The following is a 72,089-nucleotide window of genomic DNA, read 5'->3' as shown; positions in this document are numbered from 1 at the left end:
TACCATCCGTCCTGCTTCTAGTTTTGCTTACATACGTACCAGGAACTCTTGGAATAAACAGGGAGTGCCGAGAGTGTGATTGTCAGTTCATTGTCTCTGATCATTTGGCCGTAAGCATAGGACTCCGCAGAAATGACTTTTTTGTTTGCTCCTACGCCTATTTCACGTTGGATTCCTTTCACATTAGAATGATATCCGTCCTTTCCGTGAAGAAATATTAATCGATGCTGAGGGGCATCATTTGAGTGCGTTGCAGTCTGCCTCGTCTTCGTTGTGCAATTATGTCACGGCTTGTATTTTCATTGTCCACAATCACGACGGCCACTTCGTTTATTAAACTGACGTTTGTGTTCACCAGCTGGTTTTTTGTCAGCTCGAATTATAATTTTATAATGATCAGAAATCATTCGGGCTCGTGTTGTACTTAACATATGAATCAGATGATTGTGTTTGTGTAGGATCCTCTTTGCATTTTGGACTATTACCCGTCTCATCCACTTATAGTTGTGAATAGTTGATAAGTTTGTAAGAGGTCCATAATTAGAGAACTTGTTGCTAGCGCACTCGAGCTGATGTAATTTCGATGTATTGCTCACGCGCTGCCTGCGATATGTAAGCTAGAAGAGAATCTGAGACCAAAGAGCAGTATTGACTGCAGTAAGAACTGTGTTAGTAGGAGTATGTTGTTGCTAGCGAGCAGTCGTGTCTGGTGTATCGTGTTGGCTGGGCCGGTCGTGTGCAGCGATGGCGGAGCCTGAGCGTTGTAGGATAAGGTAAAAGCAGCCTCGCGCATTTGTAGTATTGTTACATCAAGTCCCATGCAAATGTTAAAAAAAATCTGTTAATAATAATCTTTCTCATAAAAAGTAACTTTTGACATTTATCTCAATTTAAAGAATTTACTAATGTCTCCAGTCCTTGACAATCCCGATTATTGAAAAGTCAGTTCTCTGTTTTTTTATAAGACAAATCTATCGGCCAGCATTGCACTTAGCTGCGCCAGGAAAATTTCTTATAGGAGCAGATATATACGCGTTATCCGGCGATCTAATGAAGGTAAGATTTTTCAGTTGATTCAGAATGATGTATCAGGGCCATGACGCACCATTGCTGACGTCCAAAATTTACCAGGTTAAATTGACTGTCAATTATTGAAAGCTTATAGGTTTGTCACATTGTATTATATTTTCACTGTTGGGTAGTTACGCTAAATGAGAGTATTATTCATAATATCATTTTATTTTGTGGGGAGGTTACAAGTTTCTATTATATACTTGCATAAATTTGTGGTCTTCGTTGTGTAGTGATAGTAATGGTCTCAGGTTGTGATAGATGTGCCCTTGGATGGAAAAAACAATCGACTTCATCTCTGTTAGTGCTGATCGAAGTGAAACCGAAAGAAGTTATTTGGGAGCAGGTGTGTTTCGAAGAAAGTGCTTTGATTTCCCCGTCACATAATGTAAAAATGTTGCGGGGGTGCTTCCAATGGTGCTAATCGAATTTTTCCTTTCATGCAACAGAATCGTACTGTTTCCCTACTGAACTTCGTCGCGTTGCGGACTTGGCAGATTTTATCCATTTTTCCAATGTGTGTGAGTTTGTTATATTCTTTCGCCGTGTCCTGGTGGAATGCTTCATTTATTATAATGTATTGTTTACTTGTTCTCATCTGCGCTTTTGGTAGGGTGATATCTTCATGGCTGGCCTCAGTTCGCAGTCTTTTATTATTAGATTGTGTCGCAATTCTTTATCCTTCATTGCCATCATTTCGTTGTTCTTTGGTTTCTGCGCTTCTCAAAGTGCTTTTTCTCGCTTGATGGCATCTTAACCGTGTTTCCCCTCCTTCGCCTATTTCGGTTTGCGTTTTCGCCGTTTTGCTTTAGAACTAGCAAGATCTCCTCGTCATTTACATTTAGCATTGTCGAAAATATAAATCAAACTAACTTTTTAATACAAAAATACTAAGTGCACTTTACACATTTTTTACACTTTGTATTCATTTTTAATCAGTCACTGTATCTCTTTGACAACTCACACTTCACTAATTTTTATTCACGCATTGCAAGAAATTTTTGGTTCCTCCCTGCGTCGCTGATAAGAAACTGACGTTAGAATCCGCTACGGGTTTTGGTTTATCCGCTCTCTACGAATGGATAGCCCCACCAGTGCCGAATTACAAAACATACCAAAAAGGCTTCAAACGGTTCACAATGTTCCAGAATATTCCACAACATTCGAGAGTGTTTTGGAATGTTTCACAATGGTCCGGGATGTTCCCGAATGTTCCAGACAATTCCCGAACGGTCCAGAACACCCTGGATCATTGTGGAACATCCTGGAACACTCTGGAATGTTGTGGAATGCCCTCGAATACTCTAGAATGTTCTGGAACTTCTTGAATACTCTCTAATGTTCTGGAATGATCTAGAAATTGCAAGAGGGAGAACCTCTCAGCCCTTATGTCATAAAATACGCCTTCAGGTAAACACGGGAATCCTCTTCATGGATGGTGGATAGAGGGTTACCACGCGATGTAACTTCCTTGATAGTACCGGAACTCGTTTCTCTTTTACCTGCACTCACACTGTGCTGATACGTCATCAATATTTATTATAAAAGTAAGCGTACAGTTTCAGTTAACATTTCAGAGAGGACTAAGGTCAGTATATGTATTCTTCTTTGCGCGCGCGCGCGCGCGCGCGCGCGCGTGTGTGTGTGTGTGTGTGTGTGTGTGTGTGTGTTTGTGTAATCATGCGCCGGCCGGGATGGCCGAGTGGTTCCAGCGGTTCCGCGTGACCGCTACAGTCACAGGTTCGAATCCTGCCTCAGGTATGGATGTATGTGATGTCTTTAGGTTAGTTAGGTTTAAGTAGTTCTAAGTTCTAGGGGACTGATGACCTCAGAAGTTAAGTTCCATAGTACTCAGAGCCATTTGAACCATTTGTAATCATGCTTGCAGCACTCCCAAAATCAGTGGTACTGACATTACATGTTAGAGCCAACATGCTTGGCTCCCTGTTAGCCGAGTAATACATGAAAATATTCAGTACAACCATTGTCTACGACTTTTTTTGTCTAAATAGTTATGAGCTTCCTGTGGTATCTTCGAATTGCAGTAAAATGTCAAGTCACATATTCAATACTGAAGTCGCCTACATAAAGGCACCTATACTGTATGATCTAGTTTGTTTCGTGTGCAATGCCAGTGACCGTTATAGCTATGCTTACTTCGTATCTCGTATCTGCCACTTTGTCCCCATGTTCTTCATATTCCTGTAGCCTATGGATCTGAAATCTGACACGTCGGATTCAGGTTGCCTGTATTCGGGTTAGATAGTTAGTCAACAGGTATTTTGAGGTCTTTTCACTGTTGTGTAGTAGCACAGTATGTACCATATAGGTTTTCATATGAAAGTCATGTTAGCTACTTCAGTGCAACCTCCACTATATAAACGTGCTTTTTGTGGTGAATTTTCAAAGTAACTGTGGTAAAATCTAAATTTTTGACACTTTTTTGCTTTGTTTCTAGAATAAAGTAATCTTACTTGGTAGATGTCAAATGAAGGTCTAGTATAGATTTCATACTTCATTAATCCTTCACTTACTGTGTCATCTTTCGTGTAATTATTGAAGTACTTCAGAGTTGAATACTTTAATTTACATGAAATTGCTCGGTATCAAAACAAATTTCAAGTGGAATTGCTCAAGGTCAGTAAGACACCTGGTTCGATACGTGGGAATTAAATATCTTTATCGATGATTTCTTTTTTCCTGTCATTATCCCACGATTTCACGGGGTCGAATAATATCCCGGATTTGACAGTGTTAGCGGTAAAAAGTGGCCGGATGCTCTTTCTATCGCCAGCCCTTCTCCCTGAGACGGAGTTTATGCACTTCATGTATCTGTGTCTGGAGTTACGTGACAGTACAAGTATGTTTTCTAAATGTTTGAGTAGTGCAACTAAGGCAGAACATTGGTACCAGCCCGATATTTACCCAGTATAATATCGCAAACCACCTGGAAACTACATCTTAGTCTCTTCAGCGATCGTCGTCGTTGATCTGCTTTGTTGATTGTATCCGTTGCTGGCGCATCTCCCTACACCGAAAGTAGCGCGTTGATACACTCGGCTATCCGCGCGTGTTGGACATCTTTATCGCATCTTTAACGAACAGGCTTCCTTAGATTTTATATTGGCACATTTAGTGATTTGTCATCTGTTGAAGGTATGTACGGACAAATGATGTCAGACAATTAGTTCCATATCTTGGCGATGACACGTATCTTGATCGATACCTACAGATGTTAACATTACAAGAGAGACCGTTTATAAAACAAAGTATTCCTCAAGAAAGTGTCACAATGAAATGCTGCAAAGTTTAAACGACAGAAAACCAAAGACGCTAGGCTAATGTGTGTAAAGTGTTCAAAATGGTTCAAATGGCTCCAAGCACTGTGGGACTTAACATCTGAGGTAATCAGTCCCCTAGACTTAGAACTACTTAAACCTAACTAACCTAAGGACATCACACACATCCATGCCAAAGGTAGGACTAGAACCTGCGACGGTAGCAGCAGCGCGGTTCCGGACTGAAGCGCCTAGAACCGCTCGGCCACCGCGGCCTGCGTGTGTAAAGTGTTGAGCTGCCTCAAATCTTCTCTACAAATGTTTACTACAAGGTTTTTCACATTATTGTAACGATTTCAGTTTTTAATAACAGACGAACTACTCATGAAACAAAGTTGAATTTTTTACGCAAGGTAGAACATTTATTATAGCTGACTTATGAAATATTACATCGGGCTAACGGCGACCATTTGCGGCTACACAATCCTCGAGGCGTTTTAGTCGTTGTCGTAAAGGCTGGAGGATTTTGTAAATTGCATCGCGAATTCGATATTTTAACTGGTGCAAGCCTCTCGCCCGGTCGGAGTACACCCTCTCCTTAGATATATCTGGCACTGGCACGGTTAAATCAGGCGAGCAAGGAGGCCATTCGATATAATTGTTTTTGGTAATTATGTGGTTACCAGATGCCTGATGGAGAAGTGCAAGGACTCCTATGAAGATGTGGCGCAATGCGCCTCTTTTTGGAACGTTTTCGTACCGAACGATGAGGGTTGCTTGCAATTGGCTACGCACACGTTCGATGTTCTCAGAAGTTCGGACGGTTTTCCGAGGGCCGGTTGACTTGCGATTCGATACGCAGGCAGTTGCTCGGAAGTTTCTTCCTCAATTCATTGTTGTTCATGATCAGGAATTAGATATCGTGGCTGAATCTTGAAATGACTATGCAAGGCACGTTGCACACACGTGAGAGATTCGTTATAGCCAAAGTACTGTTCAACAGCGAACGCACGATGTTGTTTCGACCGGTATGTCGTCATTACTGACCTATATACGGGACGAAACTTGACACTCCGCTGTAGTAATAGACGCCACACCCGTCGTTGAGTCTTATTTTTAGCAATCGTTAATCAAATTTGAAATCGCCAAAGCATTGTGAAACACCCTGTAGAAGCGCAATTTGAAAGTTGCTCCAGCTAGTTCAAGGTAAAAGGAGAGGGCTTGGGGGATGGGAGGTGAATTAGCAGTCAGCAACATTCTAAGACTGAAACGTTTGTCTTCGGAATGACCCCGTTTATGCGTTCGTACTGGATAACGCTGTAGCTAGTAAAACCTGAGGAATAACGGGTGAAGCAGCCTTAATTTTTCTCCGTGATCAGTCCTCTCACCGGTTTGATCAGGACCACAACGGGTTCCAGTCCTCTGCCAGTTCCTTCATAAATAAGGCCACCAACTTCTCCCAATAACCTCAGTTATTTTTGTGGGTATTTCAATGACTAATAATGCTCTACAATGACTAACCCCTACTTCCCTCCATTACCAAGTAATTTGTCCGCCCCCGGCAGCTGAGTGGTAATAGCGACAGAATGTCAATCCTAAGGGCCAGGGTTCGATTTCTCCGCTCAGGAACTGGGTGTTATTATTTATTTATTTATTTATTTATGCATTTATTTTACCTGGCAAGATTAGGGCCTTCAGGCCCTCTCTTACACCTAACCAGGCATTCTCAGATTGAACGAGTTACAGTTTCTACTTAACATTAAGGACATATAGCCTACTATGCAGTATTGATGTTAAAGAAAAAAACCATCATTTCATCCCCATCGACACGTAAGTCGCCAAAGTGGCGTCAACTCGAAAGACTTGCACCCGGCGAACGGTCTACTCGACGGGAGGCCCTAGTCACACGACATCATCATCACCAAGTAAACTATTCCAGAAATCTCAATATGTATCTGATCAACCTATCCTTTCATTTAATCTAGTTATGCCACAAGAAATATCAATGTCATGCTGTTCATATTCGATTCAGTACCTCTTCATTTGTCCGCAGCTCGTGGTCGTGCGGTAGCGTTCTCGCTTCGCACGCCCGGGTTCCCGGGTTCGATTCCCGGCGGGGTCCGGGATTTTCTCTGCCTCGTGATGACTGGGTGTTGTGTGATGTCCTTAGGTTAGTTAGGTTTAAGTAGTTCTAAGTTCTACGGGACTGATGACCATAGATGTTAAGTCCCATTGTGCTCAGTGCCATTTGAACCATTTTGAACCTCCTCACTTGTTGTCCGATCTGTAATACATTCCATCGCAACACTACCTCTGAAAAGCTTCTGTTGAGGTCGTGGCTTTACTGCTATCGTCCACGTTTGACTCTCCAGATAGATGCTTCAAGAAAAAGCTTTCTAAGATTTACTTTCGTACTTGCTCTTAACCTTTTGCCAATACGCATTTTATATCCTCGTTAATCGTGGCATCTTCAGTTATGCGGCTGTCCTAACAGCAAGAACCTCAAACTAGAGTCAGCATCTCATTTGATAACCCTATTGCTGTAACTTCACGGGCCTTAGTTCGTATGTTCCATTACACTTCTTTTAATTTTATTTATGTATATCTTTGAACCAGTTTTGAAGACAACCCTTACTACTCAATCTTCCAAATCCTTTGCTGGGTTTGAGGGAATCACTATGATATCGGCAAACCCTGATCTCTAACTATTTACCAAATCTCTCCAGTGTCTCCTTTAACGCTCCATCATTGTGCAGATGAAATATGGGGGAGTGGATTACAACACTTGGTCCTAGGAAACTTTTAATTCCGCCTCGACAAGACGTACGCATAACGCCATGGAGCATGGTTCACCAATTTAGGTGTGAAAACCAAACGTATACTTTTTACATCAAATTTCGTGATATGGTAAATATCCCATGTCATTTTTCAACTTCGACTCACACTCCTATTTTGTTTATCACATTGTTCAGCACAAGTAACAGTCAGACTGCGCTTTATACTTGTAAAGTGTGTAAGGTGTCAGGCAAATCCAACACCTTCCATGAAAACCCTGACATGATAAGCAAATCCAGTAGTATGTCACATAGCTCCGAATAAATTGTGACATTAAATTAACCAACGTAATACGAGTAACGAGTGATCAAATGGAATACCACAGACTAACACAAGAATGCCTAAATGCATGTCGTACTTTCCCACCGTGAGACCGACACAGTTCCGAGGGGAGAAACGAGAACAGAAGCCGAGAGCAGAACCGTGTTAAGCTAGAAGGCCCTACGATAGGGGACGGACTGGACACCCATGTCGCCAGCTAACCGCTAGGGCCACACCACCTACACGTTTTAGTGTGAGACTTTTTCGCGTCTCTGTTACGTCAAGGACCACCCCCCAGCCCATGTTAAAAGCTAGAGCCCTCCAGAAGAACAGTATAGCTCTTCCGATAACGCTAAAAGGACCACACCAGCTGCAGGTTTTAGCGTGAGTTTTTCGCGTCTCTGTTACGTTGCAAACTTTAAAAACATTGCCCCACCACGAAAAGTATAACGTTTCTCATTGGATAGACAGAATTTTTGCAGGCGGAGCTTAAGGTTAACATTGAGACCATGATTGGTCAGATGGAAACACAGCCCGATAGTTTTCTTTTAACCAACTTCGGTAAATTGTAGTAAGGAGAAATTAATGGAGAGTTGCTTCCGAGATGGCGAGGTGAGCGGAGCTGTGCTGCCCGCTGTCGCCCTGACGCTGCCGAAACACCGACAAGGTAATGAACGGAAACGATGCCGCATTTCTGAGCGCATAAGGCTTCACTCAGAACTGCAGAAATCTCATCTATTACACCTCCTTTTTTTGCGTAATACTAGTGTCGATGGTAAATTAAAGCTCATGGTGTTCACATTTGCCACTTGAAGTAAAAATCTGAAACGCGATGATTTCTCTGTTATATAATTACTGAGAAGCCACATCAGCCACTGTAATTTATGACAAGTTAGATAAGTAATTAAAGATAATTGATGGTCACTGTAGACCATTTTGATAGTTTTTCTCTTTTGTGAAACTTAATTTACACCTAGATTATAGATGTGATATGGCATAGGTCATCCTTCGATCCATTGTAGAACTTGGAAACACATTCAGGGAATATTCGTTCACATTTTTGTTGAACGCAGTTGGTTTTTACCATCCTGTATTAAAACGCTTCCTTTTATCAATAGTGCAATTTATAAACAATGTTTTGTGAGTAGAGTAAAATTTCCATTGGTAAACTTAACTGTTTTTTCGACGTTATTTTACCAGCTAACTAAAAATAGGAAAGCCTTGAACCCTTTCCACTAAATTTAGTTATTATTGAGATGCTTTTACAGGGAGTGCAGTGGAGCTGACGCTGAGATCATTTAGTATTTGGTTATATCATCGCTAGTCTCACTGAACTCTTCTGAATTCTACATGTCATGTGTGGTCTGGCGTCTCCTTACCAGCAATAGGTCCCAGGTTCAAACTAGTCAATTCCCTAAAAAACACGCTCAGAGCGTCGTTGCGCCAAAGTGGTAGGGAGACACGATATAGAACAGACACCACCATGAATGTGTACAACTGTTCCAAGCAACCAAGTACAGGAAAGAAATACCAACATATCGTTTTCGAACATCTATGTACACACCCCTTATATTCTCCAATCTGACTCCTAGAGGCGGTAGAAGTACTCAACGTCTACACTACTTCTCGTCAGATAATGAGTCGAGGGCACACCAAATTTGGGTGACATTACGGCAGGCGATCCTGAGTTTTGCCTTGACGTCACCCCATTCCATCCTCTCCCTCACCCGTTGGTACGCCTTATTATCATTGTAATTCTTTGAAGATAGTGAACACAAAATTTGGTTGTAATAACTCTAGTAATCCCTTAAATGCTTCGAAGTCACCCCTCTTTCAACATACCCCTTACAGCAGTAGGGAACTGATTTTTATGCCTACAGTGATTCTTCCAAAATAGGCAAATGATACGTGTACCACGTTTGGTTGAAATCGAATCAGCAGTTTAGGTGTAGATGTAGTTCGTACATACATATATATAATACATACAAACAATGATTTTTATAAATGTGAAGGTGTTCTTTAACTTACTTCTATTCTTTTGATGTGGTGACTTGAAGCAGACGTACAACTGTCGATTTTTTAAATGTATAGCTGCATCATTATTATATGTTGGTTAAAACAGCCTTCGACAATCCCGCGAGACAATCCGCGTGCGCACCATCTCCTCCTCAGTAAGAGGCCCAGGACAGCCGTCGCCGTAGACCTCGACGGACGGATTTGGTGGTGAATTGATGGGCGGACGGCGTTTCGCGCATGCGCCGTCGTCGTGCGAGTGCCACCTTTAATTATCGCCGATCCAGCCGTCCATGAAATTGTCCCTCCGGCTATGCGATGAGATGCGGGCGGTTACCGATCGGACAGGAAGATACATGGCGCGGTCTGTCAGGGGCTGCGGGGGTGTGGCTGCCAGAACGGGGTGGGAACCCAGAAGACGGATTGGCTGCTGCGAGGGAGGCCCAGCTATAGGCGCCACGCTGTAGTTCCACTGCGGTCGGCACGTCCCCTTGATGTACGTTTCTCGCTTCCAAGATGTGGAGGTAATTCATGGGCGAGAATAGTAATATATTCTGGCGGAACCCACTAAGGGGTGCCACGACGTTCGGATCGCGGATTTACTTCAAACTTTGTACAGTTTTAATAGTCTATTAGGGCAACATAAGGAGCAAGTAGTAAGGCGTATTACTCATGAGATTTCGAGAACATCACAAGAAAAGGTTTACCCGTCGCTGATGTACCTGTGAACTGTGACTCAGTGTACGAGCTGGGGTTGTCACGTGATTAGCGTTTAAACTCAGTAAGTCCTGGATCGAGTCCCACTTATGTCTTTTTAAATTAGTATTTTTTTCAACACTAGTCATATTATTTCGTACACAATATATTTGAACGATAATATGATGAAGAGACACATGTATTTTTTGAGTTTCCAATCTTATTTCGCCATTTACTAATATTTATTATTCTAACAAATACTATGCGTCTTTTATTTCTACAAGTAAGTTAAAAACTCCACTAAGTGTCTTTGAACTTGGTCGTATTTGACTAACAACGAACGAGCAATTAGTGCTTGTGAATTTGCGATTGAAATATATTCAATCGTACATTGTCAATTTTCGTCACCGATGTTTACGAAAATGCTGCGTTGCCTGTGTTTAGCATTCATATCGTCGGAAGAAAGAGAAATTTATCAAAATGTGAATGTTCTTCCTTGGAAACTCTGAAGATCCCTTTGTGGATGGTGGATAATCGCGTTCTTTCGATGCTGCAGATACCGTTTAAATCTATAATTTCGGAGTCAGTAAGAAAAATATAATTCTGTAACGTGAAATGTCGAGAGCACATTCGACGATTAATCGTACATTACCCTTATATTTTGGCATATCCTAAGGCATTGTATTACTGAATGAAGTTATTTACGACTTTACTTACCGATGTTCGACTTGGGCTATTCAAGCCTGCCACTCTCCCTGAAACCTATGTCTGCAGGTCGCAGCGTGTAGGTGCAAAGCAATTCTCTGTGCCTTACTCGACTGCAGGTATAAGGGATTTCGGAATTCACGACAGGCATACATTTCAGGGGAAAACTTTATACGTTTTGTGGTTTACTTGTCGAGAAGTATTTATTGTGATGATAAGAATGAGCAATCCACCAAATAACAGAGGAAATGCAATAAAAGTAAATACATGTGTGTTTGGATCATGTAACCTTTCAAATGTAAGTGTGAAATAACATGACTAGTGTTGAAAAAATGTTGAAATTTAAACAAAAGACCCATGAGCGGGAGTCGATCCAGCGATCCACCAATTACGGAACTTGAACCCTGACCACCTCATCGCGGCCACCTCGTTCTCACAGTCGCAGTAGTGCATCAGTGACGCCTGTAACTTTCTTGTGACGTTATCGAAGTCACCTAATTGGTACGCCTTACTACTTGCAAATTATGTTACACTAACGCGCTACTAAAAGTGTACAAAGTTTGAAGTAAATAAGTGATTCGAACATCATGGTATCCTCCTGTCACTACAAAAAATGCGAAATTTTGCTAGTCACAGTCGGTCACAGTCTTTGTGAAGCAATAAGAGTTGAACGTTTCTAGAACACAGATTTCCGAGTTCATTTCGACACTAGTCTCTTGTACCAGACATCTAATTCCACCTGCTTTGCACACTCGACTATACACTGATGAGCCAAAACATTATGTCTTGCCAGTGTTTGAAACGAAATGCATTACTGATCTGCGAATCAGGGATGCGACAGTTTGTTGACAATTTTGTGGAGATATGTGGCACCTATGCTCAGGTGAGTGAACGCATTATTGTGGCCAAGATAGACACAAAGCCCACGCCTACTACAATAGTACAAGTTTATATGCCAACTAGCTCTGCAGATTTTGAAGAAATTGAGGAAATGTATGATGAGATAAAAGAAATTATTCAGGTAGTGAAGGGAGACGAAAATTTAATAGTCATGGGTGACTGGAATTCGTCAGTAGGAAAAGGGAGAGAAGGAAACATAGTAGGTGAATATGGATTAGGGGGAAGAAATGAAAGAGGAAGCCGTCTGGTAGAATTTTGCACAGCGCATAACTTAATCATAGCTAATACTTGGTTCAAGAATCATAAAAGAAGGTTGTATACATGGAAGAATCCTGGAGATACTAAAAGGTATCAGATAGATTATATAATGGTAAGGCAGAGATTTAGGAATCAGGTTTTAAATTGTAAGGCATTTCCAGGGGCAGATGTGGACTCTGACCACAATCTATTGGTTAGGAACTATAGATTAAAACTGAAGAAACTGCAAAAAGGTGTTAATTTAGGGAGATGGGACCTGGATAAACTGAAAGAACCAGAGGTTGTAGAGAGTTTCAGGGAGAACATAAGGGAACAATTGACAGGAATGGAGGAAAGAAATACAGTAGAACAAGAATGGGTAGCTCTGAGGGATGAAGTAGTGAAGGCAGCAGAAGATCAAATAGCTAAAAAGACGAGGACTAGTAGAAATCCATGGGTAACAGAAGAAATATTGAATTTAATTGATGAAAGGAGAAAATATAAAAATGCACTAAATGAAGCAGGCAAAAAGGGATACAAACGTCTCAAAAATGAGATCGGCAGGAAGTGCAAAATAGCTAAGCAGGGATGGCTAGAGGACAAATGTAAGGATGTAGAGGCTTATCTTACTAGTGGTAAGATAGATACTGCCTACAGGAAAACTAAAGAGACCTTTGGAGAAAAGAGAGCCACTTGTATGAATATCAAGAGCTCAGATGGAAACCCAATTCTAAGCAAAGAAGGGAAGGCGGAAAGGTGGAAGGAGTATATAGAGGGTTTATACAAGGGCGATGTACTTGAGCACAATGTTGTGGAAATGGAAGAGGATGCAGATGAAGATGAAATGGGAGGTACGATACTGCGGGAAGAGTTTGACAGAGCACTGAAAGACCTGAGTCGAAACAAGGCCCGGGAGTAAACAACATTCCATTAGAACTACTGACGGCCTTGGGAGAGCCAGTCATGACAAAACTCTACCATCTGGTGAGCAAGATGTATGAGACAGGCGAAATACCCCCCGAGTTCAAGAAGAATATAATAATTCCACTCCCAAAGAAAGCAGGTGTTGACAGATGTGAAAATTACCGAATTATCAGTTTAATAAGTCACAGCTGCAAAATACTAACGCGAATTCTTTACAGACGAATGGACCTTAGGGAAGATCAGTTTGGATTCCGCAGAAATGTTGGAACACGAGTGGCACTACTGACCTTACGACTTAGCTTAGAAGAAAAATTAAGAAAAGGCAAACCTACGTCTCTAGCATTTGTAGACTAAGAGAAAGCTTTTGACAATGTTGACTGGAATACTCTCTTTCAAATTCTAAAGGTGGCAGGGGTAAATTACAAGGAGCGTAAGGCTATTTACAATTTGTACAGAAACCAGATGTCAATTATAAGAGTCGACGGGCATGAAAGGGAAGCAGTGTTTGTTAAGGGAGTGAGACAGGGTTGTAGTCTCTCCCCGATGTTATTCAATCTCTATATTGAGCAAGCAGTAAAGGAAACAAAAGAAAAATTTGGAGTAGGTATTAAAATTCATGGAGACGATGTAAAAACTTTGAGGTTCGCCGATGACATTGTAATTCTGTCAGAGACAGCCAAGGACTTCGAAGAGCAGTTGAAACGGAATGGACAGTGTCTTGAAAGGAGGATATAAGATGAACATCAACAAAAGCAAGACGAGGATAATGGAATGTAGTCAAATTAAATCGGGTGATGCTGAGGGAATTAGATTAGGAAATGAGACACTAAAAGTAGTAAAGGAGTTTTGCTGTTTAGGGAGTAAAATAACTGATGATGGTCGAAGTAGAGAGGATATAAAATGTAGACTGGCAATGACAAGGAAAGTGTTTCTGAAGAAGAGAAATTTGTTAACATCGAGTATAGATTTAAGTGTCAGGAAGTCGTTTCTGAAAGTATTTTTATGGAGTGTAGCCATGTATGCAAGTGAAACATGGATGATAAATAGTTTGGACAAGAAGAGAATAGAAGCTTTCGAAATGTGGTGCTACAGAAGAATGCTGAGGATTAGATGGGTAGATCATATAACTAATGAGAAAGTAGTGAATAGGATTGGGGAGAAGAGGAGTTTGTGGCACAACTTGACAAAAAGAAGGGACCGGTTGGTAGGACATATTTTGAGGCATCAAGGCATCACAAATTTAGCATTGGAGGGCAGCGTGGAGGGTAAAAATCGTAGAGAGAGACCAAGAGATGACTACACTAAGCAGATTCAGAAGGATGTAGGTTGCAGTAGGTACTGGGAGATGAAGAAGCTTGCACAGGATAGAGAAGCATGGTGAGTTGCATCAAACCAGTCTCAGAACTGAAGACCACAACAACAACAATGCTCAAGTGATGGAATTCGCGTAAATAACGGGCCGCTGATTTGTGTACGCGGTGTTGGTGCCCGGCAGATGGGTTCCATGGGATATAAGTCAGGTGAATTTGGCCGCCGAGACATCAGCGTGCCGCCCGCGGTGGTCTCGCGGTTCTAGGCGCGCAGTCCGGAACCGTGCGACTGCTACGGTCGCAGGTTCGAATCCTGCCTCGGGCATGGATGTGTGTGATGTCCTTAGGTTAGTTAGGTTTAAGTAGTTCCAAGTTCTAGGGGACTGATGTCCACAGCAGTTGAGTCCCATAGTGCTCAGAGCATTTTGAACATCAGCGTGAATTCACTCTTAATGCTGCTCAAACCACTGTAGCATGGTTCTGACTCCGAGACACGGATACATATACTGCTGAAAGATGACATCGCCGTCGGGGAAGACATCAAGCATGACGGTATGCAGGTGGTTCGCAGCTGTCAGCGTGTCTTCGATTACTGCCACAGGTCGCACGCAACCGCAGGAGAATGTCTCCAATAGCGTAATACTGCTCCCACCAGGCTGCGTCCGCGGCGTGCTGCAAGTTTTGAGCGGCCGTTCACCTCAATGATGTCGTTTGTGGAGATGACAATCGACCTGCTGTAGCAAAAATGTGATGCGCCCAAAGAGCCGACGGTCGAATCCCGATGGTCCCTTGACCACTGCAATCGTAATTGACGATGTCATTGCGTCAGCATGCGAACACGTAGGAATGGTCTGCTGCGTAGCTCCATTTACATCAGTGTTCGATGACCGGTGTGCTCCTAAACACTTGAAGTGTACACCGGCAGTGGGCTATGTCGGCAGAGATGGCACAGATCACCGCCTGTCCTGTTTTAGGGAGCAGACCAGCGTCCGAAACGCACGTTCTGTAAATTGTCGCTGATGCCCAGCCACCTAACGACTAGTGATAGCTTCTCTGTCTTATCTCTTTCCTTCGGTGCTCACGACAGTAGCACGTGAACATTCTACCAGCACAGTCGCTTCCGAGGGACTTGTTCACACACTCTGGATAATAACAGTCTGCCCTTTGTCAGGGTCGCTTAGCGCAACGGATTTCTCCATTTGCAGTCCATATCTTGTCTAGAATGATCTCCCATCCGTGTGTACATCGCTCACATACTTTCGTTACTGCGTCATGTGCTCGTAACTTCACCAGGTGGCATCCAACATCGCGGTGGGCAGTGATCATAATGTTTCGGCTCATCAGAGTACATTTGTTAACACATGTCACTGATCATCGACACAGGGTACAACATGGTCATATACATAACATAGAAAGCGTGTCTGTTTCTGATATTCTTTTCTGTACTCGGTTAGATGAACAGTCACATAGCTAAGTGGAGTTTGATAATACATATAGCTACAAGCAGGCATTCCACTACAACCTCTGAATATTAATGTGTAAGTTACTATAATTTAGAAAGATGTACTTTTTAGTTCGTGTGTACCAGTAGTTTAAGGTTATATTGAAAATTATATACCTGACGGTTTTAATAAGTGCTTCAGTTCGAAACGGCCGTCTTTTATTCTCACCGGTATGTCAGCTATCAGCAAAAGTTTATTGATGGAATGGCCTTTTCTGAACGGATAAGCTGAAAATTTACGAAGAAATTCCATTGAAACCGATAAAATTAGAGAAGTTATCTTGAGATAATATATTGCTTAGTGGAATATCCTACAGTGATGCAATAAACAAAAAGATATGACTGGCTGTTCAATATTAAACAAAATTGATAAGGAACAAACTACAATGATACATTTGGAAACCTTATAATGCAAACACAAGCTCTCTCTCTCTCTCTCTCTCTCTCTCTCTCTCTCTCTCTCTCTCTCTCTCTCACACACACACACACACACACACACACACAAGCGTGCGACCTCTATTCTCCAAAATTCAGTAGCAGTCTTGAATGGAATGGTTCTTAAATGAAAGTACAGTAACAAAATAAGAGCAAACAAACCTCCTTTTCGGAAAAACGTGACTGGTAACTTCTGAAATTAAAAAAAAAAGCAGGAAAGAACCAGCCACTCAGATTCACCTTAAAATGCACACCCCAACTACTAAGGTAGGATTCATGAAACCACAAATCAGAGCCTGAAATAGAGAACATACTTAGTAGTAACGAACCAAAACACTTGGTGACGGTTGGCGGCAGAAGCTAATGCAATTCACGCAACCACAAGGAGAACGTGCTAAGGATTACAGCAACTACTCAAGAATTCCTATTCTAATTGACAGCGAATATGAAAGCGGCACGAAACTTTCTAGTGCATTAATTTCAAACATCCTCGTGTTGTTTTGTATAAACCGTAGAACTCTTTCTCTCTCTGTGCTTTACTTCACTCTCTAAATTTTTCTCGCAGATCAGATATTCCCCATAATCCCACAATCCGTATTACTATATAAAGACAAGTTTCAATTTGGCGTTGTTATCAACAGCTCGAAAATCTCCTTGCCGAATTACTTCAAATGTGTGAACGATACTCTAATAAACGTTTGGACGGATATGGGATAAATGTTGTCTAAATGCTGTTTTATATGTATGGTACATACACATACATGTAATTCATAAAGTGGAAACATTGTTAGCAAAAGTCTCGATAACTGTTACCCTATAATGGTTGGTTGTTTTGGGGGAAGAGACCAAACAGCGAGGTCATCGCTCTCATCGGATTTGGGAAGGATGGGGAAGGAAGTCAGCCGTGCCCTTTCAAAGGAACCATCCTGGCATTTGCCTGGAGTGATTTAGGGAAATCACGGAAAACCTAAATCAGGATGACCGGACGCGGGATTGAACCGTCGTCCTCCCGAATGCGAGTCCTGTGTGCTAACCACTGCGCCACCTCGCTCGGTTTACCCTATAATGAAATACACGTTATGTACATACAGATATAAAGACTTTGTTAACATAAATATATATGTCATAATAAAGATGAAATGTTGTAAGCAATTACCTCTAAAGTTCTTCATCAATTTACGTCCTAGTTCTGCACTATATTCTAATAAACTTTTCGATGTAAGCAGGCTACATATCTTTAAATGTATATGGTAAATAAACATATCTAATACATAGAAAGGAAATTACAGAGCTAAAATCTCGAGAAGTTCCAGATTGTTTCACTTCAAATTGTCACTTAGCGCTCTGCTAACATTCCACTAAACATAGGCTATATATTTTTTAAACAAAGCGTGCAGATTTTCTGTTAAAACCGACTGTGAGAAAGAAAGTTCTGTTTGAAAATGTGTGGTTGCGTTTTATTTCTCATAGTCAGTTTTAACTTAGATATTAAATCATTTAAACCATTAGACAAAAAGTTTATTCCACACATATCTCTTTCCTTCATATATAATCTTAATCAAAAATTGCGTGCACAACAATGTGCTGCTTTGTTGTCTTCATTGCAGTCAGTTTTAAGAGAAAAAAGCAACGTTGCATTTATGGCTTATCGACTTATGATTAAAATACTACTGTGCTATCAATCAACCGAAACAGCAGCTCTACCCATTCACTGGTTAGAATTACTAGAAGGTCTGTCGTTGAAGCTACCATCCTCACAGATCCAGCAGCTGGAGAGGCCTCTCAAGTAGCCCTCAAATTGATGATCGCAAATTATTTACCCATTCATTTGAAATGACTTCTATTCTGAACTGAGGTTTCGTTTGCCATAACAAGAAACAGTGCGCAAGGTCAGAGAGACAGAGAGTGAGAGAGAGAGAGAGAGAGAGAGTGGAAGATGAGACGAACAGAAAAGGAGATGTGGAAATATAGACAGAGAGAGGGGAAGGACCGAGAGGGGGAGGGGAGAAAATGGACTGAGAGAGAAGGAAGGAGGAGGTGGACGGATGGAGTGAGGGGTGAGGAGGAGTTGGAGAACGGAGAGGGACTGGATGGGAGCAAGGAGCAGATGGAAAGTGAAAAGGAGGGGGGGGGGGCAGATTAAGAGATGGACAAAGTGAGGGGGAGGAGGAGGCAGACAGAGGAGGGAAAGGCAGATTAGGATCTATATACAATTCCCTCACATGTTTAGCAATTGCGAAGCAATGCCGGATTCGCTAGTGATTAATAAAGAAGAGTCGTGCCTGGGGAGCATGGTGATCTGTAAATTCATATTCACATTTCGGAGAGAGTTCGATGTGGATGTTGACTGGAGGGTTGTGGAAGGTGAAATGGTTTTTTAACTTGCATGCGTCATGGAGCGCCCTGCGGAGTATGCTAATAGCTATGTGAGCTACGCTTCGTACACACCACACACTCCGCTACAGATATCTAATGACGAAGACTATATAGATCTATTAGCTGTTATTCACTATGTCCGTCCTTATAACGAAGGAACATCAACACCCAATCCACTCGCAAACATTAGGCCCGTATTGACGGCCTTTTGGACGCGCTGTGAAGCACTCCCTATTTGAAAGCACGCCCTATTTCACTAGGCTATTCATTCTACTTTTTGCTCCTTTCTAAAGTTATTCAGCTCACAATATTCCCAGCATCCACAGTCGTTTGATTTTCCAGAGAAGGTATTCATCGCACATGCATTATACGATTCAGATAGCAAGATTTCGGTGGTAAGTCAGTGGCACAGATTTCTTCACCTGCAAGAAGTTCACCCACAAATTAAGTTCGTTACTGACAACGTGATATTCTTCATGTGCCTGTGAGTGAACTACTGCATCCTCTTATGATCTAATGATGTCCGGGGCTGGCAGAAAGCGGTAATATCCACCAGAGATTATGTGATTGTGCCAGACATTACACCATTTTAATAAGAACTAGGGGCCTTTAAAGTTACGTCTTATTGGTGTTTACTTAACTGTGGCACGATTCAACAATCAGTTCCGACAGCAGCCACAAATCAAATCGATCTTCTAAATAATTCCATCGATAATTATCAAGTTTAAAATTTTATTTTTTTGTACTCTTGGATTCAGATCATACAAATAGATTTTCACAGTGAAAGTCATCATCTGAAACGATAAAAGTGCCACATCACTTTAAAACTTGACTCAAAATTTCCGTGGAGCATTTCAACAACATTACAAGTGAGCGCTTGGCTTTTAACTTATCGAGTACATTGTCTTCCGTTGCCATGAAAGATGTCATAGTTCCTGAAGCCGAGCCGTTTAAGGCACTGTAGTCATGGACTGTGCGGCTGGTACCGGTGGAGATTCGAGTCCTCCCCCGGGTAAGGGTGTGTGTGTGTTTATCCGTAGGACAATTTAGGTTAAGTAGTGTGTAAGCTTAGGGATTGATGCCCTTAGCAGTTAAGTCCCATAAGATTTAACACACATCTGAACATTTTTAGTTCCTGAAGTACTGTCAAGAGTACACGTACGAGAAGAATAATGAAACCTAAAATCACTTCCTTAAATCGACTGTTTGCTGTAGTCATTGGGGGTAAAATGAAGTACGGCTCTTTAAGCAAGGACATCGCCAGTTCCCTCCTTGATGCTTATGCAGCCCCAGTTTTACTCCATCCCTAATAACCTAGTCGTTGACGGTATGTGAAACTCTATCTTCCTTCTTTCATCGATTTTATCCTTCCTCTTTTCCATCCTACGGCTAGTGTCGGTGAATAAACCACTGATGATGCTGAAGTCTGGTGTCGTTACCCAATACCTCTACTACAGAAGATGCTCCTTTACATGTGTTGCGCTTCAGCCTTCCAGTTACATTGTAATGTGGTACCCGAAGCAAAATTTCCAGGAATATCCCCTTAGAAATGTAGCTTACTTCTTAAATTCCCCATCACCTTCAAAGTAATTCCTTTGCACTTATATGCAACGCTTACTGCAATTTTACCGTTCCTGGAAACAGTATTAAAATTCCGGCGTATTTGTGACTCCGCCTGTATATGTCTTCCACGAGGTCAAAACACTGCCCCTTCAACTACAATTTCGCGAAGAGTAAGACAGCGGGAAGGGTCAGATCAAGCGAATACGGTGGTTGTGCGGCTGTTGTTATCCCTTTTTTTGTCAGGATTTGCATTGGTGCATTGTCAGTGTGTAGTAATCAGACTTCATTCTCCCATTTCCCAGGTCATTGGGTCTAACATCTTTAGTTACTGTGCTCCGAACACTGCAGGAAAACCCCTCAGTGAAGGTTTCAGCACATGGAAAGAATTCCTTGTAGATAGTTCCAGTTGTACATCCACATACATACTCCACATGATATGTGACAGGATTGTACCATGTGTGACTTGTATTGTGAAAATTGTTGTTTTGTTTTAGAGTCACAAGCACTCACTCAAGAATAATCAGCCGCTACCATCCTGGACTGGACCTCATCTTGACCTGTTGCTTGCAGTTCTGTGCAATCCTGAACCCCGTGGTCTGGTCGGTCGGTGAACAAAAGCTTAGGATCAAACTCTGCTGCAATCCGTCTGATGCTCAATTCATCAGGTGGAATGTGTTGACATGTCCAGAGTTTCCACAAACATCTTGGATTTCTGCCTTTCGTTCTTCTGGACCACTTCACACGTAATTTTGTACTATTTCCCGACTTGTTAATGATGACGGAAGGCCTTGGTAATGCTTATTCTTCACAAACTCCCAGTCACATGTCAATCGGTTAAACAACTTAACCACTCAGATGTTCTTGCTGGTTCAATGATTGTTGACCAAAAGACCCTCCTAGCATGCAGTGTGCTTCACCTGTAGTATTTGACAATACTTAAAATCAGATCTCTTTGTTTCTCCAAGTCAGAAATTTCGAAACTAGCGCACACAATAGTTTAAAGAAATCAGTTACAACATTCATACCAAAGTGCTCAACAACGACACCAAGTGGCAGAGTGGATGTTAACAAATACTACAATACCCGCCTTGTGGCAGAAGTTTGTCCTACTGATTGTTTCAAATTCTCTGAAAAGTTGGATAATATCTTGTATTAAGACTACTGGCGCACATAATGTACATATACAGGGGGTCTGTGACCTTGTCTTTACCCACACTGCCACCGAATAGCTTACTTTCCATCCTATTAATTCCTTTGGGATTAATTTCTCTTACTCTTACACGATTTTTTGCCGTGCACATACGTGTAGACGATGGTACAGTGGACTATGCTCTCAGTGAAGCACATATATAAATTATTTGAGAAAAGGGAGGGAAAGAGGCTCTTCAACGTTATCCAGATAGAGATTAGGAAACTAGATCGACCGTTTGCCTCCTAAAGAACCCGTTCCGACATTTGCTTTAACCGACTTAAGGTGACCAAGCAAAAGCTAAACCTGGCGATCCTGATGGTGACGCGAAGCAAGTGTGCTACTGGTCACTCGACCATCTCACTCAGTGATTTGTGACGTCATGCTGATTTCACTTCAGTCCTTTGATTCACCAAAAAAAAAAAGGTACAAATAGCTCTGAGCACTAGAACTTAGAACTACTTAAACCTAACGAACCTACGGACAACACACGCATCCATGCCCGAGGCAGGATTCGAACCTGCGACCGTAGCAGTCGCGCGGTTCCCGACTGAGCGACTAGAACCGCGAGACCACCGCGGCCGCCTCAATTCACAAATCGAGTGGCTCCTGTTCAGTCAAGACACTGGTTCTGTGCATGTTATCACACTAGTCTACTCTGTGCAAGTTATTTTATGTGTAATTAACGAGTGCATTCTACATCCATTTGAACTTGCTTATTCTATTCATGCCTTGGTATACCTCTGCGATTTGTTTCCCCAAACTAACCACAATTACCAAATTGTTTCCGTGATGCCTCATGACGTATCCTACCCAAATTAGCTGATCCGTTGTTTAATTAAAATTTTCACGTAAATTTCTTTTTTCTCCAATTTGAGCCAGTACCTCCTTATTAGTTACCTGCTACAGTCACCTAATACCCAGCATACTTTTTTAGAGACATTTCAAATACGTCTATTCCCTTCTTGTATTATTTGCTTATCGTCCACGTTTCACTTCCGTAGAGGAGTTTAAATGGCTCTGAGCACTATGGGAACATCTGAGGTCATCAGTCCCCTTGAACTTAGAACTACTTACATCTAACTAACCGAAGATGACACACATTCATGCCCGATGCAGGATTCGAACCTGCGACCGTAGCGATCGCGCGGTTACAGACTGGATCCTCGAGAACTTCTCGGCCACACTGGTCGGCGTAGAGGAGTATGCCCCAGTAGGTAGTTTCATAAAAGATTCGCTAAGACAGAAATTTGACTTAGACGTGAACAAACTCCTCTTTTTCCTAAATGATTCGCTTACTGTAGCAAATCTCCTGTTTATGTTTTCGCTACCTCGGTCATCATCCGTTGTCAGCTACTTGTAATGGCCCATTTCCTAATCTGAGTATCGGCTAAATTATTTCGACTACATTTCATTGCCGGTTTACAATTCTGATCAAGATTTTACAGCGTTTTTCCGTCACTCTGTGAATTCCTTTTGAATCCACACATACCATAAAATAGATGGTTGGATTTGTGTATGTACGTGTGTACCATATTTCCTCCTAAAGCACTGGACCGATATCAAGCAAACAGGCTACACCCATCACTTACCTTCTGGAGAGAATCTCTATGGGTCTATGAACCATATACCTATCAAAGGAGAGGTAGTGAGGGTGAAGAAGTAGTGTAGCTCACGAGGCTTAGATTCACTGACTTCGGTCAGCAAGTATTAGAGAATGAGAGTATTTAGTGACTTGGAACAAACCTTTCACATAATTTCAAACCTCTGAGACTCTTTTTGTTGCTTCACACAATATTGAAAGGAATAGATTTTCTTGCTTACTGCACTTTCGCTGTTCATGCCGCATCAGACATGAGGTTTTAATTTATTACCTCTTTATTACTAAGTCTATTCGCAACAAATTGCACGGTGTTCACATATGAAACTGAAAGTACATGGATACGAAACGTTCTTCAGGAGATGCGATGTCATTAACATTGAGCTCCTTGAAAACAAAAATGCAGGGCGAAATTCGCTGGGGATACTGGTGATGTACGTGTATGTACAAATAGGTATGAAATATGGTAAATATATGTGATGTATATATGACACGTGCATGTGTAGGCAAAGCTGTGGCTAAAAAGCTCCTTCTGCAACGGTGGATCGATTCCAACCAAACTCAATACTATCTGGAAAGAAAAATAGCAACTTTCTATTGCGTTGGGTGTGATAACGTGAAGAGAGAACGTTGGAAGAAAGAAATGGTTAGATAGAGACGAGGAAGGAGGGGATGAATAGAGATGGAATAAATACACTGCCGGAAAGACGATGTCTATTTTGATCCGATAACGGAATTGTTGTGAACTGGTTATTAGCAGCATGACTGCGGGCACACATGCCTCTAGCCCATCTTCCACTAACGCCAGAGCATCAGCGTGTACGGCGCGATAGAGGCCGTCATAGGATCACTTGAAAAGTGGAGGGCGCTCCGTGATCTTCAGTGATGAAAGCAGATACTGCCTGCAAGTAAGTGATGGTCGTCTGCGCGTACGATGTAGACCTGGTGACCACTGTCTTGTATAGTGCATTCGTCCACGACAGACTGTCCCCAAACAAGGTATTGTGGTCTGGAGTGCGATAAGCTACAACTCCGCTTCACCCTTGGTGTTTCTGGAGGAGTAGCTAACCAGCACTCATTCTGTGCAGGTGTTGTTAGATCGTTCTTTTGTGGTGCTTGCCACAAGATGGTGATGTGTTGCTCCAACAGGATAACGCTCACCCACACACTCCCCGTGAAACTCGACGTGCTCTGCTGGACGTACAGCAACTTCCTTGGAGGCACGATCTTCAGACGTGACTCCAGCGGAGCACGTGTGGGGTATGACAGGACGAGAGGGGACTGGGGCGTTTCGTGAACCAGCTGTTTGCGCACAGAACTGAACAGCCTGGGCAGGTATGGAATAATGTATCCCAGAACAGTACTCACCATCTGCACGATCGATGAGTTGCCCGAGTCAGCCCCTGCATTGCCATTCACAGAGGCTACGCCACGTACTAATATAAGTGTTTCAGCTACGGGAATGGTTCGTTTGTACGTGAACAGCGATTAGAGATCCTTGCTATCTGTTTCACGTGTTCAGATATACGCCCCAGCAACATTACGCCTCGCACACCATAGCACCTGCACCTCCAAACGATCTTTTTCGACAATACGGCTGATGCACTACTTGCTCTCATCTCTCACTATGAGAGTCAAAAATGCACCGAGGAACATGATAGTAAAGTTGGTCCAGTTTTTATGGTGTTGAGATGCATAATGTAGTCGGACTCGTCAGTGTTACTGTGACACTATACTGCTTCCGCATGCACGTCTTTCAGAGGCGTATTCATTCATTTCTTCAATGAAAATACGTGATTTCATAGAATACAGCAGGTGCAGGACCTCTTAGAACAAGAGCATATTCGGCGAATGAGTTGGCCTGCAATTACCCCAGATTTAAATTACTTGGAGAACATGTGGAAAGTCGTGGGGGTGACGTAGAGTGACACAGCCACGTGCATCAACTATCCTCCGACAGCTAAATCACGATACTGGAGGATTGGAACGCCTCACTTCAAGAACTCTGTAGCAACATTGTGGCCGGCATGGAAGCAGATTTCAGAGCGTGTATTGCCGTCCGTGGTGATCACACATTCCATTGGAGCACATTTCAAACCATGTATTGTCGTCTGTGGTGATCAGACACTCTATTTGAACAAAGTCCTGCGTTTCGTAATGTTTACTGTCCAAGGGACCATCAAGACCCGCGGTGACTTCAATTTAACTGTTTTCTTTGAATAAAAGGGTCATTTTTGCTCTTCTTATTATTTTTTTCCGGTTACCTTCTGTATTATACTGCAGCATTTCTTTCACTGTATGGTCAAAGTGTCATCTAGCTATATTACCGGGCAGTGACACGTCATGCGAAAGCTACTTTCGTCCTTAAGTTTTGCGCAATTGAGTATAATGGTGCGTATAGAGCGACCATTGTAGCTTCTAGCCCATTCGCGTGTAAAAAGAAAAAGCCCCACATTAATATGGTAGAAATGTAGCTTCTGTTACAGGAGAAGGTGAGGAACGTTGCTGAAAGCCAATGTGTAGTGTTCCCTTTTTTCTGATGAGGAGCTCTTGCTGCCTGAGTGTGAACAATAACAGGAAGTGAGCACGGTGAAGATTAAAGGTCTGCTGCAGCAGCCCCCTCCACTCCCCTACCTGGTGCTTCCGCGCCGGCCTCCCAACAACTAACGTTTTTCTGCGATGCCTGAGTGCTGCCGCGGCCCCCCTGTGTTCCAGCGGGGCAGCCTGCAGATGGCGCTTCAAAAGACGCTCCGCGGTCCCAATTTATGCAAAGAGAGCAGCGGCACTGTTTTCTTTCCATTTTGTGTGCTCGCTGGGGACTTACGAGGCCATTTAATTAGACTCCTACTTTATATTTGTATCTTTCCATCAAAGTGCCCTGTAATAGAATTACGGCCTTAAATTTAAAAACAAACTTAATATTTCATTACCCTTCTGGGCGGCGCACTTGAGTACTAAGAATTATTTTGCCAGTGCTTGAAAATACCCTTTGGACAGAGCAGAAAAATACAACGGAAGTCTTTGCTGCACTGGTGCTAATATATACTGGAATTTCACACATCACTGAAATGAATTTTCTCCAAGTCAAATAGTTCTTCTCTAAAATTTATTCCCCCTAAACATAATTTCTTATTCTGGCTATTCCCCAGTTCACGATTAAAACGAAGCAAAACATAAATCGATAAGAACATATAAACTTTCCAAAAGATCATTGAAACTATATCTTAGGGTTGATTTACAGTGAGAATATAACTAGGTAAATATCCTCTTGTTTTATGTCACTGACTGGGTGAGTACCCGGGATTGTACGAATATGTACACTACAAAAGAATTAGTACACTCCTTTAGAGCTTTCCAATTCACTCAAGATTTATAGGTGCAAGAGTGCATATATAGTACATTATACGATTACATTTACAGGTAAATAACACAAGCGGTTCTGAGGTACCAGGTATCGATCCATGCTGAAACACCCATATTATTACATGGCGTAGCCTTTATGAGTGGCAGTGCGGGCGCTGACTCCAGTATCTGTTCGATGGTACAGATGGCGAGTACTGCCCTGGGATACACTATTCCTACCTCTGCTCGAGCTGTTCACGTACATCTGTACGAAATGCTGGCTGACGAGGCTTCTTATCATATGCCACACGTGCTGCACTGGTGCCAAGTCTTGAGATCGTGCTGGCTAGGGAAGTTGCCGTACGTCTTGAGGAGCACGTAGAGTTTCACGGTGAGTGTCTGGAACAACATATCACCTTCCTGAAACTCCCTATCAGATTTCAACTCTGTGCCAGACCAAGACTCGCACTCAGGACCTTTGCCTTTCGCCACCCAGTGTTCTATAATGTGGGCTACCCAAGCACAACTCACGACCCGTTCTCACACCTTCTACCAGTAGTTTGTCTCGTAGCTTCCAAACTTGACAGAAGCTGCCCTGCGAACCTTACATAACTATAACTCTTGGAAGAAAGAATGGAGACATGGTTTAGCCACAGCCTGGGGAATGTTTCCAGAATGCGATTTTCGCTCTGAAGGGGTGTGTGTTCAAACATGAAACATCTTGGCAGATTAAAACTGTGTACCGGACCGAGACTCGAGATCAGGACCTTTGCGTTTCGCGGACAAGTGCTCTACCGTGCTTGGGTAGCTCAGATGGTAGAGCACTTGCCCGCGAAAGGCAAAGGTCCCGAGTTCGAGTCTCGATCCGGTGCACAATGTTAATCTGCCAGGAAGTTTCATAACAGCTTACACTTCACTGCAGAGTGAAAATATCATTCTGGATACAACATATTCCTGTTGCAAAAGCTGCCACACAATGAGTGTAGCAACATTCGGCACATAATGTGCTCTGATTAGCTACTCCTCCAGAAATACAAAATTACCAAGGGTGAACGGGAGTTGTAGCCTATCGAACGCCAGACCACAATGTCTAGGTTATGGCCAGTGTGTCGTGGAGGAATGCATTCTACGAGACAGTGCTCACCAGGTGTAAATCGTACGAGCAGATGACCATCATTTGCTTCCAGGCAGTATCTGCTTTCATCACGGAAGACCATGGCGCGCCCTCCATAAGTGATCCTCTATCGGAGCTAGTCGAGCGGTACCGGACGATGCTGTGGCATGACTGGAAGATGGGCTACAGGCATGTGTGCCCGTAGCTCCTTGCCAATAAACAGTTCGCAACATTTCATGTGGACATGTGTGAGCTAACAAGCTGCAGCAGGTGTACGAGCTGTCACCGTTGCCATTACAATACGACGATTATGGTTGGCATCTGTGCTGCCTGGACGTCCAGAACCTCCAATCCAGTCAAATAGCAGATATACGTTGCAAAAGGTGGGCTACAAGAGTTTACTCTTTCAACTCATTCGTATGGTTTGAAAGATTAGAAAACCGAGTTTTGCCAACAAAATTTCGCTTGGGAAAACTTTCTGCTGTGAAAAACTTGAAAAATTTCGGCCTTTTTTTCAATTTTTTTATATATCTGTTTTTTGCTCCTATTGCTTTTACGTCTTTTTTCTTTTTTAAAGAGCACAAAATTCTCTATAAATTTTATTGTTATTTTTTTCTACTCCCAATACCTAAGACGCTACAACTCCTCAAAAAATACCAATTTTTCAAATTTTGTGCAAAGTGACAAGATACCTCATTTTTGAACACTATTTTTTCAGTTTGTGTAGTATATATGTAGTATATATGTTGGAATGTACCTGCTCAGTTTCCCAGTATGTGTTGTGTACATAGTTCTACATAGTCAGTGCATACACAACTTTCCCAATACAGCGCGCCCAGCTAAGCAAAACAGCGCAGGGGCAGCGCTCGTCTGTCTCCACACTATTAGATGGCGCTACCTAAGAGACGGGCCAAATTCTGCTTCCGCCGATCCGCGTGTTAATATGTAACGCAGCCAATGAGATTGCTGCTAACGTAGAACCTTTTCTCCTCGCGGATCACACTCGCACAGTGATACCTGAACGCGCGAGGTATTATAACGAGTGTACAGACCTCCGATCAGTCGGTCTGCATTAGTCTGCATTAGTCTACATTAGTCTGTACCAGTCTGTAGTCAAGTTTCAGTCTGCGCCTAATAAGATTATCATATTCCTGTACATAGCCATGAAGAGAAATGTATCAAGTATGTGAAAATAAGATTAACGTACTGTAAGAAGGCTGTTTACGTTTTCTTATTGGTAACGCCACGTAGCGCTCAGTATGAAAATCACTGGCTGTGCTGTGTGCAGTATGTGGCTGGTTTGCATTGTTGTCTGCCATTGTAGTGTTGGGCAGCGGCAGCTGGATGCTAACAGCGTGTAGCGTTGCGCAGTTGGAGGTGAGCCGCCAGCAGTGGTGGACGTGAGGAGAGAGATGGCGGAGTTTTGAAATTTGTAAAAATTTGTCATGAACTGTTATATGTATAATGACTGTTGAGGTAAATACATTGTTTGCTATATTCTCCGCAAGACTCTTCGATGGTGATTGTGCACCTGCACAGTCAAACAGATGGCTGCTGGCCATCTCTACAAGGACTACAGTGGGTCTACACCTTTGATGACCCACCAATACCATTATTTCTACAAGGACTGCAGTGGGTCTGCACCTCTGGTGGCCCACCAATACCGTAATCTCTACCAGGAATACTCTGTGACGACCTACCTACCAATATTTTTTAAAACTTCAACGAACTCTGCTGTGGGTTTGCTCTGTTGTGGCCCATTACCTGTCTGCATGTCAAGAGTCAGCACTGTCTTTCCGTTGAAAGGACAACACTACTTCTTCAAGACTGCATGGAAATCGACTACTTCCGTGTGCATTTTCTTTTACTACTCAGACTTTGAGAGAAACACTGCAATTTTACTTTGATGAATGATCAGGACTCTCTTTATGGACTGTGAGAAAATTTTAGCTTTTGACAAACATTGTATCGATAAGTGTGTGCATTTCATTTCTTTGTTATTGTAATTATGAAAAATTTTTCAAATCTGTATTGGCCACTGCCCAAATCAATTTGTAAATTCTTTTGTGGGGAGCATGGGAGCTATGTAAGTAGGCTGTTTACGTTTTCTTATTGGTAACGCCACGTAGCGCTCTGTATGAAAATCGCTGGCTGTGCTGTGTGCAGTCTGTGGCTGGTTTGCATTGTTGTCTGCCATTGTAGTGTTGGGCAGCGGCAGCTGGATGCTAACAGCGCGTAGCGTTGCTCAGTTGGAGGTGAGCCGCCAGCAGTGGTGGACGTGGGGAGAGAGATGGCGGAGTTTTGAAATTGTAAGAATTGATGTCATGAACTGTTATATATATAATGACTGTTGAGGTAAATACATTGTTTGTTCTCTATCAAAATCTTTCATTTGCTAACTATGCCTATCAGTAGTTAGTGCCTTCAGTAGTTTGAATCTTTTATTTAGCTGGCAGTAGTGGCGCTCGCTGTATTGCAGTAGCTTGAGTAACGAAGATTTTTGTGAGGTAAGTGATTTGTGAAACGTATAGGTTAATGTTAGTCAGGGCCATTCTTTCGTAGTAATTTTTGGAAGTCAGATTGCGTTGCGCTAAAAATATTGTGTGTCAGCTTAAACACAGTCGTGTATAAATTGTTGTAAGGGGACGTTTCTGTACCAAGACCAAAGGAACTTCAGATGGTCAATTGTGAAAAGCATCCAGAACCAAGGTAAGTAATGTTTATGCTGGTTATTATTTTAATAAATCTGAGTGAAAATTAATCAATTTCTGTTTAAAGTTGGTTACCGTCAGTCGGCTACTCTAAGCATGCAAGTGGCATTTCTATCGTCTGACCTAACGGCAGAAGATAAACACGCCTGAATAAGACCACGAAACATATTGCTGACACCCACCTAATTCGTTAGAGCGACAAGTCAAGTAATCTGATAGTGTGTGTACTGAAGGTCTTACAGTACGCACACCACAGTATGGAACTTGAGGATTGCTGGGCACCCAACTATTGTGATAATTACATCACTACTTGAAGTTCACTATGGGCCACCTCAGCCCTGGTATTTGTAAAACTATAAACATAAAAATACATCATTAAGAGACACAGACACAGACACACACACACACACACACACACACACACACACACACACACACACACACACAAAATAAATTTTCTCAGGAAACTGAACTATTATTAGCTTCAATACTAGCGCACTTGAGACAGATACGAGCATCACTTCCAACATTTTGATGGGCCAGGTTCCCCAGTGTCACCAGAAATACCTTGAGTTACGGATTCTGGGTCTGTACATAGAGTTGATCCCAGATTGACCTCTTCTTTAAACAGCGAGTCAGCCTCAGCAAGTTCGTTGATTTAGTCAGCGGTTTCCTCAACATCCTCCATAACATCATCTTCCCTGTCTTCATATAAAAATTTTGGCAAGTTTTCACAGTTGACCCCAATACATTTCTTTCAAATTGAAGAAAATTTCAATCCCGCTTTCCTGCAGGAGCACGCTCCGCCACAGTTCAGATTGCATGAGCATGAAAAAATGTGAAGAGGTGCTTCAGGTGCTGGATCTTGGCTCATTATAACGGGTGTTGGACCGTGGTCTCTGTGATTACAGCCCTATTTCTCAGTAGGTTTCCAGTTTCCCATCCAACTTTGGATTCGCAACGAATGATGTTGTGCAGCATCTTGTGTAGGTGGCAACCGTGCAAGATATTTTTTTTTTTTTTTTTTTTTTTTTTTTTTGGCAGACTTGGTGAATAGCTGGTACCGCAAATGGTCTAGTGTGAGGGAACTCCTGACACTTCCACTATACAATGCGGTAGTAACCTGTTCTGCTGTTATTATTTCTTCAAGGGTTGCATGTTGTTTATTGAACGCGCAAAACGCTGGGAATAGGTGTTCATTTTTCGCAACATTATTGCAGCAATTAATTTTTCATTGACTAAAAAAAGCGGATGTTGTATCACATCCGCTAAAGGCGTGAGTGAACAGAATATACTGACTGTCAAACTTGTAAGATGCAGTGGAAAACCACTTTTCTTCTGCATTTCCTCTTCCTGGCCTTGCCCCAAACCGGTCATTAGCACAAGCAAGTCAACATCTTGTCCTACAATGACAACACTTCCAAAATCTTTGGTTCTTGAAATGCAGATGTTACACTCATAACGTCAGCATCTTTTGTGCCTGGTGCACTTCAATGCTACACTCATGTAATTCCTTTTTAAGAAGTGTGATCAAACGCATCTTGTTTCGTTCGTTGTACCAGAACTTGTCCTGGGGGACTTGGTTCACCATCTCTCATTAAACCACAACGTAAACCGAAGAATGTTTTTTGGACCTACGAATCCTCTCAGCACTTTTTATGCTACATTTGTCTCCCTCACATGGATACCCATCAAATACAATAGCAAATTGAGATCCAAAATGACGTTGCAGGTAAGAAACATAGCTTTGGGCTATTGACTTGAAGCAAACATTTCGAGTTCAAGTCACTTTGTGGATAAGGTACCCTTCATCAATGACAAAAAATTTACCCCGTCCACCTGACTTCACATCTTCCACTGGAACGAAGGCATTGTAGAATGAAGATTTTGTTTCTTTTCGCATGCATTTTTTTGTGAATAGGGATATTGGGTAACGAGGAAGTTCAGATTTCAGAAAGGCTTTTAACTCTTCTTCACTTTGTTTCATTAAACAAATTCTTTGGAAAAGAGTTGAAGGATCAACAGGAGTAATTTTAGTGCTCCCAGCTTTTACAGAAATGAACGCAGAAAGGAGAATCACAACTTTATCTTTTCTATGGAACTTTATATCGTGGAAATTGTCACCAACTATTCTTTTCGTGCCTTTTCCCCACTCTTCGTGACACATATGACAATTATAGATAGACATTATAATAAAATCACTTTCAGGGAAGGGAGGATTCACTGAAAACCAATCACGCAGTTTACGGAAGTCTATGCCATCTCGTTCGATGCGACAACTTCTTGCATCTACATGCTGTTCTGATGTTACTGCGCTCACTTCGCAATACGACTCAATTTCTTCACAAATGTTCTGCATTTGAATCATACCCAATGTCCATCTGGTTAATACACTATCCGTAATTCCTCGACCCGAAATAAGTCCTCCAGAACTCTTCATGGTTCTCATCAATGTTTGTTCCATAGTCATGTCAGAAGGAACTACTGACCAATACTTTTCTTATCACCGGATTGTAAAATGTCCTTTCGTAGTGAACTTCTCATATTCTGATCAATCCATTTTTTCCTCGAGGCTCAACATATCCTATAAGTAGAGGTGGCCACTTTTAGCTTACATAAAATGTCTAGCTGAATGGAAGTAGGGAAGCATTTTTTCCACGCTTTCCAATTTCCAATTTTCCAATTGCCTGATCGATCAGCTTCAATAAAATGTTTTATGAGAGTGACCATCTTGTAGTACTGAATCCATAACATTGCTCTGGGTCCGTAACTTTCAATCGTTTTCAGGGCAATTACAATTTTTTTTATTACTTGTTCACTGAGAACACTGGTATCCAGGCCAACTGACAGTTCTGACTCACCACAAGGAGAAGACAAGTCATTCGATGTCCCACGTTCATCTTCTGTTAGCTCAATGTGATCCCACACTTGACAGGCCAAAGCAAGGTGACAATAAATGCGCTCGCACAGCCCTGGAATATGCATGTCCTGACAAAACCTTTTCAACGCTGTTTTCAGCGAATATTGAACCAAATAAATCCTTTAATCCACTTCCACCAATGATCATACCGATACATCCCATGAACGACACAAGGAAATGGAAACCTCCAAGTCGGACCTCCACATTATGAAATTCAGGAAGGTCAATTTCCACAATATCGCTTGCCTTCCAATACAGAGGCTGATCAAATGTGACAAAGCATGTAGTCCGATTATGTCCTTTACATGCATCTCTAGTTATCATCAGAGCAGTATATATGGTGTCATAATGGGTTGGTGATGAACTAAGGAATGGAAGACACTTTATTTTCGAATGTTCATATTCTTAGCCTGCCGTCAAGCGTTCCGTGTAACCATTCCATCCTGAAGCAACTGCATTCTGAGACCATTTACAATATAACCACGTAATTTTCGCTGTTGAGATGGCGATCTCACCTTTTGCAGGAGCCATTATGTCCAAATCTTCAATTTTTATGGCCTTCAGCCCTTCAACTCGTGTTCTGTGGAATGTCTGTATGTCATTTTTTCCGGCTTCACTAACAAGTTGAGCTGAGGGACGATGATTCAACTTCTTAATATTTTTCTGAGGAAGCAATACATCATGAGGAGTAACACACATTATACCTCCCATTGCATGAAAAGTACCAGTTTCATCAAGGGTGTTTACATTGAAATCTGCATTATCAAACACAAATTGGCAAAATGCGTCCTTTCGTTTCGTTTCGTTGTCAAGCTGAAGGACTGAAGACACTTCCAATAGGGCAGCTTCCGTACAAGATGCTGCAAAGCCAAGAGAAGAAAAAACCTGGATGAGATGTTTTGAGCAAAACTTCCGGTATAAGTATGCGCCAATAGCGGTCAAAAGCGATGAAATAAATGAACATGGGCTCTTAGCACTTACGAGTGCATGAGCAAGAGAGACACATATTTTGCCCCATTTTCTGGGAGACCGCTTGTGTTTCAAAGAGCAATCTTACAGATTCTGGTATGACAGACTCTACATCACATAAAAAATTATCGGAAGGAAGGTGCTGCTTTACATCGTACACTACTGATCTTACATCGTCTAATATATTTGCAGCTGCTTTGACGATTCGTAGTCTTTCTTGCTGAGGATTTGAATTTCTTTTGGTGTACCAATTTTCACTGAGTAGTTGGTGCCCAACATTCTTGAAACATACGACTGCTGGCTTTGGAGCTGTTTCAGCTATCACCACATCGTCACCATATTTCTGGAAAAGGCAAGCCTTAACAGTTCGAATATCAGGACGAGGTGATGTGGGCATTTGCTCTAGCAGATCGTCCATAGAAAACTTACGTTCTTCCGTATTGGTTTCCCGGTAGGCAAATATAGCCTTCATCTACTTGTGTTTCAGGTCGGTAACCTTGTTTCTGTCCAGCAGCTGAAACACGGTGAAAGAACTTTCTGTAGCAAAATCTGTGGTACCACCCATCTGCAGCAGCCAAATCATTTACATTTTGATTCCGCTCTATCACTTGTTGACCAAATTCATCACCACGTCGTTTAGCCTGTTCTAATACTGTCGATTGCACTTCCAATTTCATTACTTTGTAAACTATATTTATTTTGGCATATGGCAATCTTAACTACTTGGTTAAAAAGTCATCAGAATTCCCTTTTGAACATAAGAAGCGTTTCTCTTTGAAATTGAATGGGCCATTTTCCTGCGACCGACGTAGCACGCCTGTTGGTTCCTAAGGCTGTCGAAGGCTAGCTGCTATCATTCTCTCATTAATGTACTTCTTGTAGCATGCTTCATGCACCATCACTTCACTAAGCGTTTTCAAAAAAAAAAAAAAAGAGTGAGCAGACTCCCTGCGTTTAGCACTACAATCGGTAAGTGTGCTCAGTCCTTTCTTTTTCACATTGCGTCAACCACTGACGATAGTTTTTTCGCAAAGGAAACACACATTCATGTCAGACATACTCATTTTCAGCACCACACCATATACTGAATGGAAGCGACTCCAAACTGTAGGACCCTTATTGTTGTGTGCTAATAGCTGTCAGCACGCAGTGAACAATAGCCAGAGATAATCGCTTTCTGCCAGCCAAAGAAGAACTACGCTTTTGTCCGCTAAAGAACAATTCCTACATAGTTCTTTTTTTTATAAATGATCATTGACGTCAATCAACTGTAGGAAATGTACGGCACCTGCATGCAATCGTATTACATATTGTAACACAAACTTCACGCAATCCGACGTTAATGCGTTCGTAGTTACTGAATATCATACTGTTTGTCCTAGCCCTGCAGCAGAGTGAGATGGTAAATTCCAATGAATAACATGATGAGTAATATGTTTATACTACACAAACAGAAACTCAAATAAGTGTTCAAAAATTGCTCGAAATTTGAAAAAATTGGTATTTTTTGATGCGCTGTAGCGCTTTGGATACTGGGAGTAGAAAAAAATGGTAAGAATCAAATTTGTAGAGAATTTTGTGCTCTTTAAAAAAGACAATAGACGTAAAAGCAATAGGAGCAAATGAAACTGACATATTTTGAAAAAAACTGAAAAAAGTCCGAAATTTTCGACGTTTTTTCACTGTAGAAAGTTTCCCCAAGAGAAATTTTGTTGGCAAAACTTGGTTTTCTAACTTTTCCAACAATATGAACGAGTTAAAAAAATAAAATCTTCTACCTACCCCACCTTTTGCAAGGAACAGGCATTTTTTTGACAGTTTCACTGGACTACTAGTCTACAGACGTGAGACCGTTCACGTGACCACCGATACCAGCATCGTTTCACAAACGACGCATCTTATCCCACTTATTGGGCAATTCTCTGGAGGATCTATCTCGCCACATGGTAGGCCACAAGAGAACGCCTTTAAGTTCGTTCGTTTGGCTGTCGTAAGCAACAGTGCGTCTCTGTGGCATGTTGCCTGATTGCTGCAAACATCAAACGCAGATGGAGCTCCTGCAGCTATGCCACTACGCTATTTGTTGGTGGGTGACGTTTAAACCACTGTCAGTGCATCTACAATTACCCGTGTGGCGTATGGCGTCATTGGATCAACATAGACGTCGTCTGTCTGGCAGTGTACTTACTCCAACTCTATTAGCCCATCTCCTCCTTCCCACTCTCTGTCTATCCATTTCTTTCAATTTAAGTTCTCTCTTCACGTTATCACCCCCACCACAATAGGAGGCTGCTCCTTCTGCCCCACCAGTGTTTTCCTTCCCAGATAGTATAAGTATTGAGTTTAGTTGAAAACGATCATTCTCCGGCGGTGATTCGCTTGAATACCGCCCTTCGATTGTGCGGTTGCGGTACCAATCGAAGTGATAGGTGTTGCACGTGTCAGCCAGCCAGCCAGCCAGCCAGACCGTCCGTCGACGTGCAGCGGTCCCCACCAGCAGCCAGCAACCAGCAGCGGTTCCTGGAAGCAGCGGTTCTCGCCAGCAGCCCGCCAGCGCCGGTTCCCGCCAGCAGCCCGCCAGCACCGGTCTCCGCCAGCGCCGGTCCCCGCCAGCACTGGTCGCAGCCAGCAGCCAGCGGTGGTCCTAGCTGACTCCAGCAGCAGCAACAGCAGCAGCGGAGGCGTCACCACCGGCCAGCCAACCGGGTCGCCCCACCGCCAGCGACAGCAGAGTGGGCCTTCGGCCCCAGTCTCCTTCGTTCTTCGTCGTTCTCCGTCACCTTCTACTTTGTGTCTCTCGTCGCCCTGCCCGTCTCTCGTTTATTTCCTTTACTTGTCCTGTGTTTTTCCTCTCATCATAATGTCAAACCCGACCACCTCTTCTACAGCCACCACCACTGCATCGTCTACACCTCCCCTCAGCCGCTGCCACCACTATCACATGGTGTGCCGCATCACTCCCGCCCTCCGTCCACCCCCCACTGCTCGCTCTCCCATCTCCCTCCCTACTTGTCGCCCCATCCCCGGCTCCTCCCTCCTGTGCCTCCTCCGATCCCTTCCCTCCCCTCCCTTCCCCTGTCCCTTCCGTTTCTGCGGCCCTGGCTAAGGTGGTTGCCTGGAGAGCTACAGCTCATGCTCACCTCTCCCCTTCCCCCTCGTCGTCATCATCTTCACCGTCGCCTTCGCCGTCACCCTCACCGTCTCCGGCGCCGACTCCAGCACCGGGACCTCTCACTCCCCACCACATTCCAGTCGTTCCCATCCCCCACACCTCCTCCTCCGCCGTCAAGCGCCATAGTGGCACCCCTGCCTCCTCCTCCCAAAAAGGCTCCACCTCATCCCCCTTCCCCAACTCATGATGCCATGGATGTCTCCCGGCCTGCCCCCTCCTCATCCTCCTCCACCCCGTCCTACCGATACCTCCTCTCCTGTCCTAATCCCTCCTTTCTTGAAGCCCGGAACCTCACCCTCTTCCTTCGCCAGAATTTTCCTGGTGTCCCCATCTCCCTCCTTACTCCTCGCCTGGATCAGTGCTCATCTCCTCGCCCAGCCCTACCCTCCACACAATCCTTTCCCACATCCCTGTCACCCGCTTTGGGCCTAATGCCTCCCTCACCCCTGCTCCTTCCCCGTCACCCTCCCGCCAACCCCAACCCCATCGTCACCCGCCGACCCTCACCGCCGTGATCACTCGGCTTAGTCGGACGATCACGTAGGAGGACGTGTTGGCAGAGCTCAAGGTACATCCCCATCTGGAGGTGCGTGCAGTTCGCCACATTCATAACTCCGCCGGCCCCACCCGCCTTATGCGAGTCTTCTCTGAGTACGCCCCCTCCATCGACTGTCTCCTGAAGGAGGGTGCCCTTCTCTTTCACCGCCGCTACCCAGTTTACCCTTCCCATTCCCCTCCTCAATCCCTCCGCTGCCAGATGTGCTTGCATTATAATGCGAACCCTACATCTGAGTGTCGCGAGGCCCCCACCTGCCCGCACTGTAGGCAAGCCCACTTTCTCAGGCAGTGCCCCAATCTCCAGTTCCCCCCCCCCCCCCCCCTCCTGTAATACCTTTAACCTCCCTCACCCCACTTACTCCCAGAAATGTAAAGCCCGACCCGTCCTACCACTCCTGAGCTCACTGTTCCTGTCCGCCCTCTAGACGCCCACACCCCTCCCGGTAATTCCCTTTGTCCACCCCCTAACGATGAGGACATCCTCCGATTCCTCACCATCGTCCATCAGAATGTTCATCCTTTTCTGCACCCCCACACCCTCCAACAGGTATCCCTCGCCGCCCGTTCCGTTTTCCACCTGAAAATGTACGCCACCTACTCCAACAACCAGGCCCATTTCACCTTCTCCCGCCTGGACACCCTTGTCTAATTCCCTGTCATGGCTCGACAGCACCGTATCCTTTTCAACAACATCCGCTCCCTTCCCCCCAACAAGAAACTCTTCCTGCACACCCTTGCCACCCACCGCGTGGACGCCTTCCTCATCCTTCCTCCAACCCCAGCACACTGTCCACACTTCGCCATACCTCCTTCACCGTTCTGATAATCCTCTCCCGATTGCGCGTGGCGGAGTTGCCATTCGTCACCACTGCCAGATCCCTGTTCGGCTCCAACCTCTCCTTCCCGACCCCACCAAACACTTGATCCTTTCTTCCCCAGCCTTACCGTTACCTGCGCCACCATCTACGTCCTCCCTAACGCCCCTATTCCCTTCGACTTCCTCTCCCACGTTGACCATACCTTCTCCTCCTACGTGATCGCCGCCGACCTCAACATCCACAGTCGTTCCGCCGCCCAGTTACGGCGGTGGCATCGGATCCGCACCTCCCTTCAAGGCGACCTCATCCCCATCCCCCAGCACACCTGTCCCAAATCCAACTCCTCTTCCGATGTTGTCCTTTCCTCCACCAACTTCCTTGGCCGCATAACGGTGGATGTCCTGGAACCTATTGGTAGCGACCATCTCCCTGTCCTCCTCACCGTTTCAGACGGTCGTCGCCCCCGCCCCAAACCTCGTCATGACCCTCCCCCTAAGTACGTCCATGACTATTCCCGTGCCAACTGGAATGCCTACCAGGATACCCTCTCCACCCAGCTTGATAGCCACCCCCTCACCTACCGTCACCCTGACGATGTAACCCATGCCGCCACCTTTCTCCAGCAGACCTTGTCCGAGGCCGTGGAGGCCCATGTCCCTACTGTCGCCATCCACCCCCACCGTCCTACCTTACCCCTACAGGCCGTCCTCCTCTTCCGTGAATCCCGCCGTCTCTACCATGCCTTCCTCCACACGCGTGACCCGGACACACTACGATGCCACCGGCAACTCCAACGCCACATTCGTAATTTGCTCGCGGCCAAGAAACGCCGGGACTGGCGACAGACATGCACCTGTTTAAATGCTACCCTCCATATCAACTCATCCAAGTTCTGGTCCGCCTCCGTCGATTTACCGGAACTAAACCCTCCCCCTACTATCCTCTTCTCCATGATGATCACCCCTTCCCTGCCACCCTTAGTAAGGCCAATCACCTCCTACCTGTCTGATGTCTTTTCCATCCCCGATGATCTCCAGTTCGATTACTCCCTCTTCCCGGATGTCTGTGATTGAACTGACACCTCTATCCCTCCCCTCGCACCTGGTTTCCACTATTTGGACAACATTACACACATGGAACTCAATGCCCCAATCACTACACAGGATTTCATTGCTACACTCCGCACAAAACGCAACACCGCTCCTGGTCATGATCGTGTCACCTATCGTCACCTTCGTGAAGCTCCTACCTCTTTCCTCTCCACCTTGGCCAGGCTCTACAATGTAGTCCTATCCACCGGTTACTACCCCTACCTGTGGAACACCTCCAGTATCCTGATGTTCCTTAAACCTGGCAAACCGCCGTCTGCCGTCTCTTCCTACCATCCCATCAGCCTTACCTCGGTCTTCAGCAAGGTCCACGAATCTATCCTCTCCCGCCGCATCCACCAGCATCTCCGCCAGCACCGCCTCCTTCCGGTTTCCCGGGGTGGCTTTCGGCTGTCTTTCTCTTCCGACGACCTTCTCCTTCACCTCACTCATCTCCTTTCCGACCAGCTTAATTCCCATTGATCCGCTATCTTCCTCTCCCTGGACCTCAAACGGGCTTATGACCACGTATGGCATTCCGGTCTCCTCTTCAAGCTCCAAACCTTCGCCCTTCCCATTAACTAGGTCTGTCTGATCGGCTCCTTTCTCTCCCACCGTCCTTCTTACTTCATCATCCATAACACAGATTCCTACACCTTTTTTCCCTCCGGCGATGTGCCCCAGGGCTCCGTCCTCTCCCCGCTTCTGTACCTTTTGTATACGGCGGACATGCCGCCACCGTCACTCCCCTTCCACCTTCTCCAGTTTGCCGATGACACTGCCTTCCTTGCCCTTGCCCCCACCCTGCAGCGCTCCCAACACCTTCTCCAATCCCATCTTGACCGGTTCACCTCTTGGAGCAACCAGTGGTTGCTCAAGGTCAATCCCTCCAAAACCCAGGCGATCATTGTAGGCAAAACCACCCCTTCCTCCCGCCTCCTTGATTTCTATCTCACCATCTATGGCCGTCCTATCGCCCTCACTCGCACCCTCAAGTACCTTGGCGTCACCTTCGACCGTCGCCTCTCCTGGACGGACAATCCAAGCCAAGGCACACTCCCGACTCCGCCTCCTCAAGCTCCTTTCGGGCCGTACATGGGGTCTGGACCCCTCCACCATCCTCCACACCAATAAAACCCTCATCCGCCCTATCCTCTGCTACGCCCATCCGGCCTGGATCTTCGCCCCCCCCCCCCTTACCTTTTATAGATCCCTTCAAATCCTTGAACGCCATGCTCTCCGCCTCGCCTATCTAATCTGTCTCCCCTCCCCCACGCCGATCCTGTACGATCTCATTCCTTTCCCCCATCTCCTCCTTTTCCTTAAAAGGATATGGATCCATTACACCTCCCACAAACTCGACCATCCTCACCCGCTTGTCTCGCCCATCCTCTCCCAACCCCGCCCGCTGGCGCGCCTGTATTCCCACGTCCCACCCGGTCTCCATCTCTCCACCCTCCTTACCCTCTCCCAAGGTGGCTTCCAGCAACTCCCCATCCCTGATGATGTCCTCCTCCACTCCATCTACCCCTCCTATCAACTTTGATCCTACCTGCCCCCACTTCCTGTGGCCTCTCCTCTTGGCACCCTCCCTCCCTTCTCTTTCCTTTTCCTCCATCCCCTTCCACCACTCCTCTTCCCCCGGGCTTCCCCCCCTTCTCCCCTCCCCCTGTCTCCCCTACTTATGGCATCGTTTCCCCCTCTTCTTCTCCCTCCCCCTCTCCCACCCCCCCTCCCTTCCTCCTCTCTTGGCAGGTCCCCGGACTCGTACACGGTTAGTGCACATTTGCGCGCCACAGATCAACGCCTTGTGTTTCTGTGTGTGCCGTCGTTTGCGCTTAAGTGGTTCAGTGTTTTTCGTTTTGTGCGCCTACGTTCACATGTGACAACTTTCGTCTATGTATGTGTCTCGGTGCCTGAACAATTTTTATCTTGGACTCTACGCCCGTGAACGGCTCCGTGTATTTTAGAAAGTGTTTGTCTGCGTTTATATGTCCACCATCTATTCATCTCACATTGTCATCATTTCTGTCTTGCATATTTCTCTGTGGCCGAAGAGCGGCGTAGTATGCTGCTTCAGGCCTGCCTGTAAACAGGTTTAAAATAACAATAAAGGAAAAAAAAAAGAAAACGATCCATGGGTTCTGAAGGAGACTCTTACACACAGATTTGCCCACCCATGCATATATCATACATATTTCTCATATGTTTACCGTATTTCATCCATATTTGCACATATATCACAAGTACCTCTAACGAATTTTGCACACTATTTTGGTTTTCAATCAGCTCAATGTTTATGACATCGTATCTCCAGAATAACGTCTCGTGTCCAGATGCATTCAGTAGGGTCTGTGAACAGTTTGATGTGTTTTGCGAATAGAATTAGCAGTAAAGCGGTAATAAATTAAAAGGTCATGGACGATGCAGCAGATATTCATGCATCTAAGTGTTCATGATGTCATATCTGTTGAACTGCTTGTCGTGAAGGGGTATAATGTTGTAGGTAAATTCAGCGGCATATGTGGATACGGCCTTCCAACTGCGTCATAAATACTGTTAATAACATGCAGCAATAAATTGAAACGTAATGCTCGCTGCGGAAATTTTACAGCGGAAGTGCAGTAAGCGATAAAATCTATTCCTTTCACCATTACGTGGGGTTATCAGCGACAAAATGATTCTTAAAGGTTTGAAATTATTTATAAAGTTTGTTCCAATTCATTAAATGTTCTCATTCTCTAATACTGGGCTAGACTACTTTTTCACTCTCACCACCTCCCCTTTGATAGGTACATGGCTCATAGCCCCACAGGGATTCTCTGCACCATAAGTGATGTGTGTACCCTACTTCCTTGACATCGGTCCAGTATACTATTTTTTGTGGAATATATGAATTCAAACGGAACTGACATTATGATAGTATGACGATGAAATATGATCAGAATTAAAAACCGGCAATGGAATGTTATTGAATTAATTTAGGCGTTGTACACATTAAGAATTGGGTCAATAAAAGTAGATGACAACTGATGATGGCCGAAGCAGAGAAAATAAAAAACTGGAGATTTCCTAGAGTAAGAGTATCACTTATTAAAAAGAGATGTTTGTTAACGTCTAAGACAATGTTATATCTTAGGAAATCTTTGATGAAACTATTTGCTAGAGCGTTCTCCTCTACAGAAATGAAAAATGGAAGATAAACAAATAAGGCAAGAAGAGAATAGACGCATTTGAAATGTATTTCCAAAGACGAATGCTGAGTATTATACGTGAGTTATAGGTACATAATAAGGTACTGACTCGAACTGGAGAAAAAAGAAATTTACTTGAAAACTTGAATTAAACACGGGATGAGTTAATAGGATACAACATGAGGCATCAACTAAACAGTTTCGTAATAGTGGTTAGTGTGGGGGAACAAATCGGAGAGGTACACCACGGCATGAACAGAATAAGAAAGTTCAAATTGATGTAGGATGCAGTAGTTAGTTAAAGGTGAAGAAACTTGCACGGAATAGAGTAATTGGTAACCTGCACAAAAGCAGTGTTTGAACTGAACAGCAGCCACACAAACTGTGAATCGAAGAACTCCAAAAGTGGACATGGCTGACTGAGGTGATGGAGTGCCAAGCAGCACACTCGCTTCGCATCCTATCAGGGTCACCTGATTTAGTTTATGCGTCGTCTCCTAGAGTCGGATAAGGCAAATGTCGGAACGGGTTCTTTAAAAGGTAAACGGTCTATCTAGTTTCCTAATCCCTAGCTTGATGACGTCGTCGTCGCCGGGACGTTGTAGAGCCCCTTTCCCTCCCCTTTCCCAAATCATTTATATATGTGATTCACTGAGAGCATAGCCCAATCCAACACCGATTACACAGATGTGTACGGCAAAAAATCGTGTAAATAGTAAGAGAAATCAATCCCAAAGGAATTAATATGATGGAAAGTAAGCTGTTCGGTGTCAGTGTGGATAAAGACATGGACACAGCCACCCTGTACATGTACATTATGTGTGCCAGCAATCTTAATACAAGATGCAGTCGCACATTTCAGACAATTTCAAACAATCAGTAGCAGAAACTTCTGTTACAAGGCGCTTATTGTTGTATTTTTCAACTTCCACTCTGCCACATGGCGTCGTTGTTGAACGCTTTGGTATGAATGTTGTCGCCGATTTCTTTAAACTACTGTGTGCACTAGTTTCGAAATTTGACTTGGAGAAACAAAAACATGTGATTTTAAGTATTCTTGTATGCTGCAGCTGAAGCCCACTGCATGCTAAGGGGGCTTCTGGTCAACAATATTTAAGCCAGCAAGAACATTTGAGTGGTTAAGTGGTTTAAGCGATTGACATGTGACTGGGAGTTTGTGGAGAATAAGCAATACTAAGGTCATCCGTCGTCATGCACAAGTCGGTAAACAATACGAAAGTGCGTGTGAAGTGATCCACAAGAACGAAAGGCAGACAATTCAAGATGTTTGTGAAAACTCTGAAATTTCAATCTGGACATATCAGCGGATTCCACCTGATGAACTGAGCGTCAGACGGATTGCAGCAAAGTTTGGTTCAAATGGCTCTGAGCACTATGGGACTTAACATCTATGGTCATCAGTCCCCTAGAACTTAGAACTACTTAAACCTAACTAACCTAAGGACATCACACACATCCATGCCCGAGGCAGGATTCGAACCTGCGACCGTAGCAGTCACGCGGTTCCGGACTGCGCGCCTAGAACCGCTAGACCACCGCGGCCGGCAGCAAAGTTTGATCCTAATCTTTTGAACACCGACCAACTAGATCTTCGGGTTCACGATTGTAGTGAATTGCAAGCAACAGGTCACATGAGATTCCATCCAGGATCATAACGGCCGATTTATTATGAGTTAGTTCAAAATGGTTGAAATGGCTCTGAGCACTATGGGACTTAAATTCTCAGGTCATCAGTCTCCTAGAACTTAGAACTACTTAAACCTAACTAACCTAAGGACATCACACACATACATGCCCGAGGCAAGATTCGAACTTGTGACGGTAGCGGTCGCGCGGTTCCAGACTGTAGCACCTAAAACCGTTCGGCCACTCCGGCCGGCTATGAGTTAGTGGTTATGACCTCATGGAAGACATGCAAGTGGAGTCGCAAATAATTTTGAGCCTTATTCCTCTAGAATTTGAATACTGTTTATAAGAACGGTGAAATTTCTGTAAGCGTTGCATACAAGAGCAAGGTGACGTGAAATTTAAGGCGTACGATACTTTTCTGACTTCTAAGGGGCATTCTCGGAAAATTTGTGTAGCTACTCGTATTTCCTTTGTATATCACATTGCAAAGAAACGCAACACATCTCAAGGAGCATCTTCTGTAGAACAGCTTTTGGTTAGTGGCACAGACTTCAGAATCGTCACTAGCTTGTTCACCGTCACTGTTCGTAGTGGGGAGGAAGGGAAGGATAAAATCAATGAAAGAAGGAAGATAAGAGTTTCACATACCGTCAGTGATTAGGTTATCAGAGATGGAGTACAAAATGGGACTGAATAAGTATCAAGGAGAAAATCGGCCATTTCCTTGCTTAAAGAGCTGTACTACATTTTACCCCTAACGCCTACTGTAAACAGTGGTTTGAAGCAAGTGATTTTAGGTTTCATTATTCTTCCCACGCGTGTACTCTTGACAGTACTTCAGGAACCATGGCATCTTTCACTGCAAAGGAACACAGTGTACTCGTTGAGCTAAAAGTCATGCGTTCTCTTGTTACATTATTCAAATGGTCCACAGACATTCTGAAACAAATTTTCAATTCATGTTGCCTGGTTCTTGGCATAACCCTATGTTAGTGCTGTCTGACTTGAAGTGACTTAGCGACATACTGTTGAACTTACGCCAAAGCAATTAATGTTTCACAAATGGAAGACTGCAAAGCTGATTTCTCTAAACTTATCTGCGTATGAATTCTTGACGAACCTTATGGGGAGCATGGTAGGACGTTACATATCATGTATTGTCATCCGTGCTGATCGCATACTCTATTTATGAATCATGTCCTGCAAGTTATAATGTTCAAGGGACCATAATGCCGCGCGGTGATGTCAGTGTAATTATTGCCTTTGCATCAAGTGAGATTTCTGCCCTTCTTATGGTGTATTTTTTACAGTTGCCTTCTGTACTATACTGCAGCAGTTATTCCTATGTATGCTCATTGTTTCATCGACCTATATTATTTGGCAGTGATATCATGTGAAAGCTGCTTTCGTCCTTCAGTTTTTCTGCACAGGTTACTGATGCCATGTTAAGTACCGCGTTGTTTTATAAAACTCCTGTTGCCGACCGCAGTCGTGCATACAAACGTACGATTGTGTTTGATGGAACGAAAACCTAATCCCTTGCTTCTAATTACCTCTATTCTATCTACTTAAAACCACCTGATGCATGTGTATTTTGTAATAATGAGGACACGATGAGCACTGTTTTGACAGAGCAAAATTTATTGCGATTTAGAATGTAACAAGGGATATGATCTGAATGATGTGTCAAACGGACATTTGTAATTTACTTTTATCTAACACCATATTCCCTAAATCAAAGCGAAATCCTACAAATGTGTGAAATCTTATCGGACTTAAGAGCTAAGGTCATCAGTTCCTAAGCTTACACACTACTTAACCTAAATTATCCTAAGGACAAACACACACACCCAGGCCCGAGGGAGGACTCCAACCTTCGCCGGGACCAGCCAAAGTCCTACAAATGTATCATGGGACCACCATTACACACAATTTTCGAGCTTAAAATAACCAGTTAACATCATTACAAGTCATATACAGGGTATTTCCGTGATTGTATTACAAGTTTTCAGGAATGGAGGGAATGATAAAAGGTCTGGAAATGACCGAGTCGACAGTTACAAGTAAAAATCAGACACCTCTGACAGTGGAGTAAGTGTACTGGTTATGTTGTTGCTACTATTGTAGGGGAGGCATCTTTCATGGGTGGAGTATGGACCAAAAGAAGAAAAAAACGTCCAGTAAATCTATAAATTTAGAGCTATGAGCACTTGTTCGTCTTCGCTGTTGTTAAAAATATTTCTTCTACTGGAAGATCTTTGGTTCCATATTTTTGGAGGAGGTAGTAGACATCAAAACAAGAAAAAAATGTAGAGTAAATGTGTGATGTAAAATGTATACATTGAAATCAGTGGTCACTTGTTCAGTATACTAGAAGTGTTTCACAGTACCGAATATGATCCAGTGCTCATAGCGCTTAGGGCATGCAGCATAGAGCATCTGTTTTGGTCCATACTATCACCTCTGAATGTTGCCTGCCCTACATGTAATCCACCGTCAGAAGTTTGAGGACAATTTTCGCTGATAACTTCCAACTAGATCTATTCCAGACCAGAGTTCCTTACCTCATATCAATCCATATAGCCTTCTCCATCATCCCTGAAGGTTTGTAACATCATCACAGAATCACCCTATATAATGAGACAAACATGAAAAAATAAAACTTATCGATAATATCGCATAACATAGGCTTATACGTGAAGAAAATTCTGACTTTATGCCAAGAAATTAACTTCAAACGATTGTATGTTTTACTGATCATTTTACAGAAGGATTTTTTATTTTATAGGACTTTTGTGACAGCAAACCACTTCAATTACTCTAACTAATTAAGTTATTAAGGAATAGTTAAAAGATAACGCTTTACTATAACATAGTTCTAGGTCAAACGTACATTTTGTGTGATGTCGCAAGTAAACGGTAAACATCTTTCAAATTTGCGGAGTGTGAAACACTTTCTAACAAATTTGCTGTACTATCAAAAGAAGGTCTTAATGCCATTACACCTTGCAAAATTCGTCCGGGAAGAAAATAACTGCTGCCCAATTTCAGGAATCGTTATCGTTACAGAGAAGAAATTATGATTGACTTGAAGTAAACACAATGAACAAGAAGAAACTTGAAGAACGAAAATTTAGTTACATACAGAAATACCCAGAGACAAATTCCAGGAAATGATTCTCGTTTTATTTTTAGACTACAATAAAAAAGTTCGACGAAGAGCAGAAAATTTATAGTTTAATGCCTTGCTTGCTATAGGCCCTCATTTCAAATGAAAGAAGTTTATAGTTGCATATCGTGAAGAGTTTTATAATGAAAATTTCTTTCACTCCAGGGAAAAAAATTAAGGGCCAAGAATCCAGGCCGGGAAAGCATCCGATGGAGAGCACAGAGGAAGAGCGGTAAAGGGAGGCATGGAGAATCTATCATTATAGAAGCCATGGAAATGACGATTTCAACAACATTTTTAGTCGAAACAGCTACTATCCTCTATTAGTAGTGGGAAACGGATGGTCTATGCTGATGGACAACAAAATATTTAGAATAACACCATTTTCATGCTCAGACACACGAGTGCTAATCGATTTCCCAAAATACGTAGCGTATACGGAGAGACCTTCACCAGAATTCTGTAGTTTGTTGCCCTGAAAATTATCGGTGCAAAGTCGGTCGATACGTCGGAATTTGTTGTTTTAACGTTTCATAATGATGAGTCATAACGGTCAAAATGATTTTATTCGAACACTTGTCCAGGAACTCCCAGACACAATTTTTAACATCCAGTTTACTATTGTTGCATAAGCTTCGAATGCTATATCAAGCAAACTTTATGGATATGTCTTTTGAGCAAAAAGTATTGCTTATCTTTAGTTTATTAAAAGAAAGAAAAATCTGTTGTTCATCATTGTTGTTGTTTATGACTTATATCATTCCTACAGTCTTCGGGATACGTTTATTCTCTACCATTGCATTTATGTAGCTGGTCAATATGAACTGATGATTGTTGTTATGTTTGTCCAAAAAGGATTGCAATTTGTCACAGAGATCATTATTCTCTCATCAGATCCATAAGGTACAATAATAGTCAAGTTCTGTTCCTCCTCTCTGTCTGTTATAGCTAAAATCCTTTAACTCACATAACCATACTCCATCATTATCTTTTCCCATCTCTTACGTATGTAAATTTAAATCCGTTTGCTCTCTCCCGTTTCTTGTTCCACTACAAAACGTGAAATACTCGCGTACGTGCTTGTTCTAGAGTTGTGTTTGTTTCTGTCAAAGAAACTATATCTACTGTGCCCTCTTTACAATTACTGTCAATTCTTCTCCTTTGTTCGCTATTGCTCTGAAATTACATGTTGCTTTCTTATTTATATTAGAGTCCATTCATCATTACCTTTTTCCGTTGATGGATACATGATCCTATGTCTGTCCATGATGTGAGGCTGTTTTGGCTGCTAGTTTTAATTGGGAATATTCACCGAGCCGCCTTACGAGGGATGCACAAATGTAGTTGGGCAGATGAACATTCCAATCGCGGGCAATGCAACGCCTGGTAATTCCGACTCCAGGTAGTTTAGCCGTGAATTTTCCAGCTGGTTTAATATTAAGAACATCGCGTCACATTTTATCCGGGCTTAGAACTGGAAATGCACGTAGTACTACCTTAGACATGTTTAAACTATTTTTAATTTTTATTTAATTTACCCTTGTTTGTTTCTACAACATTACTGCAGCAAGTAATTAAACTTTTGATCTTCTTTTAAAAATTTTAATTTCTCCTTGCATTTTTTTTCAGAAGAGCGGTGATTCAAAACATCTCAAATATGCAGAGTCTGTATACAAGCTAGTAAGGAACAGTCTGAATCTCTTATGTGTTGCAGGCCAGGTTGTGGTGGGAAGTAATTGACAAGAAAATATGGGATACGCTGTGCCGTCTCCGAGTTAATTAGCGTTGAAGTTAGCCAATCAGGCAGAATCGCGCGCAGATTCAAGTGGCCAGCCAGATACAATTAGTGTCAGTTCTTTTCAAAGTGTAGACGTCAGCGCACGAGGCTGCTCAGCGTCTGGCTCGTGTTCGATCGTCACTACCGTTCCATGTCCATACGTGTGTTGCTCTCTTTCTCGGTTTCAGGATACTAAGGGAAGAATGCGTTCGGCAACATCCTCGCTGGCTGGCCTCCTGAATTGGCGCACACGACGGCCTGGCTGGCTCACTTCAGTGATAAGTAACTGAGAAACGGCGCAAACGTATCGACTTTTTTAACACATATTTCCCAGCACAACGTCCACTGAAACACTCTTAAAAGCTTTTCGGACTGTTTCAGAACAGCCTGTATATTTTTGTAATTTCTTCTAACCTTAATCAAGATTTATGAGTCTTTTTGAAGAGGCAAGTCGATGAAATCTGTTTTATCTTCAGATACGGTATTTACTGCATACTGATTCAGCTTATTTAGCAGAGAGTATACGGTTCCTTGGTATTGATTTATTGAGAAATTTAGTTTTCTATGCTAAAATTTAATAGCGTTCATGTTCCTGTGCTGCTGGTTAAAAACTTCCACGTTTCATTCGATACAACACGATACTCCATCCATTGACCATATCGTATATGCACCGCACGATCATTTCTCTACTGGACGTTTCGTCCATTATTACCATCCACGCTTAGTCAGTACTGTTTAGTGGAACATGTGCCACTGCAAAAAACATACAAGACACTCTGCCTTATTCTCTGTTCCTCTATTCCTTCGTTACCCTTCTTGTACTTTTTTTTCCATAGACATTAGTTGAAGGAAATATTGCAACCGGAGAAGGAAGCTTCGGGGAAAAGTGTTTTTATAGCTTTAACTGTAGCTATTTCAGAGTTAACATTGCATTTTCGGTGAAATGGTCTTCCATATGTAATAGTGCTATGGTTCTGGGTCGTTCCAATAGCTCCTCCTTTACACGGTCTATTGGACTTCTCATAATTTGATACTTTGTGGCAAAACCTCTTTCTTTTATGTTGCGAAATCCCTCCTTGAAAAGTTGGGTAACGGGAATAGTCTTTTCTGCGGAGACACATTTCCTTCAGTTAAGGATCCGTTTTTCTTAATCTAAACATCTGTTTCGTCAGATGGGGAAGCGTGTTGCTATTCAGTGATGATCCCGTTGGCCGGCCGTGGTGGCCGAGCGGTTCTAGGAGCGAAAACCGAAACCGCGCGAGTGCTACGGTCGGAGTTTCGAATCCTGCCTCGGGCATGGATGTGTGTGGTGTCCTTAGGATATTTGGGTTTAAATAGTTCTAAGCTCTAGGGGACTAATGCCCTCAGATGTTAAGTGTCGTAGTTCTCAGAGCCATTTGAACCACTTTTGATGTTTCCGTTCAGAAATGTGCAAAACAGATTGTTAGACTGCGTCAGGGTACTTCTGGCACCTACAAACGGTCGGAAACGCCACACGTAGCCGTAGTATGAGCACTCCAATAGACCGTGTAAAGGAGGAGCTATTGGAACGACCCAGAACCATAGCACTATTACATATGGAAGACCATTTCACCGAAAATGTTAATCTACCGACATTTCTTTTATAAGAAATAAACAAATACCGCTTTGATCACAACTTAGCACAACTTGTTTTATCACCGACTACCGGTTTCAGTCTGTGCTGCAGATCATCATCAGGGCTGGCGGCGCAAAGTGCAGTTACAGTTCTACTCTGTTAATGACGAAAGACTCCCTGCGTATGGGAGTACCCCCTACGTTTCATTTATAACTGGAAATGAAAAGACAAAGACGTGTTGAGAAGAGGCTCACTAACAGTCAAATGTTTTGTGCGCTGTCTCCTATGTAGATGAGCTACGCTTTCCTGCAATGCTCCCAGATACGTAAATCGGCCATTCTCTTACCGCGTAACAGAGCTTCATGCGTGTGCTTGTTCCATTACATGTCCATCGGCAGCGTTACATCTAGATATTTAATAGACGAGACTGAGTCCAGCAGAACACTACTGATAGTAATGGTTCCAATGGCTCTGAGCACTATGTGATTTAACTTCTGAGGTCATCAGTCGCCTTGAACGTAGAACTAATTAAACGTAACTAACCTAAGCACATCACACACATCCATGCCCGAGGCAGGATTCGAACCTGCGACCGTAGTGGTCATTCGGTTACAGACTGTAGCGCCTAGAACCGCTCGGTCTCTCCCGCAGGCCAACTGATAGTATATTCGAGCATTAAGGTTTGTTATTCCTAGTCATCTACTACGACTTACATTTTTTCTTCATTAAGAGGTATTCATGACACCATATAGAAATAGTATCCAATTCATCGTGTCCTCCTACAGTCAGCCAAAGTTTAACCTTTAGGCGTACTAAAACGTCACCAGCCAACAGTGGCTGATTACTGCTTCCCCAACTGATAAATCCTATCACACATTTCTGTGCCCCTCCTGAGCACACTTGTCTCTAGTGAACAATCACCATCCACAACAAAGTCCTACGGTCTGTTAATTCAAAACCGTTCGAGTCATTCGCGTATTTAGGAACCTATTCCTTGGGCTCGTACCTTAGTTAGCAGCGTACAGTGTGGATTTATATCAAGCGGTTTCCGAAAATCTGAGAAGTCACATTTTATGCCAGTCTTTGTTATCGATACATGAGTAGGCCTACCATGCAGGTAACAGATTGTTGATATACTGAAGATGGAGGAGGGCAGTGTTTACACTCACAGGATGTGTGCCACGCCATTGGGACTCGACCTCGTGCCGGAGCTTCCAGCCACAGGGGGACCGAAGGAAAGGCTAGCGGCTCTGCGTCGGATCAGCAGTGTGGCCTGCAGTGGCCTGCGGACTGAGCAGGTCGCGGGTCGCACACCAGGGAAATCAGGCGCGTGCTCGGGTCGCGCACCTGCAGACGGATTCCCGGGGACTCCCAGAGCTGACCACGACTCCCACCAAGGCTGCCACAGTTCGTATTGTTATCTTCTGCTTACGTAACTCATTTGGTAAAGTAGCTGCTAAAAATCTGCAGGCAATCGTCTCTAGACTACTTGTGAAGTGGTTTACCGGTAAAATTCTTGAACAGAGCGAAAATAAAGACTCCTAGATAATACTCAAACGGTTTTTTCAGAATTTTCGTAGAAAATAGGAGAGTAGAAAATTGTGTAACAAATTGACCAACATAGGGTATAGAGCTCCAAAAGAAGGTTTAATAAGGTGAAAGTAATCAGCATAATTAAGACAAACTAGCGACTGAGGGAAAATTTAAATATTTTACGAACAGCTGCTGATAGCTATGTAAATGGAGTGCTAGAAGTTATTCTCTTCGAGGTCTAGCTATTTCGTGCATTAAAACTGAATATTTAACTGTTAACAGATATCTGAACGGAGGGAAAACTGCATTCCAAAGAATTGCATAATGGGTTTCACTCCGAATTTTTATAGCCAAATTAAGGCAGGTAAATGGACAAATGGGATATCCAACTTACCAGTGTCAGGTCCAGTTTGAAAAAAATATATATATAAATAAATAAAAAAATTAAAAAAATAATAATGGCTCGATAGCAATTACGGTAATTAAGAACCGTAAAACTCAAATATTTTACGCAGAGCTGTTTTCTGAACAAAACATGAAAATCAAATGAAACTGAAAAAGACAGGTCAAATATTTTGTAAAATGATTTCTTTACATGCGGTAAACCAAAAGTATTAGAGATATATTTCAGGCACCTTTGGAGGATGCTCGAAACGACGTATAGCAAAGGAAGTGCGGTTTGAGAATTTAATAGTTTGCGTACTATTGGTTAATCTGTCGGTAAAATACTGAACCGCGCGAGTTTCCATAGCGATAGTCTCTCAGCTCACAAAATATTTCAGCTCTTGGCTTTACGGAGCAACAATGTCACACAACAGCAGTGCGCACCGTCTACGTAACACACAACGCAAATATCCTCCTGTATTGTTTAAAATTCTAAATTAAACACTGAATGTAAGGAACGCCCCAAAATAGAAGTTTTATATTCCAGATCACAGTTGATAAATGTCACGATTACTAGTTTCAGTAAAGTTATATTGCCACCTTCACTTCATCGGTTACGTGAATTACAAAGTTCCCACGTGTGGCACACCGCCATCTGTCCATTGAAAACATGGAGGTAAACTCACAGAAAAGACGTGTGGAGTGTCTTTTTTGTCAGTTTAGCTCTATGTTTTTAATGGCCAGATGGCAATGGCCACATGTAGGGGTTTTATAATTCACGTATCCGATGATCGGAAGGTGGCAATACAAATATGCTGACACTAGTAATCAAGACATGTATCAACTGTCATTTGGAAAACAAAACTTCTACTATGAAACGCCAAAGGAACTGGTATAGGCATGCATATTCAAAGAAAGAGATATGTAAAAAGGCAGGAGATGGTGCTACCGTCGGCAACGCCTACATAAGACAACAAGTGTCTGGCTCAGTTGTTAGATGGGTTACTGCTGCTACAATGGCAAGTTATCAAGATTTTAGTGAGTTTCGACGTGTTATTATAGCTGGCGCACGAACCATGGCACACAACATATACGAATTAGAGATGAAGTGGGTATTTTCCCGTACGACCATTTCACGAGCGTACTTTGATATCAGGAATCCGGAAAAAAAAACATCAGATCTCCGACATCGCTGCGACCGGAAAAAAGATCCTGCAGGAACAGAACCAACGACGACTGAAGAGATTGGTTCAACGTGACGGAAGCGCAACCCTTTCGCAAGTTGCTGCATATTTCAGTGCTGGGCCATCAACAAGTGTCAGCGTGCGAACCATTCACAGAAACATCATTGAAGTGGCCGGCAGAGCCGAAGGTCCAGACGAGTACCCTTAATGACTGCACGACACAAAGCTTTACGCCTCACCAGGGCCTGTCAACACCAGCATTGGACTATTGATGACTGGAAACATGTTGTCTGGTCGAACGGGTCTCGTGTGAAATTGTAACGAGCGTAGGAAGGTGTACGGCTATAGAGACCACCTCATGAGTCCATGGTCCCTGCATGTCAGCAGGAGACTGTTAAAGCTGGTGGAGGCTCTGTAATAATGTGCAGCGTAGGCAGTTGGACTGATATGGGACCTCAGATACGTCTAGACACGAATCTGACAGGTGACACGTACTTAAGCATCCTGTCTGATCACTTGCATCCATTCATATCCATTGTGCATTCCGACGGACAGTTCCAGAAGGACAATGCCAACCCCCATACGTCCAGAATCGCTACAGAGTGGTTCCAGGAATGCTATTCTGAGTTTAAACATCTTCGCTGGCCACCAGGCTCCCTAGGATTGAACATTATTGAACGTATCTGGGATGCCTTGCAACGTGCTTTTCAGAAGAAATCTCCACCCCTCGTGTTCTTAGGGATTTATGGACAGCAGGATTCGTGGTGTCAATTCCCTACGACACTACTTCAGATATGTCCATGACACGTCCTGTTGCGTCAGTTCTTCGTGCTCTAAGGGGCTCTACACGGTATTAGACAGGTGTACCAGTTTCTTTGGATTTGAAAGCTTTTTTACACTGGTATAAAGATCTCTCTCCTTCTCACAAAGTCAGGTAACCACATTAAACATTGAACTTTAAACTCTCAATTGGCGGCTCCTTTGTGTAAATATTTGTAGCCTCATTCAAAGGTGCCACGTTTCTGTACTCTATTTTATTCCTTACTTATAGACAAATTATTCCACGAAACATTCAAGAAGTTTTTTTAAAATTTTTTATATGCAATAACTCAGTTACCGTAGCTTGCACAGGCCATTTATACAACGTAAAGTAGCATTGCCCTATAATGTGTACACTTCGAGGATGTTTGTAAACGTAATAAGCATTTGTTACACCTGTTTATTGAAGCAGCAGTGAAGGAAACAGAAGAAAGATCGAAAACTGCGTTAAAAATTCAGCGTGGAAAGAAAGCAGTGGTTCACCAACGACATTATTATACTCTGTGGAAGTGAAGAAGCACAGTCTAGTAATAATTTAATACTGATTTACAGTGAAACAACAAATAACATCATAAATGAGACTAGTGATTAACATAATAACGTAATTTATGAACACGTGGTAGACGCAGTGAGAGCATAGTTACAACATGATTGGTATATTAAGTACACACAGTGTGTATCATAAGTAGTAGCGACATGTGACACGGGTGAAAATATACAGTTTTCATAGCAAGAACTTTGAAGTAAAGAAACCGTTCGCGAGATGACTGCGATTATGTGGCTAATTGCCACCACAGATATCAGTGGACAGCTTTTTTATAGGCATAGCAAATGATTCCAGACGTAAACCGTTCGTATAAATCCACCGAGCGAGGTGGCGAAGTGGCTACCACACCGGACTCGCATTCGGGACAACGACGGCTCAAACCCGCGTCCAGTCATCGTGATTTCCTTAAATCTCTTCAGGCCGCGATGGTTCCTTTGAAAGGGCACGGCCGATTTCGTTCCCTATCCGGTAGGACCGATGACAACGCTGTTTGGTCCCCTCCCCCAAAACATCCACCCATCCAAAAAAATTCGTCTAGGTCCCCTTGGGTTAGTACCGCAATCTCGCCCATACCCTGCCTTAGTAAGAATTCAGCACGTGACTCGTTATCATTTACTGTATGTAATCTCGTACCTCCCACAGGAGGAGTTCCAAGTGCCATGTCTGTATCAAGATGCAGGATATCACTCGTCAGTGCACTTAGATACGAATTCTTTCAAATCCGTATCCTGTTGCAGATCATGACAAGACTGCTCCATGCGCGATGTAGCCGTGCGGTCAGAGGCGCCTTGCCACGGTTCACGCGGCTCTGCAGGCGGAGGTTCGAGTCTTCCCTCAGGCAAGTAGTTAGTGTGCAAGCCTAGGCACCGATGACCTCAGCAGTTTGGTCCCAACAGAGACTTACCAGAAATTTCCAATGTAACTGCTCCAGTTCTTTTACATAGCAACAAGAGTGCTGTAAGCTTCGCTTTTGAGATAACCCCGGACTGCCAGTTCCAGAAGACCGAGTCAGGGTTTTCGGCAAGATCCACATCATGTTAGACCTATTCATGTTGGACCAAACTAGCACGTTAGACGTCTATAAATCAGCAGCAAAGCCTGTCGTTGCCGCCGGCCGCTGATAGCCGAGCGGTTCTATTCGCTTCAGTCTGGAACCGCATGACAGCTACGGTCGCAGGTTCGAATCCTGCCTCAGGCATGGATGTGTGTGACGTCCTTAGGTTAGTTAGGTTTAAGTAGTTCTGAATTCTAGGGGACAGTTGACCTGAGATGTTAAGTCCCATAGTGCTCAGAGCCATTTTTTTTTCTTTTTGTACCGTTGCCACATCACACATCTAACTCATTGCTCAACCATGAGCCAAAGACGAAATTTGAGCCCAGCCAGGAGGCAAATTAATCGAAAAAATTTATTTCAAATTCATTTGCATTACTTTGGGCCGAATATTACACCCTCTGCCAAGCACTTAAATGTGAATTGCAGAGTAGTCATGTAGACGAAGTCTGGGGCGACTCGTTTGCACACATATGTAATTATTTCGCAAACAGTTCGTTCCTGCGCACATTTTCCTGGACAGTTATTCGTTCATTATTTAGTTTCTTCATATGTAACAGTTTTAGTTTTTAACTATGATACATCTTGTGCATCATTGGACTCCTTATCGTGAGTGGACATACTCTCATTATCGTGATTTTAACAATTTTTATAGCAATAAACATTCACCAGTGGATTTAGTAATTTGGCACTGTAACAGTGCTTTAGAGAATGGAATAACTATCATGACATATCCACTTGACGCATTTTCGTCATTTGAAGTGTAATACAGACATCAAAAAGAGTTTTGCATCACCTCGGTTCCGAGAGTTCCGGAACCTGCTCAGAAAATTGGAATAGAGATCAACATAAACGTCATTTTGCCCATTTTTATTGCTCATGAAAGCTACACATTGCATATTGTACCAACATACAGCGAGACTTTCAGAGGTGGTGGTCCAGACTGCTGTACACATGGGGACCGCTAATACCCAGCAGCACGTCCTCTTGCACTGATGCATGTTCGAGGCTCTGTTGGTCCAGATTGTCCCACTCCTCAACGGCGATTCGGCCTAGATACCTCAGAGTGGTTGGTGGGTCACATCGTCCATAAACAGCCCTTTTCAGTCCATCCCACACATGTTCTATAGGGTTCATGTCTGGAGAACATGCTGGCCACTCTAGTCGAGAGATGTTGTTATCCTGAAGGAAGTCATTCACAAGATGTACACGATGGAGGTGAGAGTTGTGTTCCCTGCAGACGAATGCCTCACCAATATGCTGCCGATATGGTTGCACTAAAGGTCGGAGGATGGCATTCATAACCACCAGCGATGTACGTCGCCCCACATAATGCCACCCAAGAACAGCACGGAACCTCCACCTTGCTGCAATCGCTGTACAGTGTATTTATAGCATTCAGCCTGACCAGGTTGCCTCCAAACACGTCTCTGCAGATTGTGTGGTTGAAGACATATGCGACAGTCATCGATGAAGAGAACGTGATGCCAATCCTGAGCTATCCATTCGGTACGTTTTTGGGGCCATCTGTACCGCGCTGCATTGTGTCCTAGTTACAAAGATAGACCTCGCGATGGACGTCGGGAGCAAGTTGCGCATCATGCAGCCTGCTACGCACGGTTTCTGTCGTAACACGACGTCCTGTGGTTGCACGAAAAGCATTACTCAACATGGTGGCGTTTTTGTCAGGGTTCCTCCGAGCCATAATCCGTAGGTAGCGGTCAACCACTGGTGCAGCAGCCCTTGGCCGGCCTGAGCGAGGCATGCCATCGACAGTTACTGTCTCTCCGTATCTCCTCCAAGTCCGAACAACATCGCTTTGATTCACCCCGAGACCCCTGGACACTTCCCTTGTTGAGAGCTCTTCCTCGCACAAATTAGCAATGCGAACGCGATCGAACCGCGATATTGACCATCTAGGCATGATTGAACTACAGACAACACGAGCCGTGTTCCTCCTTCCTGATGGAATGACTGGAACTGATTGGCTGTCGGAGCCCCTTCGTCTAATAGGAGCTGCTCATGCATGGTTTTTTACATCTTTGGGAGGGTTTAGTGACATTCCTGAGCAGTCAAAGGGACTGTGTTTGTGATACAATATTCATAGTCAACGTCTATCTACAGTAGTTCTGGGAAATGGGGTGATGCAAGACTATTTGATGTGTGTATAAAAGTGTGCCCACAAAAATAAATTTTTGTTGCTTAGCTGGTACTGTCGTTTGCCTCGTTGTCTTATTTTTCTGCACAAAAATATACTGTTTTCACGTTTCTCGAATTGCTGCTTTATTAAATACCAATAGATCGTTCATTCTGTCTTTCATAATCGTAAATTCTCAGATGACTTCATCATAAAGATAAATCAATTTCACATTACTTCCATATTCCACACTTTTAAATCCCAAAAGCTGCAAATTCCAACCACCGTCCACTGTCCATTCCAGTCACTATCTTACAACTCCATTTTACACCTTCTCTTCGCACCAAGTGCAATCAACAGGGATAAATATAATGTTAGAGGCCTACATGTGACTCAGATATTTTAGTCTTTGTCATAGACATCCAAAATGTTTAAATTATTCTTACATAAATTGATATTCGATTATTATAAAAGTATGTGTAAACATTTATGCAAATGACTTCCCAAAATTAACTCATTTATGTCTTTGTTAATAAACACACTCTAACGTCAAATAAGTAAGCCACGAAAAGGTAGTTCGAAAGCTTTAATGGTCGATTTTCATACAAAGTTTCTATTTAAATTTAAGTGAACATATCGGCACCCGCTGATATCGGAGATATTATGTGTATTGAGCTTCATTAGCCTACATCACAGCTCTCAACAACAAGTTTATCATAATACTACCGCACGATTGGAAAAGTAAACCAGTCCTATTTAGGAAAACAATTATCAACATCTAAAACAAGAAAAGTCGTTCTAAGAGTCTAAAATTAAGACACTGTAATAGGGAATGAAGCCTTCTACGTTGCAGAAGGTCTGGAAAGTCTCACAAGAAATAGTTTACGTAAGGGGCTACAACTGTGAAATGAAAGATTGCCCAGGAGACAACGGAACCTGTGAGATCAGGATATTGCCGTACAGAATACGATCGTATCACCAACTGCGTATTGGGATAGAATGGGTTACCATTACCATCAGAAAAAAGAATATTTTTACCGGTTGCTTGAGTAACATGAACCAGAGGAGATTGGCTTATTTGATAGAGCAGCTTCTTTAAAACAAGGGCCGGCCGGTGTGGCCGAGCGGTTCTAGTCTGGAACCGCGCGACCGCTACTATCGCATGCCTCGGGCATGGATCTGTGTGATGTCTTTAGGTTAGTTAGGTTTAAGTAGTTCTAAGTCCTAGGGGACTGATGACTTCAGATATTAAGTACCATAGTGCTCAGAGCCATTTTTTTTTAAAAAAGGAAATCGAAGTACGCTTTATCAAACATGCACATTCTGACTTGGAAGAAATGGGAATGCAAGAAAGATTAAAACAGGGTAGTTTTTAAACGTAAACTTCAAACGCTCACAGGTTTCCAGTACAGAAACAGATACAGGTCAGAAACATCGAGAGACAAGAGAACATTGAAATTATTGAGAAGAATATTATACAGAGGGCGGTGTTAGGCCTAAGCTTGCCTCGATCGAGGTAGACGGTTATGCGCCGCCTGTGGAGTGTTCTTCAGCAGAATTTCGACTGAGCAGCGTTGAGGTGTCCGGCGTTTTCACACCGTGAATGACTGCGTAGACGCAAAGGACAATGATACACGTGTCGGCGATGTGGTCGTAGAATTGTATGTTCCACCTTGTTTTCTGAAGTAATCTGATTAAGTCATTTCTGTTGTGTCACTGCAGTAACTAGGTACAGCGTCTCTTAAGTTACCGCTCCTTGCCTCAATGTTCTGTTGGTGGCATCAGATTCATATTCTAACAGATGCGCTGCCTGACAAAAAAAGTGAACCTCCCTGAAGATATTTTTGTCTGTCAATGTAATGTACTGCACACTACAGTTTAGAGTTGGAATTTTCTGTGAGAGGTAGAAAAGTCACGGGACTGCAGTAGCGTTGATCGCGTTTACCGTTGACTCGAGGCCTCGGAAGGTGAGAACGATGTCGAATGTTGAGTGATCACTGTGAAGAACACGGACTGTGAAGAACACAGACGTGGCACGAAACTTCTTTGAAACAGTGACATTAGCACCTAACAGAGGTCTCATAGCGAATCTCCATTGGTCGGTTGGTCGAATCTTGTAGCATCCAGATTTGTGGGAGGTTCATCTTATCATCATAAGACAGGATTTCCCTATTGTGCGCCAAGCACGTCGTATCCGCTACCTCAGAAGACCATCGTGGGTGAGTATAGTGTTGGAGGTCCCATATCTCCAAAGTGTTGCAGAGGCACAGTAGCATTACGTTACGATACTGCAGTAATTCAGGTTTTATATTTGGTAGAAAATGTGTAAATTGACATACGGAAAGTTTACGAAGATGTATTTTCTAACGTCGTAACCGAATTTTCGACGTGTGGTTCATGGGTACTCGGTTTACGCGAACACACTGTTTGCCGATCGCATTGGGCTTTAACTTCCTTGTGGAATCCTCTTACGCGTTTTAAAATATTTGTTTAAAGTATTCCGGCTTCTGGTGGGGATCAGTACTTATAAAGTGAGCGGATCAGGCGCCACTCATCCAAAAATCCATTGAACGTTTGCGTTAGAAAAGCACATATTTTCTCTTTTTTCGCGTAGATATGTTCAGCATCCATGTGGCACTTTCCATAGGTATTTTTCTTCATGTGTTGGATTATGCAGTTATAAAAACTAAATTAATGCTGCAAACAATGATAAAAATTATGACTTATCATAATTATATATATATATAATTATTATTATCGTTAATTCCCCATTGAGGAGAGCGTTAAAACACAATCATTAATCACAATGACAATATGGTACATAAATTGGTACATTTCAAATTCATGGCACTTTTTTCTGTCTTTCTTTTCTCTTCCCAAAAACCTCTCATAAATTCATTGTGCTTCTTCTTCCTCTCTTCTGTTCACTTCCTTCCTGCTTTCTCCTCTTTTGGTGGTTCATCGAATTTCTGTTTGTTGATTTTTTCTCTGTATTTTCCTCTGTTTGATATTTCTTCTGTAGAGATGTTAAGATTTTTAAGGTCTTCCATGGTTTCCTTTACCCAGTTAGTTTTCACCTTATTCGTCACCACTATGTTAAAAATCTTCTTGGTCAGCCTATTTTCATTCATCCTATGAATGTGCCCATAGAATTTTGCCCTTCTTTTTCTGATATTGTCTGTAATTGTCTCTGCCTGTTTGTACAATTCCTTTGTTGGTCTTTTTATCCAGATCCCCTGTCTCTGAACTGGCCCATAGATCTTTCTCAGAATTTTCCTCTCTTGCTTTTCCATTTCCTTGATTTTAGTTCTTCCTCTGATTACTGTTGTTTCTGAGGCATACAAGGCCTCAGGTAAGACTACTGTTTTGTAATGTCTTAATTGTGCATTGATGGAAATATTTCTTTTATTGTAATGGTTCCATGTAAGTCTGAATGCTTTTTGTAGTTTTGTAGCCCTTTCTTCATTGGCTGTTGAATTCAGTCCTGTTTTCTGTATAATCTCTCCCAGGTATTTGAAACTTTCTACTTGTGTTATTTTTCCGTACTTTGTTATCAATGGGCTTCTGTCTGCAGATTTTGTGTCCACGTACTGTGTTTTTTCATATGATATTTGTAGTCCTGTTCTGGCTGCGATTTCATGCAATATCTCTAGGGTTTCTCTGGCTTCTTTTCTGTCATTTGTAATGATGGCTATATCGTCGGCAAAGGCCAGACATTTTATGTTGACTGTTCTATTTTTCTCTCTCCCCATTTTTACCCCATTGACTCCTTTGTCCCACGTCCTGATTATTTTCTCTAAAACAGCGTTAAATAAAATGGGTGACAGGCCATCTCCCTGTCTCACTCCTGTCTTGATTTCGAAAGATTCTGAGATCTCGCCCATGAACTTCACTTTTGACTTTGTATTTGTTAATGTTTCCTGAATTAGTTTTCTGGTCTTATTGTCTACCTTCATTTCTTCTAGTGTATTAAAAAGTGTTTCTCTGTCTATGGAATCGTAAGCCTTCTTGAAATCAACAAATATTACTGTGGTGTTTCTGGACTTTCTCGTTGTTAATAATGTTCTCAGACACCAGATCTGCTCACTGCATGATCTTCCCTTCCTGAACCCTCCTTGGTATTCTCCGATCTGTGGATCTATCTGAGGTTCTAGGCGATTTAACAGAGCTTTTGATAGAATTTTGTATGCCACCGGCAGTAACGAAATTCCTCTGTAGTTATTAGGGTCTGTTTTGTCTCCTTTCTTGTGGAGGGGGTGTATTAGGGCTGACTTCCATTCTTCTGGTATCTTTTCTGTTTCCCAGATGTTTTTGATTATACTATGAATTTTGGGTGTAATGTTTTCATGGTCTAATTTCCAGATTTCTGCAATCAGTCCATCTTCACCTGGTGCTCTGTTATTTTTCAATGATTTTATTATTTTCACGATTTCTTCATATGTTGGGGGTTCGAAGTCCCGGTTGGGTTCTAGTTTTGTAAACTGTAATCTCTGTTTTGGTTTATCACAGTTAAGTAATGTTTCAAAGTATCTGGCTAATATTTCACAGTTTTTCTTCGGATTTGTCTCCAGTGTTCCATCTTGTCGTTTGAAGCATACGCTTGGTGGCTGATATCCTGTCATATTTTCTCGGAATACTCTGTAAAAATTTCGTGTGTTGTTTCTGGTGAAGTCTTCTTCTATCTCCTTCAACCTGCTGTTTTCGTAACCTCTTTCTTCTCTTCGTATTATTTTTGAAGTGTTTTTTTTGTATCCTGTTGAAGTCCTCCCATTTTTCTTGTGTTTTATGGCTGTTAAATTTCTTCCAGGCTTGTATTCTCTCTTCTATGGCCCTGTCGCATGTCATGTTCCACCATCGGTGTTTCCTTTTTCTCGGTGGCTGCCCCAATTTTATCAGTTCTTTTATTTTTTCTGACAGTTCTGTCCAGTTGTTGCTATTGATTTTCGTAACTTCTTCTATTATTTCTTTCTTGTTTATTTGTAGGTACTCTGGATCTATTGTGAAAGGTCTGTTCGTTCTCTTGATTTGTCTATTGGGTATAAATTTTACTTTAATTTGGAGAAGGTGATGATCAGATTCGAAAACTCCTTTCCTTGTTCTTACGTTCATTATTTCTCTGGTGCTTTTTGTGGATATTGCTACGTGGTCTATCTGAAATTCTCCTAGAGCATGGTTGGGGATTTCCAACTTGCAAGTTTTCTGTGTGGTTTCTGGAACTGCGTTGACATGATTTTCAGATCAAAATTTCTGCAGAACTTTATCAAGTTCTCTCCATTTTTGTTTGTTCTCATGTGGGCCGTGTGTTTTCCTGTCGTATCTCGGAATTTTCTTTCCTTGCCTAACTGGGCATTGAAGTCTCCTAGTAAAACTTTTATGTGATTCTTCGGGATTTTGCTGGTAGTTTCTTCCAGATCTTCCCAGAATCCCTTTATCATCTCTGGGTTCTTCTTGTTATAATTGTTTGTGGGGGGATGTCCATTGATTAATGTATAGGCTTTGTTTCCAGATCTTATCGTGAGTGTCGACATTTTTTCTGATTTTGATGTGAAATCTATTACGGAGTCCAGTATCGATTTATGTACTACAAAACCAGTTCCGAAGAGTTTGAGATTTCTTCCTGAGATGGTTATGGCTGGTTTCCCCTTATATATTCTGTAATTTTCGGAATCAAAGTGGTTCTCATCTGCAAATCGTGTTTCCAGTATTGCCATAACTTTGATGTTGTATTTATCCATGGCGTTTGTTAATTGTTTCAGTTTACCTGGCCTCAGTAGTGTGTTGGTGTTGAGTGTTCCCATGTAAAATACTTTCTTCATCTTTAGGGTTTTTGAGAGGCTCCGATTCTTCTCTTCATGACATGCCTGATCCCCTGGAATCCAATGATCAGGTCTATTACCCAGTCTTACTGACTGGGGCCCAGGGTAGTGGATTCTTTCCCGTTGTTCTGTCATGATTATTGGTTTGTGTTGAGGAATTGGTAGTGAAATCACGAAGGATCTCACATAATTTCGACTGGCGTTTTGAGTCCCAAAAGATTAACTCACAGCCGAGCTCACAGAGCCAACAGACGCTGACCAGAGTACCGGTGGCTGCCACGCAGACGTGTCTGGATTTTGGGGCTTCGCATGTAACCCTATGCAGCGGCCCTCACAGGGTGCTACCATCCGGAGCCAGATGGAGCCAGGTTTTTTTTTTTTTTAACGAGGTGTTACTCCTCCCCCTCCTCCTTCCTCATCACTTGCGAGATGAGGCCCCGGGCTTGGAACCGGCAGTGGCGGAGTTATATATAATTCATTAATATAATACATGAAGCTGACGATTAAGTGCATAGCTGAGAGCATAGAACATAAAATGGCCAAGCAGCTTGTAGATCGTCTTTATTATTGTGGGGAGCAGTGTCAACATAATACACAATTTAAAAGTAAAGTTCTATACACTTATGAACTTGTTAAACAAAAGGGAGTGTAGTTATTAGCGTAGCAGACACATTGCTGTCAACTAGGGAAACTTACGGCATTAAAATGGGGGCATAGGTTAGTAACTGACACGAGGTTTTAGAAGCAGAATGCTATCCTCTTCTCTGTGTTACAACAGATGGCCCGTAACTGTACCCATTTGTACTGCAGTAGCACCTGACTTCATCATGCTAAGTTGTTGACACAGTACACAACTAGCACTTAGGTCTGGAGTCTGTTGCTTTGGATGGGAACCTTTTACGGAATTATAGTAAGACAGGCTTAAGCTTTCATCTCACCTAAGTAATGAAGTCGATAGTCTTACAGGTAGCAGCTAGTATTTTGTTATAAACCTTCCCTGAGATAAAACTGCACATTCAATTACATAGGTACGTACCATTTTTAGGTGTATCAAGTTTCCTTCCAAAGTAACTAATGTTTCTCATCAGCCAAAATACAATCCTTTATTACATATTACCCACAAATCACAAGACATAACACGAATTCGTGAACTCATAATCTGTTTTGTTCGCAGAAGGCCGAACTTGACCGCATTCTTTCCAACTCCATTCCATCAGACATTGCACAGAATAGCTGGCACGAAACACTTGGGAGGGCATTCAAAACACTGCCGACGACGACGCATGAATTGACTCTTGTCTCGTTTGTAAGTCAACTGTTAAGATTAATTACGAAACGGTGTAAGATGTCGTGGTCTCCTGACCTTCATTGCTTACATATTCCGCCCTCACAATCAGATTCCACACATCAAGACGCTTCATTCGAACCCAAACTCGATAAGATAAAGTCAATATTGTATGAATTCATCTAAACGATATGCAAATAACTAGTAAATCGCAAGTGCGCACCGAGATTGAAATACTCGAGGCTGGCTTACACACACACATTCCAGACACGATGGTCACAGCAGCTTTTAGTTTCGGAGAGCCAGACCACACGCCGGGAGGCCGGCCCCTTCAGAGGACGAGTCAAGTCAACCCATCTACGTCAGCCGGCGGCCGCCCGTGGAGCGGACAGCGTTTGCCCCAGTGAAAGGAAGAACGACCCCGTGTTCAGCTTAAAAGCAAATACCGCTACATTGTGTGGGAGCGCCAAGCCTATGCATTGTTTACAAACATAGCACACAGTTTCAGAGATTTTCACAGGCAGACAGCAAACGCCAAACGCCGATGTTACAGATACCAGATTGGTCGCCTTAAACGAAACGTCATTCTCCCATTTTGAAAGAGCAATGCTGATTGGCAGACGATATTCCTGACGCCTTGAGCTAAAGGAGTAATGGAAGAGACCGGAACATATACCTCTTCACGTCTGGCGTGGAAAGAGGCCATTCCATTGTCGCTCTTGGAGCGAGAACACGTAACGAGAGCGTCACCGCTCGTACGTGTACTCAAAGAGCGAGAAACAAGTATGCCCTCACTACTTCACTCGAAGAGCACCTCTGTCGAGAATGAATCTGAGTGCGACTCTATACTGAGTCCTTGCGATTAATCGTTGTTCACTGTGTTGGGCGCCACACTTATTGTGTGGTGTGAACGGACAGAGTTACAGTTAAACGCATGCGAGCGAATTTTTGAGTGGCATCGCGGTGGACTGGCTATCTGACCGGTGTACCACACCAATAGTTAGACTAGGGGCGAACAGGAGTCCTTGACTTGATCAAGGCGTAGGGAGAGTTTGACTGGCGGAGGTCAACCCAGATAGAACGAGAGTTATCTTATTTGTGAGCAGCGAGCGGCGCAGACAGCAGTCATCGCAGCTTACGGTATTGTGCGCTACAGCTCTTGCGAGCCCCATATTTCCTCGACAACAGTAAACTTCACTGCATTTCACACACGAAAGCCTCGACCGTACCTAGCAACATTCTAACGGATAATTATTCAAGTTGAGTAGGCGGTCTCTCAGCCATTCTGCCTAGTCGATAATGTTCTTGAACTTTCTATAGAAATTTCATTAGCGAATCCTATCCTTAAGAGGTAAGTTCACATTCCAAAAAGAACCCGGAAATAACTTGTTCAGTTCATAACTAAAGGTGCCATTGTGATTTCTCAGAATTTTAGCAAACTAAATAATAATTTTCGTTAGTTTTGTGTTTTTCTTGCACTAAGTAGCACTACTCCAGTACCCAAGTATCCCAATAGTTACGTATGAAATTTTGTGTATTTTTGTGTCATTTCCTTACAGCAGACAACTCCTAAAGATATTTATTGTTGAAAGTTTTTCAGGCATTTCTCTTTAGAATGTTACGAGCGTCTGTCTGACTTCTGTAGTAGTGTGGGAAGTGGAAATTGTATCTTGCAGGAGCCACAGGGTAAACGGTACGTCTCAGATTAACCTGTTGCGCAGAATGACAGAATAGCAGCCACACGCTCACAACGGTGTTCCTGTTGCGTCGTGCCGATTCTATACGCTACAGTCTGGAACCGAGCGACCGCTACTGTCGCAGGTTGGAATCCAGCTTCGGGCATGGATGTGTGTGATGTCGTTAGGTTAGTTAGGTTTAATTAGTTCTTTTTTTTTTGCGTGGTGAGAGTACAGCACTGAGAGATGAAAAGGCAGGGACCAGGGCACTAAGTCACCGGAGAGGAACGTTGGGCCACAATTTGAGGATCCATTAAAAAAAAGAAAGACGTTTATTTGGTAAAACTAAGATGCAAACACTGGCAACAACACCTTTACTGAATAACACTGTCATAAGCAACCTCTGGTATAGTCATTGTTATAGATACTCATGGCTATAGAATTTATTACAACAAAATTTTTAAAAAAATACCATTCATTTAAGTAAACAATTTGTGCTGTGCGCGCGTGTTTAATTTCAAATAATTCCAGTGGATTTGGAATCCCTCTGGCCGTAAGAGCGCATGGAGCGTTACTGTCGCCGGTAGAGGCAGGTGGGAGAAGAAGGTAATAACGGCTGCGGCGACCTGGTGTGACACGGGCGACGAGGAGCGCAAGTGAGATGGCGTGTTGGAGTGGCCAGGAGTCAGCCGTGGCCCGCTGGCAAGAGTGGTGCCTCTGCTGACTACGGTTTTGGCGGGGCCGAGTGTTGGTCGCCGTGAAAATGCTTCGCTAAATGCTACTTCAGCAGGACGCGAAGTATTTGGAGTGTCCTCCCCTATTGATGGCGTCTGCTGGATGATGCCCGTGGGTTTCCGACTGCGAGTAATATTCTTTACGTCCTTCTCTCGGCGCTCTCCAAGCAAGTGCTTGCCAATGGGCGCTGGATTTTACGAGAAATTACGGGGAGCATCCGATTAGTGTGCACGTCACTTCGTGTCGTGTGGTGGCTATTTTGACTCCGTATCCTGGTTGCCCGTTCTTATGTAGACCAATGAGCTATTTATGAAGGTTTTGCCTTGTATTATTTCAATTCAATTCTGTCAATGTGTCTGGGTATAGAATGCCGATGTAATTCTTCTGGTTGAGGAGCTATACTTCATAGTTAGTGGAAATTGTAGAACCTAGCTATCTTATTTCTGAGGCATGTCTATAGTTACCTGTTGGGAAGTATCAAGAGCTCGAGCTGTTTACTAAATTGTGTGCATCTACAAAAAATTAAAGAAGAGCTTTTGCATTTCTAGTACGTTTAATTTTTACTAAATAATTAACGACTTATCTCTCGGTAGGTGATCGTGTATCTCTTGTTAACTCTGACCTTGTTACAGATGACTGAGTACCATGACTGAAATTATTAATGAAGGTTTCTAGTACTGTGGTAGCGGCAACCGCCGTCCTATGTTAGAAGAGAAGCAGTAATAAGTGCTACTGCCGTCGCTTCTGCCACCGCCTCTATCATCAGAAATTTGAACCACTTTTGTCACTCGTTTTGATTTTATACTATTACCTCAGCGCGGTTCCCCCCGTCGGAAGTTGGAATCCTCCCTCGATCATGGGTGTGTGTGTGTGACGTCCTTGGCGTAAGTTAGCTTAAGTTTAATCAAGTAGTGCCTAAGCTTACCACAAATTTCTAATTTATGCTGTTGCCCTTTTGAGGTGTTTGCCATCAGCTGGTTATTGAAATTTAGTCTTTTAAGCCAGTATTATTCTTGAATTTTTGCTTCAAAAATAAATTCATTAGTGTTTTTAGGAATGTTAATAAAATTGTTCTGGCTCAGAACCCTTCCACTCAACATCGCTCCCTACCACATTTCACAATTCTTGAAGGTGTCAATGAATTTTGATAAAAACAGTATTACTGCTACATAGAATTAACTACACCGTTAAAATTTTTAAGAAAATTAACTACTAAAATAAGTTCAGTGAACGAATTTGGATCCAGGCAAAATGATAGTCTCTTACGAAGGTCACCACGGCGACGTAGTTTATAGCAAGCTACACTCCTGGAAATTGAAATAAGAACACCGTGAATTCATTGTCCCAGGAAGGGGAAACTTTATTGACACATTCCTGGGGTCAGATACATCACATGATCACACTGACACAACCACAGGCACATAGACACAGGCAACAGAGCATGCACAATGTCGGCACTAGTACAGTGTATATCAACCTTTCGCAGCAATGCAGGCTGCTATTCTCCCATGGAGACGATCGTAGAGATGCTGGATGTAGTCCTGTGGAACGGCTTGCCACGCCATTTCCACCTGGCGCCTCAGCGTTCGTGCTGGACGTGCAGACCGCGTGAGACGACGCTTCATACAGTCCCAAACATGCTCAATGGGGGACAGATCCGGAGATCTCGCTGGCCAGGGTAGTTGACTTACACATTCTAGAGCACGTTGGGTGGCACGGGATACATGCGGACCTGCATTGTCCTGTTGGAACAGCAAGTTCCCTTGCCGGTCTAGGAATGGTAGAAGGATGGGTTCGATGACGGTTTGGATGTACCGTGCACTATTTAGTGTCCCCTTGACGATCACCAGAGGTGTACGGCCAGTGTAGGAGATCGCTCCCCACACCATGATGCCGGGTGTTGGCCCTGTATGCCGTTCCCTTGCCGGTCTAGGAATGGTAGAACGATGGGTTCGATGACGGTTTGGATGTACCGTGCACTATTCAGTGTCCCCTCGACCATCACCAGAGGTGTACGGCCAGTGTAGGAGATCGCTCCCCACACCATGATGCCGGGTGTTGGCCCTGTGTGCCTCGGTCGTATGCAGTCCTGATTGTGGCGCTCACCTGCACGGCGCCAAACACGCATACGACCATCATTGGCACCAAGGCAGAAGCGACTCTCATCACTGAAGACGACACGTCTCCATTCGTCCCTCCATTCACGCCTGTCGCGACACCACTGGAGGCGGGCTGCACGACGTTGGGGCGTGAGCGGAAGACGGCCTAACGGTGTGTGGGACCGTAGCCCAACTTCATGGAGACGGTTGCGAATGGTCCTCGCCGATACCCCAGGAGCAACAGTGTCCCTAATTTGCCTGGAAGTGGCGGTGCGGTCCCCTACGGCACTGCGTAGGATCCTACGGTCTTGGCGTGCATCCGTGCGTCGCTGCGGTCCGGTCCCAGGTCGACGGGCACGTGCACCTTCCGCCGACCACTGGCGACAACATCGATGTACTGTGGAGACCTCACGCCTCACGTGTTGAGCAATTGTACGTCCACCCGGCCTCCCGCACGCCCACTATACGCCCTCGCTCAAAGTCCGTTAACTGCACATACGGTTCACGTCCACGCTGTCGCGGCATGCTACCAGTGTTAAAGACTGCGATGGAGCTCCGTATGCCACTGCAAACTGGCTGACACTGACGGCGGCGGTGCACAAATGCTGCGCAGCTAGCGCCATTCGATGGCCAACACCGCGGTTCCTGGTGTGTCCGCTGTGCCGTGCGTGTGATCATTGCTTGTACAGCCCTCTCGCAGTGTCCGGAGCAAGTATGGTGGGTCTGACACACCGGTGTCAATATGTTCTTTTTTCCATTTCCAGGAGTGTAGAAGGTTGCAAACTGTTCACATGTAAATTGTCTTAGCAGCAAAAAGCTGTGACAAATGAGCAACGTGATTAATAACCAAGGAACCTATAGCTTACAGTAAAAACTATAACAAAAAATTTCGGGTGATCATCACATATGCAGTGCCTCAAAACAGTAAACAAACATTAGCTCACATCGGCCGCGCGTCTGAATTTGGTGCGCGGGTTCTGACCGGAATGGGCTGTACACTGACAACATCTTCTGTAACACACTCACAAAAAGCCGGCCGGAGTGGTCGGTTATAGACGCTACAGTCTGGAATCGCGCGACCACTACGGACGCAGGTTCGAATCCTGACTCGGGCATGGATGTGTGTAATGTCCTTAGGTTGGTTAGGTTTAATTAGTTCTAAGTGGTAGGAGACTGATGACCTGAGAAGTTAAGTCCAATAGTAGTCAGAGCCATTTTTGAACACGCACAAAAAACATTAATCTACAATTCACTTAAATCACCACAACGGTGAAATACAGTGTCGTCAAGGTAGAAAGCAAATGGAGATAAGATTCAGCTCAAAGTTTCTTAAATTCGTTATTGTGTAATAAATTGCGCCTACAGGTGATGCTGAATCTGCCGATAAAACAGCTTGAATCAAATTAACATTACGTTTTATGAATCTCCAGAGCTACGTAGGAGATTCACCTTGTAAAGAACGAAAAGCTACACATAGTTTCAACTACTAAGAATAGCGCCCTTTGACGCCACAAGGTTTTTACCAAGTTACGACCGCCTACAGTCAGAAAGTGGCACTGCAAAACCCAACTTAATAGAAAGTTAACCATTTGCACGCTGGCCAAGAATCCGTTGACAAATCTTAAAGGGAGCAGTTTACTCAAAAAAGATGCAAATTCGCCGAATATCGGCCACAACTGACGGCGATGGAAAACTGATAGCAAAATCAGCCAGGGCACATGTCAGTTAATTCCACTCGCGATTAACAGTGATGCCTACACAGCACTCTGGGGATTTAAAAGAATGTCCCTCGAACAGGGTGGCCACAATGCAGCAGACAAATAGCTCAGCATTTGAACATTAATCCAAGG

Source organism: Schistocerca gregaria, chromosome 4 (assembly GCF_023897955.1).
Source record: "Schistocerca gregaria isolate iqSchGreg1 chromosome 4, iqSchGreg1.2, whole genome shotgun sequence".
Lineage (NCBI taxonomy): Eukaryota > Metazoa > Arthropoda > Insecta > Orthoptera > Acrididae > Schistocerca > Schistocerca gregaria.
The sequence above is the reverse complement of the archived record's forward strand: the minus strand, read 5'-3'. Positions refer to the sequence as shown.